The sequence below is a fragment of the Tachypleus tridentatus genome, chromosome 10 (genome assembly GCF_004210375.1).
Source record: "Tachypleus tridentatus isolate NWPU-2018 chromosome 10, ASM421037v1, whole genome shotgun sequence".
In the NCBI taxonomy this organism is placed as follows: domain Eukaryota; kingdom Metazoa; phylum Arthropoda; class Merostomata; order Xiphosura; family Limulidae; genus Tachypleus; species Tachypleus tridentatus.
In genome coordinates, this window is record NC_134834.1 from 171,793,682 (window position 1) to 171,865,770 (window position 72,089).

Genomic DNA, 72,089 nt, shown 5'->3' on the forward strand with positions numbered 1-72,089 from the left:
GATACCTTTCTCTTTCTTCTTTCCCCTTCTGTGAAACTTAGTTTTCAAAACGCCTGACTTTACTGTATAAAGTAACATTTATACAGTTGGCGAAATAATTCGGAAGTATACATTTCGTAACTACGTGTTTGCGTACTGGTTGAGGAGTTGGGGGATTTGTTAAGCCTTTGGTCATTTGTGAAAGTACGAGAAAAGTGAAATGAAAATAATTTCAGTCTTAGATTATTACTTGAAATACCTATTCTGGTGCTGGTTCCTTTTTATAATTCCAGAAAGAATAGAATGTTGTCTCTTTGTGTTTCTTTCCCTCTTATTTTTTATATCACGTTGTGATTAGACATTAGAATTAGTTTTTATAGAAATACCTACTATGACAAAATGTGAAAATAATTTAAAATAACAAAGTTTCATGATTCAATAGTCAATGAATTAACTTGATCATATCATAACTCTCCACTGAAAGAAACTGATGTGATCGTGGCACAGGAATAAAAAAAATATTCGCTCATCAGAAAGTTCGTATTTAAAGTACGATACACTTCTGTTAGACTGATATAACTCTCGATTTATTTGTTTGGCTTGCTTTGTTTTCAATTTCGCACAAAACTACACTAGGTTTATCTGAGCTATACGTCCCTAATTTAGCAGTGTAAGACTAGAGGGAAGGCAGCTAGTCATTACTACCCACCTCCTACTCTTGGACTACTCTTTTACCAACGAATAGTTGGATTGACCATCACTTTATAACGTCCCCACAGCTGAAAGGGCAAGCATGTTTAGTGTGACGGAGATTCGAACTTGCGACCCTCAGATTAGGAGTCAAGTGTCTTAACCACCTGGCCATGCCGGGCCTAAATTTATTTGTAAAATGTTTTATTGTTATTAAATTTCGCGATCATTTATTTTAAGTATTCTTAAGCTATTGTATTCCTCAGTAGTCATACTGTAATGTCCTCTTCAATTCGGATGATAATTAGACAAAAGTATCCATTGAGTAAAAGAGTACATAAAGAAGAATCAACAACGTGTCACAAACGCAGTTGAAATTATATCTAGCAATGATGACACTCTTTTTGTTGAGATAATTGTTGTGGAAATTACAATCCAAAGATGGAAACCAACATGAAAAGAAACAAAACTAAAATCCACACTTTAAACTATGACACAAAGGCTTCGAATCAGTCTCCGCGAGGCTCCGTCCAATAGAAGATGGCTCGTGAAAAAAGTGTTGGCTCCTTTGTGTCAAAGTTAAAAAGAGTGTGGAAATTTTAACTGCTATACACGATATTTTGTACTTATTCCACATTATTAACTTTTGGTTAGACTTGTAGCAAAACACTTCTATGTATGATATACAATCTAATACTGAATTATCTTACATTCTCATAATTTTAGTATTTTTCTGTTAAATAAATTTCGCAGGAAAAAAAATGTAGTAACATCAGTATCGACTTCCTAGTAATTTTTCACTAACTAAAATAGTATTATCGGATCGTAAAGTTTATTTATAATCAAACTAAAAGCTACATAATGAGCTATCCGTGCTCTGCCCACCACCCGAATCGAAACCCGGATGTACCACTGTGCGACTGGGAAGGGGGAAAACGTAAAATAACACAGCAATTTAAGAACAGTTCTGAGAACAAATTTTGGAAAACATTAATATTATCTTAATAAAATAAATTAATTGCAAGAAACAGTTGCAGGATGGGGTAACTTGTTCTTTCGTAACAGTTTATTGGTCTTTCTTTCAGTCCCTTTGTTTGTCTAAACGAATTCCGTTTAGGTACTGAAGTGTAAATCTGTCAAGAGAATGATGTTGTGTTAGACATCACGTGGCCATTATACTGTCACTAATACTTCCGGCTACACAGTTGGATGGAGTGTATTGAGAAACGTAATTGGTTAAAAGTAACAAATACTTCATTTTTTTTATTCGAAAGGACGGAAAGTGGTTTCCCCTTATAACCTACTTTTAAAAAAGCTGTTGGAGACAAGAATTTGTGTGTACACTTATTAGACCGACCTTGTAGTCGTTCGTACACCATATGTCATATGTGCAAATAGCTTTCATAATAGCTTTATTTCCGCCTCAAAATGTTGCCAAAATAGATCAATTGATCTTTGTTAGTTCTTAGCCTATCCATCCGTTTGCGTGATATTTTAAAAACTCATGTCACATAATTTATTCTAAGTGTTTTAGTTATGTTTAATACGATTATGCAATGAGATTTTAACCCCGATACAGCGAGTTGGATAATGGTTCTGAGTTTTCAAGTACAAACTTTTAGCTAATAGTTTCGTCATCTCTTGACCGATTTAAGAGCTAATTACAGTTTTGGGCTTAGGAAATCAAACCCTTTCGATTGATTTATATTTGACCACGCCGAAGGTCTCATAGATTAATTTACTCTAATTGCACCTAGAAGATTTTTCAATTTCAGGGTGGGCTGGTAGAGGTCCTGAGGAGTAACAAAATCGGGGTACATGTGTGTCCCACTTTTGGTATTACTGGCGCACAAAAATCTAGCTAATTAAAAGGAAAAACTGTACCATAGATTAATTTACTTTAATCCTTCTAAAAGAATTTCAAGTGTCAAGGCTGTTGAGGATTCCCTCTACCTTTTCATTTAGTAATCACTTAATGTTTCACAGTGAGATAAGTCTTTCCTTACAATAGAAATTAACTGAAATTATTAATTTTCCTTTTAGTAAATTAAAAAGATAAGAACAGACCTTCAAATTTTCAGGTAATTGTATTTCATTAAATATTTCAATTTTTTGTAATGTGATTGAACCTTATGTTTTTTACTTACTGACGAATATTTTATTTTCTCACTGACAACACTGCAATTAGGCTTGACATGGCCATGTATTTAAGGCACTCGACTCGCAATCTGAGGGTCGTGGGTTCAAATCCCCGTCGCACCAACCATGCTCGTCCCATTCGGTTAATCCCAATATTTGTTGCTAAAATAGTAGCCCAAGAATTTACGTTGGGTGGTGATGACTAGCTACCTTCCCTCTAGTCTTACACTGCTAAATTAGGGTTTGGCTTTTTTTTTTTAATTTCGCGCAAAGTTACACGAGGGCTATCGGCGCTAGCCGTTCTACCGCCAACTGTTGGGCTACGCTTTTACCAACAAATAGTTGGATTAATCGTAACATTATAACGCTCCCACGGCTGAAAGGGCGAGTATTTAACTCGCGACCCCAAGATTACGAGTCGAATGCTTTGACCACCTGGCTATGCCGGGCCTCGCTAAATTAATAAAGGTTAGTATAAACAGTCCTCATATAGCTTTGTGCGAAATTAAAAACAAAACAAAACAATCAACCAGATATCACAATTAAATCTTTCAAACGAAACGTGTTGCTGGACTTCGAATTATGTCAAAAAATGTGCAGTAGATCTTTACACGGAAAAATACTGAAACGGCCATCAATCAACAAATAATGAATTCATTTAAAGATATTGCGATAACAGACCAGAACAATTCTAGGATTTTGATCCCCTAAGTGGAAGGGGACAAAAACGACTACGATTCAAGAGTGAAGGAGTTTGTTATTTGAATTTCGCTGTATATCAGAGATAACTGCGTACATGAAATGTCGGATTGACCATCAAACACAAAATTCATGTGGCCATGACTGATTGAAAAATGCAGTACAGTATAATGCGTAACAGGAATTTCAGTGTGAAGTCCCTATGGTGGGGGGATTACCTGGTGGGTTCAAAAGATTTAGCTTTATTTGACCCCTCTCGTGAGGGTGGTGTAAGTTGTATTTGAACTTTTGTGGTTTAAGCTTACTTAAAGAAGATTGTGTTGACAAACAGATGTGAAAATGTCTCAAACAGTCAGGAAAAGTCCACAGAGTCTTGAATAAAGAACATCCAGAATTCACAAACCAAACGGCCTCTGTGGAACATAAAGTCCTCCAGGGCAGCAGAGATCAATAAATCCAAAGCCGGAGAATTTTTCTGTGTGTGTGTACGTGGAGTGGGGAAGCGCCACAGAAAAACCTACTTTCAGGCGCCTAAAGTATTTAGAAAAGAATAGAATCACGCGCAATTCTCTGATAATAAGTTGTGAAATGAGTTGGTTTTCCCTTATATTGCGGAATGTGAACCACAATGTTGTCGTTGTTAAATTTCACAATTCACGTTTTAGTCTGATAAAGTTTTAACTGGTGTTTACAGATAACTGGATGATAGTTACAAAAAGACGAATGTTGAGCAAACAAAATAATTCTGCTACGCATCATCAGTTTTAATAAATGTTGTAAATCGTTGTTCTATAGAACACACGATTTTCTCCGTCGTTTAAAGAATATATCTCTTTTACGGAATCGTATTTGCTTTAGTAATAATTTAGTATTCATAATAATCTAATAATTACAAACTTTTAAAAGTAATTAGAAACCATCAATCGAATTCTTTGAAACGGCACGTAAGGAAAAATTATAATATTTGACATCGTTTCTTTAGCTATTATTTGTATTAAATGAAGTGGAGAAAGGTCTTTCTTTTATAATAAAACGGGCAATACAGGTACTTTGCATATTATTTTTTCCATCTTCTGTCAGGCATTTAGTTTAGTTGAAATAAAGTACTTAGGTAAACAACGCACAAACAGCCATTTAACGCATACCCAAGGCAAGTCATGCAAAACTAAGTGCAGTAGGGAAGAACCTATCACAGTTTGTATATTAACTAAAGTTTATCGTCTATCTAGCAAATCTAGCAATTTTAAAATAAAAATACAATAAAATAAAACTTCTAAACACAGGTCAAAGTGTAAGCAAGATTTTTCATAGCATGAGCATTATTTGTTATACAATTGGTTAACTGACATATTTCGCACATTACTTAAAACACAATACCTAAAAGCACTTGATCAATGAGAACAAATTTTTATATAGTAATATACAATCATTTAAGTACCACAGTACAAGCCATTAAACATGTCAACCGATCAATGGTAACATTTAAAAGGAAAATGCATGTTTTGTCACAACGATTGAAACGAAAGCACTTGGAGCAACTCTTAATTTTTACCGTTTTAGTGTAGAGTTAATATTCTTTTACACGAACATCGCCCTGAGACAAATTGCTTTTAAATCTGTGGATTAGCTCTTGGAAAACATATTCTTCTAGGCTAACGTAAAACACGCATTGTGTATTTTTTAAGGTAAATAAATGCATGACGTTTCTCATTAAAGACAGCCGCACTGTTATTGACCATTTTTGATTGAACACCGCTTTTTGCTACCTCGTTCTTAAGGTCATAGGTTAACAACCACCTTTCAAAAAAGTCCTCAGGACATAATAATTCAATCCACAAAACACTTGAAATACAGTTTGAGTCCCATTTCAATAAAAACTGAATGATCGAAAATTATGGTGTAACAATTAAATATAAAAATAAAAAATGTTGCGTTTCAAATTTATCATTATAAACTGATGTTGAAGTATTTCATATGCTATTTTATTACAGCTTAAAAACTTCAACATCTGTGATTTAGAAAGTACTTTAAATGATTGTTTATTTTATGACGAGGTCTGAAGACTTAGAACAAAGGTGGCAGTGAGGAATATTAAGAAAATAATTTAAATTAAACGCATTTCAGGTATATACGTAACTCCTAGACAAACTGGCTCACTAGTTATCTAAATTATCATTAAGAGTTGAATCTATTATTACTATTATTCCGCGTCACGTGAAATAAATGTAAGGTAACATCATTTATATTGATTAGTTGTCATGCGCAGCGAGCTTTGCTTTTGTCCGTAATGTTTATTTCACTCTGATGTTAAGTATTGCTGGCACAATCATAAATAAATACCGGTTAGATGTCAGCTTAGGAAAAACATGAAATAATGAAATGATCAGCAACGCACTTACCAACATTATCTTTCCACGTTTCAAACAAAGAAAATAATAAAAAGTATTTCTTTGTCTGTTGATTTCAATCTCTGGATGCAGTGAAAGAAAACCTGTTTTTTCGTTTGTAAGACCGACAGCATTAGAACGTTTGGTTCAGTGGTTAAAAAAGGATATGATTAAACACAAAGTATTTTTTTCCTGGGTCACGGCCCGGCATGAGCTTTTTTCAACTCGTAATCTGAGGGTGGTGGGTTCGAATGTTCATCGCACCAAACATGCTCGTCCTTTCAGCCATGGGGGCGTTATAATTTAACAGTCAGTCCCACTATTCGTTGGTAAAAAAGTAGCCCCAGAGTTGATGGTATGTAGTGATGACTAGCTGCCTTCCCTCTGGTCTTACACTGCTATATTAGGGACGCCTAGCGCTAAGTCTACGGATTTCCAACACTAAAGTCAGAGGGTTCAATTCCCCTCGGTAGACTTAGCAGATAGTTTAATGTGGTTTTGCTAAAAGGAAACGTACACACTCATAACAAAAGTAAAAACAACCCGAATAAAAATATAATTTTTAAAAATGTGTTTATCTCATTAAAATTAAATCAACCTTCATTATTTAGAAAACTATTTAGAAAAAAAATTCTTTGAAGTCTTTCATCTATTGTTTCCATTACAATATTTTAAACAATTCATACTATTGTATCTATCTCTGAAAGAGAATACTTAACTACATCAGACTAGTAAAATATATAAACTGCATTTTAAAAAATCCAGTAGGTTAGATAATTATTTTATATTGCAAATAATATTTAATGTTTATCAAAGGCAGAAAATATGAGCATAGGTTTTAAAATTTAAAACTAGTTTTCTCAGTAAAAATTATGCCCCCAGTTAAGAAATATTGCGATGAAAACGAGTTACGCTCTAGGCCACAACTTTTTACACTTTTTTATATCTAATCATATTCATAAAACGGAACTCTAAATTAAACAGAAAATAAATCTAAAAAAAAAAACATGTTTCAAATAAATATCGCTCCGTATTTATGTAGTTTACCGAGGTATAATAAGGTTAGTTTGTTCGCTGTTTTTGATATAACGGCATTTCTATAGAAAGAAAACCATAATTTTTTTACCTGCTCTTAGGCAAGAAAAATTATCTTAGGTCGAGGTCTTTATCAAGAGAAAAAGAAATGCGATAAAGGCAGTGCAGAATACGGTTATGTTGAAACAAGATGGTATCTGACTTCGATTATTCTTGTATACGTATACCGTATAATAGCTAAAATTAAATGTTTTAAAAATAAAGCTTCTACTTCCTACTTGAGTTCTAAGAGTTTGGTTCATGAATCCTATATTTACGAAGTAAAATGTCCTATTTTGCAATCTACTGAACCAATAGTGGAAGAAAATATCAATATTGGATCCCTCTTAAAAGTTGATAGACTTGAAACGCTTTTCAGAAGCGTAAGTTTTTAGATAGATAACCATACTTACAAAACATACAACAATATAAATTACCAGTGAACTCAGTCATTAAGCACGAATTACTAAAAACCAAAAATCTACTTATTTGTATTCGTACAACCACGAAACACAGTAGAGGAGGAATGAAGAAAATGACCAGTAGATTGAAATTGTTTCATATATATTATGAAATATGATAAACTCACGTTATCATTGAGAACCAGAAATGTTTTCTGAAAACTATCTTATTGATTTTTCGTTTCGCTTCACATAGGTGATAAAGAGTGTCTTTTCAATTTTATATTGAACGTTTTACGAAGCTATTTAATCTTTCACAAGAAAACACGATCTAATGTTATTTGCAATGGCTTCGATAATAATTATATATGAGCACATACACAGTAGTTACAAATATTTAAAACCTTATGTAATTTTAATGAATCACGTGGTAAATATTATAACGTATTACATATTTTTAACCAATCAGAGCAATGTTATGATACGTGACCTGTTATAATACTGTATATGTTATAAATTGTTTGTTTTTGAATTTCGCGCAAAGCTATACGAGCGCTATCTGTACCAGCCGTTCCTAATTTTGCAGTTTAAAACTAGAGGGAAGGCAGCTAGTCATCACCACCCACCGTCAATTCTTTGGCTACTCTTTACCAACGAATAGTGGGATTAATCGAAACATTTTGACGCCCGCACGGCTGAAAAGGCGAGAATGTTTGGTACGACGGGGATTCGAACCTGCGACCCTCAGATTCATATGTCTTAACCACCTGGCCATGTGGAGTGTTTTATAAATAATGGCATTTTGAAAAAGATGTTTGAATTCAGAAGTAAATAAATGAAGAATAAATAAAGTATTAGTTATACAATGTTCAGTTGGAACTAAGGAAAGTCCAATATATGGATCCTGTACCATAGAACACGTGAATAATCTAATATTCAGCATTAAAGACACATTCGTATTCTGCCTATATCAATGCTGAAACAACAATATATATATTTCTATTATTACATATTAACTAAAACACTTTTTTGGGATAACGTAGAAAAAAATCTGTGCTTTATTATACAAATATACGCTTTCCGCATATATCGTGTTGTATAATTAGTAATAAATTTTATGAAACTTTAATAACGTTGTAAGGTAGTTAAAGTTAGTAATTTTAAATTTACTTTTTCAAAAGACGTAATATTATCTCATTATTCGTAACAAAGTTTTTCTCTTAAGTCTCTGACAAATGAATGAAAAACAACAACTGAATATAAGATTCTTGTTAAGAATTAAAGTTTATTTTATATTAGGAAGTTAAGCCTAAATTAAACACTTCTAGCTATAAAAAAAAGATAAAGAGTCGTTATGAATATTATTCTCTAGAAGATTGAAAGAAGTTTCTAACAAGGCTTGTGAGTCTGTTGAGCTAATTATCTAACTTAAGGGGTGCAGGCTGACGTCCTCATTTATGTAAAGAAGAAATGAGTGAGAGAGATAATGATAGAAAACATAAATATTAAATGCTTTGAAATAATGAGGATATAATCCTATTCACGAATGACGAAAAGAGAACTTAGTGTTTAAGAGAAATAATGGTATGAATTATACGTACAGATAAAGTAATATATTTTTTATGAGCAAGCATTTCATAAATCGTTGCTTTACTGGAGTTAAAAGAACCATCTTAACTACCTAGACATTTACAGTACGATCTAACACACTCAGATTATAAAGTCTGAAAAAAAATCAGTGGAAGAATGTCACGCTATAATAGAGGAACAATGTCGTGGATAAGCTGTTATGTTACCTGGAGTAATAGCTGGAGTATTTACTTCTGAGTGCCAAAAACAGTTGCAATACAATATTCAAACTCTTTGCAGTTAGGATTTCTTAAGAAACGTGTTTTATGTTACTATTTCTACCGCACGTACACTTATTGATCATTGTTCTCTGTAGGCATATTATACGATCTATACCTCATCGTGAATGTTTTTTTCCCTTTTTTAAAAGAACCATTTTTCTCAGTTCTTCAACGTACAATTCATTTCTTAATTTTTGTTTAGTTTACGGTGGATACCTTATCCGTTACTAATGATAACTACGATTTTTGTATGTGTATTACCGTTATTCTAAATAATAAACGCACAACTAAATCCAGTTAAATTTCTAACTGATAGTTTGAAATGATATGGACGTCTTTATACTTTAAGCACAATAAAAGAGTTTGTGATGGCATAAATGGATGAACAAACTTATGTAAGATTCATCATTAAAAATTAAAGCTTATCCAAGGAGATAAAGTTTAAATTAAATAATTTTGTCTAGAAAACAAAAGAGATAAAGAAATCGCTACGAATATTACAACCTCGAACACTGACAGGAGTTTATAACGAAGCTTATGAGTCTATTAAGTTAATATACATAGAGTTAGTTGTACACTTAGTCAAGCGAACGCAACAAAAAGTGTAATTTCCTTTTACATTGCCACAGCCTAGCTTATAATTTTGATAAAGGAGGCAAAACAAGTCTGATAAAGTTACTTAGGATAAAATGTATCGATACTATCATACATAGTGGCAAAAGATTTTTGCGAGACAATACTTATTCTTATTGGAGAGTAAAACTGGCTAACATGTATTATTTTCAGAAATAAAGCTGAAGAAGAAATTAGCTGTGTGGTTGGCAAATTCTGACCAGAATCAATAGTTTGCGAATAATGTTTTAATTTTTGCAACATAGTTCAAAAGTTAATACATTGTATAATTATTAAAATGCTGGTATTTCAATGAAAATATCGTTGACAGAGAAGACTCCCAAATGACCAAAGTATTCGCTTCTCTATAAGTAATAACAGAAGACAAATATTTTTTTGATTAGTTGTATTCATCATCAGAAAGATTTCTAATGTGATTCGAAACAGACATCTTGTTCTAATGGGAATATAGTATTAATTACAATTAGTATTGTTAATTTATATGACGTAAACCATATAATTATTTATTGTTTAACAATATTTACTCTGCTCAAAAATAACATTTAGTGCAAAGGAAAGCGAAAATTGCTTAAGAATTATGATTTTATTGTAAAACGAAGCACGTGGTTTGTCGTGTTGAATAGAATAAGTCCGTGCACACTGTTTGATAGTTTTATAAATTTTTGATATAACTTTTTCAGTTAATTTTTTTCGATTTGTAATAATAATTAATTAATTAATTAATAATAATAATTACGAGTATAATAAGTTAGTGGTTTCAATTTTTTCTCATAAAAAACATGTGACGAGCGAAAGCTACATTCTTCTCTTTCTGTTAGAAACGCCAATGAACGAAAAATAAAACATTTTTTATGGTACGGCATTGTATTGGGAAAAAATGGAACATAGTAATTTGAGATTGTTATAGCTTTCCATACCTGTCAAACGTCTTGACGTACTCTGTTATATTAAACTATTGGAAAGGGCACTTTTTTTTCTCGCAGAAAATACACTTTTCAGTTAAAAAGTATAAAAACGAATAATTGCAATATTTTTCCTGCAAAACTATTGATATATCCACCTTTTTATTTTTTAAAGCTTTTGTATTCTCCCACAAAAAGGTTTTTATAATCAAATTTATTTATATTTTATCTCTTGCTTTTGGGAAAGACTGTTTCAATAAGATCTAATGGAGGTCGATTAAGCAGACGAACTACTGGAAGCACTTTTCAAAATCTTCTGTATTTTATGCAAGAACTATGTGAACTCTATTCTTTAACTTGAAAGCCTTCTTCTATAAAATAGTTTTTTTTAAGGAAAAGTTTGTCATAAAGTAGAAAGCTGCGTTCATTCACTAGCGTAAATGAAAAGTGAAAAGCCACATAAGTTGTATTTGTTTCGAAAGTTCTCATAGAATATTTGAGACGTTCTGATTAATTTGAGACGTTCTGATTATCTTTTTACGTATCATTAATTAAACAAATCACCTCACTAGAGTTCGGAAAAAGGAAAACACAAAAACTTTGAAAATCACACCAAAGAAGTTAAAATTAAAATCTAAAATAAATACTGGATAATCTCGCAAAATGCCATAGTTAGATCAAATTCCTATAATTATTATAATTACTTTTATCCAAGAATAATTTGCAACAAATACTTTTGTTTTAGTTATTAGTTTCAAACAAACAGATAGAGTTGCTATTTACGAAATATTTACGCTGAATAAAAACGGTGTTAATCTTAATGTTTTAGAATCAGTTTAACATGTGTTTTTTTAAATAAAGGATGTAACGTTGAAGTTTGAAAATAAATAAATTTTGAAAACGGGTTTTATGTGTTTTCTTAACGATCCTGATACTTCTTACACGCTGGTGTTTCCAGCTACTTTGAGTTTAACGTTGAAAATTTAAAATAATAATTATTTTGTTGTTTTTTTTCACTGCCTAGTTACAGTTACAGTAGCTGCAATTTCAGATGTATTCAGTCAAATGATGCGTAATTATGAGGTCTATTCTTTGACTAAAGAAGTATTAGCTTCCTATAGAATAACTATTTAGATCGTTGTCACGAGTTAAGGAGGCAGAGCTGTTTTGCTTTGCTTTGAATTTCGCGCAAAGCCACTCGAGGGCTATCTGCGCTAGCCGTCCCTAATTTAGCAGTGTAAGACAAGAGGGAAGGCAGCTAGTCATCACCACCCACCGCCAACTCTTGGGCTACTCTGTTACCAACGAATAGTGGGATTGACCGTCACATTATAATGCCCCCATAGCTGAAAGGACGAGCATGTTTGGTGCGACTGGAATTCGAACCCGCGACCCTCTGATTACGAGTCGAACGCCTTAGCACGCTTGGCCATGCCGGGCCCCGGCAGAGCTGTTATGAAAACCTTTCTTCAATATTACTATTTTTTTTTAGCAAAGCCACATCTGGAATCCAACCTCTGATTTTAGAGTTGTATATCCGTAGACTTACCACTCTACTAGCGGGTGACTCAACATTATTATTTCATCTTTATGGCGAAAACAGTTTTGAGACTAGCTATGAGTATTGTTTTCACTTTTCACTTTCTTGTCTTAGTAGATGGTAGTGAAATATTATGCCAATCTAACGTTCTGCAGGCTTCCAACATTCAATAGATTTTTCGTAGCAAGCTTGTTGAACATAAATAACGTCGATAAAAGCCACTGGGCTTACTTCATGCAAATGTTATAACTGTAGCTTTTAGTGGTGCTATCACTGTTCTGAGGTAAAACATACTTTTACGGAGATCTTCAGATTAGCTAAACATATTAGTCTTAATAAGTTCTATAACATTGACAATAAATCTACCAATAGTTTAATCGTAGTAAAATAAGTCACATATGACACAATACAATGTAAGGTCAGTAAATATATATATATATATATAAATTATCTTCGTAAATTGAATACAGTTTCAAGTACTAGGTCCCAATCGTTAAATCTCGTAATGATGCATATTCCACGATAATTCCTTTTAATTATTGCACGTTTCAGTTCCAGTTGTAAAGAAAGAGCTGTTTATTTCTGAAAGAACGTGATTTTATAAGTTTTATTATTTTAAAAAAAGTCTGATTTCAATCTCTACTTTATTATATTATTTTAATAACGTGTTGTAACATTTTTGAAATTTCTCTAGTTCATGTTAAGTTTAAGAACTCGCTTAACTGGCGAGGTCTATTGAACTTGGCTTATTGAAACATCTTGTTGATTACACAAAACATGCAAATAACTCACAACAATATAGATTAATGTAGTTTAGACTTTAGCTCCTTTGTAGCATTGACCAAAAAATAAGATTGTGCTTATTTATAATGGATCTTTAATTTAGAAAATTAACTACAGCCATTATAAAAAAACTGAGCAAAATATATCAATTTACAATATACCATACACACATGTATAACAATCATTTTTAAATAATAATAAAAATCGATTCCTTAATAAATTACAGTTAATATTTTATTATAAATTTAGGAATATACATAAAATAAAGTGTTCATAAACCAAAATTTGAAAACAATAAGACACTTTAAAGTTGCACAGAAAATAAGTCAGAATGCCACGAGATTACAGTATTAATATTTACTCTAAGGCTATTGTAGCTTCTCGACGTATTGTCAGGTTATATTATTATTGATTACGTACTAATACGAAAGAGAAAATTCAGAAGTAAAAACACAAATAGCAGTTAATCATAACTAAAGCTGAATAATGGATAAAGACTCGTGTACGCACGAAGTTTGTTTTGACTCTATGTTTTGTTTTTTAACAATGCTTTACTTCAAAACACTGCTACAATCAAACTACGAGCTTATAAAGATCAGGTTTTGATAACCGCGGCAGATAGAGAACAGATAGCCTGTTGTGCAAGTTTGCGCTAAACAACAAGCAGACAGTTTCCATTAAGTGAATAATGATAATAACGTTATTCTGTATGGCTGTTTATGCCTAAAGCTATAATATTTTAGTAAAGTAAATGAAGTACATCTTACTTCTTTAAAAGGATAACTAAACCATTATGCATTGAGACTAATAAGCTTAAATAATGCAGTTTGATCTTCCTTTTGTGGGGCCCGGCATGGCCAGGTGGGTTAAGGCGTGTGACTCGTAATCTGAAGGTCGCGGGTTAGAATACCCGTCGCACCAAACATGCTCGCCCTTTCAGCCGTGGGGACGTTATAATGTGACGGTCAATCCCATTATTCGTTGGTAAAAGAGTAGCTCAAGAGTTGGCGGTGGATAGTGATGACTAGTTGCCTTCCATCTAGTCTTACACTGCTAAATTAGGGACGGCTAGCGCAGATAGCCCTCGAGTAGCTTTGCGCGAAAAACAAAAACAAATAATCCTTCTGTGGTCTAGCAAATACTCTTTACAATAAAGAGTTTTTATTATTGAGCCACAACATGACTGATGGTTATTAATATTAAATGTTTGAGTGCTGGATCGATTATCTGCGCTTTCAGTAATGTTTCTTGTTAATTATTTTCAGATTACTCAGGCAATGTTTGTAGATGTCACTAGGGGTAGTATCAATATTTTTTTGTTTTACCGCAAGGTTGTGCACATAACTCATGGTCGCTATGATGAACAGAATAGACAACTCTTATTTCTCGTCTTTTTCTACTTCGTTCTACATTTTATTCGCCTTTAATTTCTCTAATGTCATTTCAATAGTCAAGACGACATTAGAACGTTTTAGAGTCACAGTTGCCATGTATGCAACTTATGGTTCTTCATAAGGTGGAAAACTTGAAGATATTTCATCACTTACGTTTGAACCGTGACCCAAGAATCATAAGGGTTACATGCAGTTTGTATGTGTTTAAAATGCAATCGCCACATCTATATGGTGTATTCACTGTAATAATGACGGTAAAAACCACTTTGGTTAAATAAGCGTAGCCCAAGAGTTGGCAGTCAGAGCTAATCTATAATTCAAAAGTTGGGACGGCTTTATCCAAATAGATCGTTGTGAAGCTTTCCACGAAGTTCAGCTAAGCAAACAAAGACCGAAATTGAACACAGTTCATCAGCTTAATGAGAAATACTTAGCTTAGTTTTAACTGTTTAAAGCAGTCTGATAGCTGTGTTTCTCTAATTAACATAATATCTAATATGTGCACTACTTCTCAGACCTTAAAATTGTCTAACTACCAAAACACACACCGCGTTATACAGACATAATTTTGCTCTTGTTTTCCTCAGTATTTTCCAAAATTAGGATTTCCCAATTTCCGTTCGTAATGAGCTAATGAAGCATTTAGTAATAACTGAATTTTTAATGAAAAGCAATAAATGTTAATTGTTTATTTAAGTATTTCCAGATGTATCGCTTAGAATACAAATTTAGAAAGTTGTTTTCTTTCATTTGCTTTATGTTATTTACATTTTATACACATTACAAAAACTACTAGATTGCTTATAGACAAAATTCTAGTTACTACATCAAGAATACGATCAATAATCATGTTTTAACTCATATTTATCACGTCGTATAACACAATAAGCATTTAGTCATTTTGAGCACTCACAGTTCTTTACGTCATTTTGAAAATGATGTATATATTTTGATAGATATTTAATTCATGCTCATGAAACCAATTTGTACGCTCATTTAAAAACATAGATATATGCTGCTTTTGAAACTAGCAAAATCTATTATACTTTTGAGCAGAAAAGCAGACCTCTTAGTTGCAAAATTAAACAAATAAAAAAATAATTTTGTACTACCCTAGACCGGCATGGCTAGGTGGTTAAGGCACTCGACTCGTAATCTGAGGGTAACGGGTTCGAATCCTCGTCACATCAAAAATGCCATGGGGTGTTATAATGTGTCGGTCAATCCCAATCTTGTTGGTAAAAGAGTAGCCCAAGCGTTGCCGGTGGGTGGTGATGACTAGCTTACACTACTAAATTAGGGACGACTAGCGCAGATAACCATCGTGTAACTTTGAGAGAAATTCAAAACATACCTAATGAGCTAATATATCACTAAACACCAGGATACTGGAGCAGTAACTAAATATTTCTGCATTCCACCAGAAAAGTTAAACAATTACTCACTCGTTTTTCAAAAACAACAACAGAAAAGTTTTTATATTTACTGATTCCTTTTGGAGATTAATTCGCAATGTTACACGTGTTTAAAATGTGTATAGGTTCTTATTCGTTACTTAACCTGCTTCCAAGAAAAAATAAAGTATTTTGGCAGAGAAATAGTAAATATTATATATTTCAGATTAAGACATAGAAACATTTTATCATACCATAAAAATATTTCTGTGTTCTAACTGCAGCATACAAGACATAAAAGAAACATTTTAAAATCCAATTATCTCTATATCTATGTTGTGCTGCCATCTATACCTTAGAAAAAGAGACCCAAATTTGAATTTTAGTTTTGGTTTTTGAATTTCGCGAGGACTATCTACGCTAGCCGTCCCTAGTTTAGAAGTGTTAGACAAGAGGAAAGACAGCTATTTATCACCACCTACCGCCAACTCTTGGGCTATTCTTTTATCAACGAATAGTGGGATTTGCACGATACGTTATAAAGCTCCCACCGTTCAAAAGGCGACCATGTTTGATGTAACAGGGATTCGAACCCGCGACTCTGGGGTTACGAGTCGAGTGCCTTAACCATCTAGCAATGCCGGGCCTTGAATTTTAGAAATGTAATTAACATTTTAAATCTGAGCTATATCTTACACTCATGTGGCCTACAATACCCCTTTATAGACTCCAATGATTTGAACTACTTGTTAAAAGGAGAGCAGCCACTCAGCACCATCCACCGCAAAAGTGGTTTTGAATAGAATAATGGAGCTTACTGTCACTTCTTCGAATACAACGTATATATAACTGAAAGACATTATGGAGCAAATTCACTGGCATCACGTATCGGACTCATATCATTCGATCAGCAACTGGACTCCTAAAACTGGGCTTACTCAGCCATCTCAAGTAACGACATGTTCATATTTTTATGTTCATAATGCTGTGAATTTTGTATAAAACATAACATTGTAATTTTGGCAAAGATATAAATAATCTGACCTGCTATTTAGAAAATTTTCCCTCAAATTTCTCTCTTTTTTTTTTTTCTATAGGCGATGTTGTTGTTGTCTTTATCTTTAACTAATCATGTCATTAATTTAATCCATCATTTCGATGAAACTTACTACTGACTACCGATTAGAGCAAGTTACTTAGAACGAAACTAAAAAACGAGCTAGTACTGGGTGTAGCTAGTTAAGCATATTTTTATTGCGTTCTTAATTGTAAAGATTATAATACATTTTTCATCACTTAGGCTCTTTTACGTTCAGAATATTTTCGATCATAAATCCAGTAATATCTGTCGAGGTTATGGGAAATGTAGGTTAATCCTAAATACGAATATTAACCTAACAATACAAAACGATCTTTGTAATAAAAGTTTAATAATGACATCGAAAAATTGTAAAGTTAGATTTATTAAACTTTCTAACAAATACTGTTAATGATTGTAGCATTAAAAATTGTTCTTTATTTACGGGGTTCATGTACATACACTAGCTATATTAATTTAATATTTTTATATTTATTTTCTAAACAACTCGCGAAGACTGTGTTGGATGTTTTTAGGTAAATAACTACTTTTTTTTTTACGTTTAACCAAACTATTTTTAATGTCACTATCGTATCATATTTCAACTCGCGAAAGTAAATTTAAGTTCATCAAAAAACGTCAAAAAGAGGCCCGGCATCGCCAAGCGTGTTGAGGCGTGCGACTCGTAATCTGAGGGTCGAGAGTTCGAATCCCCGTCGCACCAAACATGCTCGCCCTTTCAGCCTTGGGAATGTTATAATGTCATGGTTAATCCTTCTATTCGTTGGTAAAAGAGTAGCCCAAGAGTTGGCGGTGGGAGGTGATGACTAGTTGCCTTCCCTCTAGTCTTACACTGCTAAATTAGGGACGGCTAGCACAGATAGCCCTCGAGTGGCTTTGTGCGAAATTCAAAAATAAACAAACAAACGTCAGCTGAATGTTAATAACATTTTGGATTTTTTAATTTTATTTAGTTTTATTACTGTTATCGTTATAACTTAGAGCTGAATAACAAAAATAGCTAGATTTAGTAAGATTAGGGACTAAAATAGTGGGTATAAGATTTTAATTTAAATGTTAGCATAACGTTACAATAGGCTCAGTACGTGGAACGATAACTATAGTTATAATTCAAGTTGCAGTGAGATTGTAAAATAAATTAAATGTATTGATTTAATTAATGAATAGTCTAAAAACTACTTAATCGTCAAACTTAGGCTTAACAGCGTTAACAACAGGTCACTGGTATCGAATGTTTATTTTAATTCCACAAACAGTACGATGGTTAATATTAGTTTGAGATTAAGCATTCCAATTTTGTTATGTGTGATGGGTACAAATAATTGGTTTTATTTGGGACTCTTGACTAGTATGCACTTTTAACGAAGCTCGTAGTGAGAATGTTCAATTTGTATGTCGAGTTTGCATGTTGAAGGAAAAGTTAAAGGCTATCCTAACTGAAGTTAAGGAAATAGACAAAGGAAAGTATAAACTATGGGAAACGAGAGTAGCACTTCAGGAGAAGCTTAAACTTTTACTTGCAAGAAAGATAGCAGGTAAAATGAAAAATGACATTCAGGAACTTAGAAATGGTAGTATTAGAGTTAAAGATAATGAACTTAATTGTAAAGACTCTATTCTATTTAGCAACAGATTTCAGCCCTTGGGAGGAGGAAAAGTAAAATATATAGACAGGAATATGGAGACTATGAACTTAAAGATGTTATAGTTATAGGTGGTTTCTTGACACAGCTTGTTGATAGAATAGTTTGTGTGATAAATAGGAAGAAAGGTTTAGATTATGCTACCCTGGGGCACAGGTGGAAGAATAACTGACAATGTATGAGTTATAATGAAGGGGACTGGCAATGATATAGTTTTTGTTGTCTGTGTAGGGGTTAATGATATAGGAAAGAGTAAGACAATAAGCAGATTAATAAGTACAAGGGATTGCTAAAGTATTTAAAGATAAAGGCCATAAGTTAGTTGCTTCAGCGATACTGCCAAGAATTAATTGTGGAGAAGAAATTCTAAGTAGGTCACTAGGGCTAAATGCTTGACTGAACTTAATATGTGAGGATAAGCAGGTTATCTGGTTGCACTTGTGGGATCAGTTCAGTGGGAAGAGGGAACGTTTTGAAACGGATAGTTTACACTTAAATAAGGAAGGGTCTGCTGAACCGTAAGGAAAGTTTTAAACTAGGACTAGATGGTAGTGAGGGCAAAGATAAAATAAATGAAACAAAAATGAAATGAAGAGGAAAGTTTAACATAGGAAATCGATATAAAATTAATTATAAGAATAGGCCTAATCTGTTAGTATTGTAATGCTACAAGGATAAGAAATAAAATAAATGACTTTAGGCCACTAGTAGGAATAGAAGATTTTGATATAATATGGATAACTGAAACAAGGCTAAATATAGATGAGTTTGATCACAGAAATGTCTTTGAAATTTATGGTTGTGATTTACTTAATAGGAACAGAACAGTAAAGAGAGGGAGAGGGTTAGATCTGTGTGTAAAGTATTTGTTACATCCTGTTGAAGTTGTGAATATTAAGGGTAACAGCATGCATAATGAAACAATTTGAGCTTCTGTTAGTGTATAAAAGAGAATAAGGTCTCAATAGGATTTTATTACAGGCAACCAGATGAAACTGATGAAATTAGTGAGTAACTTTACAGTGAGATAAAGATGTTAATGAATACAAAATTATCGATGATTTTAATTTCAGACATATGAGTGTGAAATGCTAGAGTCAATCTATGGGGAGAGAGGTTTCTGGAAACTGTTCAAAATAGATTTTTTCACATATTTGTCAAGGAATCTACCAGAAATAATGCTATTTTAGATTTATTGTTAACTTCTAATACAGAAAGGACGAGAGGGTGGAAATTTGGGGAACATTTAGGCACAGATGATTATTGCTCTATCAAGTTTGATGTTTTGCTGCATTTGGAAATCAGAAATAATGGTATTTTAATTCCAAATGTCAAAAAATCAAATTTTAAAGTGATGCAACAAGAATTACCTGTTGTGAAGCGGGCAGCTCAGTTATTTGGAGACACTAAGTAAATGTGAAAAAGTTTTCAATATTCAAAACAAATTTATTCGTTACAGAAAGAAAATAGTATCTGCTAGTGAAATGTCAGGTTGGCTCACAAGGGGTATAAAAGACAAAATTAAAGAAATTTAATTGACTGGTAATAAAGAAGAAATTTGTTCAAACAGGAAATTATGGCTACCAAAAGAAAGCATGAAAAAATGTGGCTGAACAAATAAAAATTATCAGTAAGGATTTTTAAAAGTACGTTAGGGATAAACAAAATGTTAAGATGGGGATACGACCCTTGAAGGATAACAAAGGAAAGCTTGTATGTGATGAATATGAAATGGCTATGCTATTAAATTTTGTTTTTTCTTCAGTTTTTACTAACGAAGACTTCAGCAGTATTCCTCATCTTGAGCAATTGATAGATGAAAACAAAGTTGAATAAGACAAATGCATGAATTCTGAGCTTGTTAAAATAAAATTGAGAAGTTTAAATAATGAAAAGGCTCCTGGTTCTAGATAATATTTTCCCAAATATTTTAATGAAGATCAAGGATTGGATATGTAAGCCACTTGTTACAATTGTTTGTAAGTCCTTGAATAGTGGGCAAGGACCAACAGATTGAAAATTAGCTAATGTCACTCCTATCTTCGAGAGAGGTAATAGAAGTTATCCCAATATTTATAGGGCTATTAGTTTTACATCAGTTTTGGGAAAAGATGCTTTTGAAAGTCGTTTAATAAAGTTTAGAATTTTATCAGATAGTCATCGTGGTTTCATTAAGGGAAAATCTTGTCATATAAATATTTTTGACATATCTTGAAAATATTACTCCATGTGTTGATGTGGGTAAGGGTGTAAATGTGGTGTATCTGGATTTTAAGAAAGCATCTGACAAAGTACCATATAAAGAGCTTGTAAAGAAACTCATCTCTATAGGTATGGAGGATAAGTTAAATAACTGGATAGAACAGTGACTTGATGGAAGAAAATAAAAGATTGTTATAAATGAAATGTACCTCACGATTCAGTCTTAAAATCATTGTTTTTTTTATTTGCATTAATGACATTGATGATGAGGTGGCCAAACAATTGCTTAAAGATCTTGGGTGCTGTTTACTGTGAATAGAATGCTGCTGCTTTACAGGAGGATTTAACTCTTTCAGTGATTTTGGCAAATAAATGGCAGATGGGTTTTAATTACGATACAAGCAAGATATTCCACGTGGGTCATCATAATTTGAATTATAATTATAGTTTGGATTGGAATAACCATAACAGTGTCATGAAAGAAAAGCATTTTGATGTTATGATTGATCAGTCACTTACATCATCTAAGCAGTTTGCTATTGCTAGTGGTAGAGCAAATCGGATTTTAGGTTGTATCTACAGAAATATTGATTACAAGTCTAAAGATGTTATAATTTCATTATATAAGTCAACGGTTAGGCCACATTTGGAATACTGTGTCAGTCTTGGTATCATTACCTTAGAAAAGAAATCGAATTCATGGAATAGATTCAAAAGAGGATAACTAAAACGGTACCTAAGATGGAGGAATTTTCACGTATTTGAGATTAATATCCTTAAATTTGTTTGCTCTTAGAAGCGTTAGACGGAATAAAATCGGATTGAAGAATTTTGAGATTATAAAAGGAATTGGTAATGTTGATGCATCAACATTTTTCGTATTTAACAGCGAGAACTACAGAACTGGAGGATAAATATATAGATTTAGGCTAGGTATAAGCCGTCTTCAGTCAAGACAATTTTATTTTTCAGATAGGGTGGTTGGTCCATAAAATGAATTGCTTTAAGATATTGTGGAAGCAGTAAATTTGAGTCGCTTTAAAATAAAGTTTTTTTAAATATATGAATGAAAAGAGCTGGCCTCAAATTTTTTTCGTTTGATTTAGAGAATAGGACAGCCGAGATGGACCAACCAGTTTCTTGTTGCCACTAAACATTATGTTATGTTATATATTATTTTTCTTTTCGTCACCAGGCTATAAAATATGATACATTACTGTATTTACCAATTTCTTTAGATATATACTATTTACAAAACACAAAAAAGAAAAAGGTATATATTTATCAAATGAGTTCAAATTTTGTTTATTGCTTTACAAATTTCGAAATACTCCTGAAAACCTCTTCACTAAAACAGGAATTAAGATCATATTTACGTAACTTAAGAGTCATAGATGATCTCATCTTTAAGATTGAAAAAATCTAAGATTAAACAAGAAAACTTTAATTTTTTTACTTAGTGTTAAGTCTCTGCCGTCAAAGAGTATGTGTGTCACTGGGAGTAGTGGCAGAGTGCTCTGATGCAGTTGCTAATTTGTTAGTCTTTTCTTCAAGCTTGTTGTTTGTTTAGATTATTCACATAAAACTATACAAGGGCTACCTTCGACAGAAAACTTTGAACTAATAGACTTGTAGAAATGTTGTTAGTCAACACCATTAACTCCTAATCTCTTCTAATCGAACAGTGGGATTCGTACATCACATTTATAACGACCCACGAAAAGCGATTTTGCGAAAATGCAATGCGAACCCCTGATACGTAATCCTGATCGCTAACCGCTTGGTTATGCTCAGCCAAGCTAAGCTACTGAGAGGACACGGTACTTTTATGACTTGTCAAGGTTTTCCAATCAGAAGAATTTGTTGTTATTCAGGCATAAGACTACTACTGTGATAATAAACGGTATCAGTTATAAGCAAACAATGCATTTACTGTGCTCACATGCAACCAAAAAGTGTCAATACCCTTAAAATTCTGTGATTTTTTACTAATTATTGTGACGGGTCTACTATTATATATCTATTTAATACGATGTTTGTTTAAGTTAAATTTATGTTTAGAAATGTACATAACTTATTCTGTTATTTGAACTGATTGTTTTATATACTGTCATGATTATTGATAGCGTATTAAATTTAACGTTTTGTTTTGAATGTAAATATATATATATATATCATGGTGAAATATTGTCTGATGCCAATTTTTAAGTGTTGAAAAATGGAGGTGTGACGGATTTAGTATCATATATCTATTTTAATATCGATCTCTAAGTTATATTTAGAAAAGTGCTTAACTTATACAGTTACATCTGTATTGCGAAATTCCCGCCTATTCGCTAAAGTTGTAGAAGATTCTCGAATGTAAGAATCAACAGTATATGTGTTACGTTAAAATCAGAGTATCGTTAGTATTGTTGTGAAGGCTGAAATTTCTAGAAACGGCCATCACACATATAAATGTAACTAAGGCGAAGCGCTAAGAAGCAGTTAATATTACTAGTTTGCCACAGTTGATATACTATACATTTCGGAAGTTAAAACTGTGATTAACACTAAGCAGTCGAAAGATTCAGATATTTGACCGAGAACTTTATAAATTTCGGACATTACAAAGCATTTAACTTCAACGGATTCACATGAGACATTATTATTTTTACGAAAACATTAAATAACTTCAACGGTAGAAAAACTCGAAGAAATGAGAAGACAGAACTAAATATCTCCTTGTTAAGTGAATTTAATCTACATTAACTCGAAATTAATTTCTTGTCATGATGAACCTTCGATGAGACATTAAGAAAGCTCAAGGCCAGAAAAAAATCTCGATATTATTTTTAAATTTATGAACATTTTGTAAATAGATTATTACTTGTAATAACCGTTACTCTAAAATGTGTTATTGCTTATATATTATAATAGAAAACTCTCTCTATATATATATATATATTGTTTGTATCAAAGTATCATCAATCAGATACATATCAACATATATTTAACTTCTACAATTAAATTACAAAATGACTCAGTTTAAGGCTATTTCAAATTATAGTACGTGACAATATAAACATAAGAGTAATAAAAAAATATTTTAAATGTACTTCACCTTTTTCGTGATTACCCCGTATTTTAGAAGTTCATTTTAATTTCATAGCCAAATGGCTATTTTTAGTTGATTTTGAGGATTATTTTAATAACTCCTTTTGGAATGTTGAAAACTACTGGACATTTTAACAGAAAACGAAACTTTCTAGTTTACTAAATACTTAGTGCCTGGCATGGTCAAGTGATTATGGAGTTCCGTTCATAATCCGACGATTGTGAGTTCGATTCACCATCACAACAAACATGCCAGCCCTTTCATTTGCAGGGGCGATAAAATAAACGATCAATTCCCTATTCGTTGGTAAAAGAGTAGCCACAATTTGGAGGTGGGTGGTGATAACTAGTTGCCTTCCCTCTAGTCTTACGTTACTAAATTAGAAACGGCTAGTGCAGATAGCCCTAGTGTAGCTTCACGCAAAATTTATAAACATATATTACTAAACACTCTGCAACATGTTTATATGAAAAATTATGCTGGGAGCCCAGTTTGTAATACAGGATTATTCGTAGATTTACACTACGTGAAATACGAATTGTTATATTTTAGTCAGTCACTTAAAAAAAAAGGAGAGCTAAAATTAGGTGCGTAGAGAAACTTACTATCTTTAACAATGATTTCACGTTATTTAGTTCATAACTGGTTCTTTAGAAGAAATTGACTACCAAGTCCAACATATTCACGATCTACCAGTGGGATTTACACAAGAAATCTTCAAATTTAACTTAATTCATTTTCAATCTTCAAGTGCGAAGGATTAGAAAAAACTTTAGTCATATTTTTATACTTATTTGATTAACAAAAGACAAGCAAACACAAACACAACGGTTTTGATGAATAAATATCATCTCTGTCTTCTCATACTCCATGTCGGAACCCGTTATGTCATTAATCACGGTTTAAATGGGTTTCTCTAATGGACTTCATTTTACTTTTAAAAGCACGAGCTCATAAATAACACCAGCCAAGGTTGTTGTACAGAGTCAGTGCCTTTTTTTTTTGCCATGCAGTCTAGAAAAAAGAACTTGTGATGGTAGGAATACTTCCATTCTAAATATTGAACCACGTGATTGAGTTAAGTTGACATCCGGCAATATTACTAGACGGAGGTGTTTTATATTATCCTATAAATATTTTCGAAGGAGGCGGTTCATATGTGCAGTAGGACAGATGAACTACGATGGAAAAAAGAAAAACACACCAACGTATATCTCCTGGAACATAATTAGAATTTGTAACTTCCTGCAGCATTTTTTGTTTTCAGTCTAAAACGATTTTAGCAAATTGCATCTCATTTCTTTTATCCTCCACTCCAAGTAATTACCAACGAAAAATTTAGTAATAACTTTAAAAAATGACACAAATAAAATTAACATTCCTGGATCATCGTCTCCCCTGCTTGACATATAAAACATTAATCAGTATGAAAGCTAATATGGCACTGGTAATGTCATGCGTAATTTTAAGAGATACAGATATAGCATTAATTTCGTTTTGCATTAAACTTTAATGTTCAATGAATTATAATTAGGGATGCTGATAAGGTGTTGTTGGGACTGTAATCGCCGTTTACCATCTTATCTCAAGACCAATATACACGTGTGTATACATGCTATAAAAATCCTTTATAGTGAATCCATTATGTAATTCACAAAATTAATATAATGAAAATTAATATAACTCACAGAACGTCTTCAAGAAATTGAAAACATGAACGAAAGAACATAAACAAGAACCTTAAATCGCAAGTCAAGGTTCACTAGAAAGGGTTTTAAGCAAGGATCCAAAACCTATGTAATAACATTAAAGTAATGCTTGCAGAAACCATCATATATCCTTAAACTAACAGTTCTAGTATATTAACCTCTTAAATCAGAGCTTCTAGTCAGTGTCTTTAAACAATGACCAGAAGAGGCGTAAAGAGCAACGTTAAACCATAAATAGAAGCACTTACACAGTTAAGGTAAACCATAATCTACAGAGCCAGTTCAATGACTTCCGATAATACTTTCAAAACTATATGTAGTGACTTTACTCCATGAACCGTAACACTTTTAAATTTGCTTTGTACTTGGACTCACTCAGGATGTTCAGGACGATTTGCTCAGGATGTTAAATCCTGACTTGTGAGACTTATATGTAATGATTCTAGATCAGGGATTGCAGATCCTAACAAGTACCTTTAGTCTATGACTTTCAAAACATAAATAGGAACTGTCGAAAGAATATATTTCATGATTCACATGACCTATGCAAACACATCTATACTATGATTTTAAACCTTGAAAAAATAAATTGTAAAGCCATTAAGAAAGGTTTACACATTTGTGTGGTTGTTACTTTAATACACAACTCATTGAATATATTTAATAACTTTGAATAGCGATTCGCAAAACCAAACCAAATTTGCATAACCTATCCAGCAATTTAGGGCCATAAGTGACAGAATATTAGTTCTTAGAAATAAAATATAAAGTTATGAACAATCAACATGTAAATATATTTGTTGTTTTTAACTTAAGAGTTTTGTTATCATAGTAATCTGTTTCAAAGTAGTAAGTTAGTGAAGTTAATAACAAGAGTATTTGGCAAGAATTGTTATTGATTGAGAAGAAAATTTAAAGCGTCGCCAGTGTGACTAGACAATGTTGAAGTGGTGGATTTGTTTGAAAATACAAAACAAGTGCTGAATTATGCAAAAGCAACTTATATCATACTGAAATTAAAACAGCAGGACAAAATTAATTCAAGAAGTGTAATGCAAATATAAATTTAGAAGAAGAAAGATTTTCAAGATAGAAAATAAAGATAAAAATAATAAAATATTTACATTATCTTAAGGAACCGTCAGTCTGACAAATTTAGTTGTTACTGTGAACAAACTCCAGAGCTGGCACAGATTGAATAAAATCCGAGGAAGTGGACATAAATTTACCTATTATTGGAATCAAATATTGGTTTAAGTTCTTTTAGATGGTTTGAAAATTTGGTTATTTAACTATTATAGTTAATTCTCTTCAACAAGGCCCGGCATGGCCAGGTGGTTAAGGTGCTCGACTCGCAATCTGAGGGTCACGGGTTCGAATCCTTGTCACACCAAACATGATCGCCCTTTCAGCCGTGGGGCGTTTAATGTGACGGTCAATCCCACTATTCGTTGATAAAAGAGAAGCCCAAGAGTCGGTGGTGGGGGTGATGACTAGATGCCTTCCCTCTAGTCTTAAACTGCTGAATTAGGGACGGCTGTATATGAAATTCAAACCAAACCAGGCATCTACAGTGTCTTTTTCCATTAATGTCTCCAATCGGTTAACTGGACCATCTTACAGTATTTATAGGCAAATAAGCACTTTGTGATCTGAAAAAAGTCCATATTACCAGATAAGACTAGGGTAGTCAATGATGTCTAGTACTAAAATATTAGTTGCTATTGCTATAATCAAGGGTAACGTCACTTCTATTTATCATAGTGGAAACAATGAAGGAATAAAATTCAACACCCATTCATTGACCATCCAGTTCAACGTCACTTCTATTTATGATAGTAGAAACAGTAAAGATATAAAGTTCCACAACCTTTAAAAGGCCATCCAGTTCACAAGAAGGATCAATTCAATTTGTCTATTGTGGCCTTGATTGATTGATGTTACTTTTATATAACACTCTCAGTATTAATGACAGCTATTACTGCAGTCATATCAACACATTACTTTTATTTTGACATGCTCCTTATTGTGTATCATGATAAGCCAAGTTATAATTTTTAAGGGGACAAAGAGTTATAAGACTTGCCACTGTTGCTATACTTGGAACTTATTACAATTATGCTAATAATTGAAGACAATCGGTCTCATAGATCACCAAGAAGATAAATGAGGCAGGGCAGGATTCTTTATTATAAATTCAAGAAACACTATGACAGAGAAGGTATTGCTACGTCATTAATGGATAGATTACTGACATAACAAATCACTAATGAGATTTACCTTAGGATTTTAAAGGCCCAACAATAACCTTCCAACTCTACAGTCCAAGATGTGAACTTGATATGCACTCACTAACAACAAGGATTACATATATAATTATAGTGTACAACATCTATATATATATTAATCAATGGAAGCAAGTAATAGGCAGATGTAAATATATTTTAGTAGATATATTGTACAACATATAAAACGCTTATCAAAGTGTTTAATATGGTATAACGTTAGGTCCCAGAATAACATATACGTTTGTTTATTGATAATATTAAGTACAATGAAGTTTAAATAAAGTTTAACCCTAACTAAACTACAACTTATCGTGTTGACTTATCTCTTTATTGAATATTGGCCATACTTAAAATTGAGTAAACTAATGTTAGGTCTAATCAAGTGGACTTATAGATGTCGGTGTCTTCGATTAGAATTATTCTAAAAATCCTTTATTTAAAGAAGTATTGTTGCTATAAAATACTAGTTTGATCATAAATGTTTTGTGGGCCTCTGTTAGTTGTTGGTTAACTTATGACCATTTTTTTTTTCGTGATTGATCATCTTATTTATGCGAAACCAAATGACAACAACATAACTATGTATTAACAGCCTTTAGTCAGTAAATAAACATGTAGTTTAGATTGAATAAAATAGTTTCATGATACAAATAATATAAAACTACACTATGAGATTAGACCATACATATAGTTAGGCTTAGCAATTTAAGTTTCTGGCTACACAGACTTGCGAATTTAAGCTTCATAAAAAATGTTTTGGTTTTAAATACGAATTTCCCATAATTCAGTTACTCACTGAATTATATTAATTTTTTCTATCACGTAAGGATTTTTCTATAAATCGGGAACTCTTACACTTTGATCAAATTATTATTTAGTTTACCTCAATGAACAATTTTTATTGTTATGTTTCTCGTGGATTATTGAACGATTGTTAGAACTCTCACGTCTAGAGTAATCTATAGACAGTGGTTGGCAACATTTTAAGCATAACAAAATGTGACCAGACTTTAGTAAAATGATTCATTTATGTGAAAGTGCATATAACATTTTGTGAAACATCTGTACATGATGGAAAAAATGGATACCTTTTTCGGATTTAGCCATTATTACTGTAAGATATGTAAATATTTTAAGACAAAACTATAATTTTAGCCATCTCTACTCCCACCAGTTTAGATGGAAAAGAGAATTTCTTCTATCTTTTTCAATAAAAATGTATAGAAATATACAAGTGCTAAAGATTTCTATTTATTTCACGAAAAGCAGAAACGATTTGTATGTGCTAATACAACGACATTTTGCCACAGATGTAAACCGTGACTCCACATATGACACATTTTTTCATGGCCTATTCATTTGGATTATGCCGAATTTTATAAAAGAAACAAAAGCGAAAGAGCCAATCTGAAGTAATACATTCAATCAAAAAATGAGGCCTGCTGATTGCGAAAAAATCCTCTTAACCAAAAACAAGTTATGGTAAAAGTAGTGTTATATCCACTTACTGTTAATGGTATAGTAAAAAAATGCCTTAATATTGATGAAAGCTTTCAGCCACAGCTCAAAAATAGTTGTAACTGTTTTGTGAGAAAAAAAAGGCCTATAAAGGGAAGTCACAAAAATACTGTTTAACTGAAAGTGACTTTATAGGTGTTTAGTTAAACACCAAAGGACTTCGATAAATTGTTATACTTTTTCGTTTGCTCAAACGTCGTCTTGAAGTGGAGGATCTGTGAAAGGTTTGTCGAGATGGTAATCATACTGAGTGTGAACGCTATCAACGTTAAGTTCAAGGTCAATACAGGATTTAAAACATCGTACTCACTTAGTATCAGACAAAATAAAACTATAACCATCACCAAGTTAACTGTGATAATGAGAGCTGAATTCACTCTAAACTGTAGTTTTTAGTTGTTCATGATATGGGTTTAGTTGCTTGACATTCGCATGTACCTTACCATTTATTCCATGCAGATGGAAATAAACCTTGAATGTTAAATTTATTTATGAAACTGAAGACACTTAAAAATTTATGCTTCTATAAATTTCACGAAATATTAGGTTTTCAAAGAAATGTTACATGAAACTTGTCATTAAAATCATTAAATTCAATAAATTTAAATTTAATTTGCTTTTGAAAACGTAGTTAAGAAACAAATGAGTAAAATGCTAAAATAATATCTCTACTATTTTGGATAAAGTCAACCGGCCTTCCATTGGTATAGCGGTATGTCGGCGGACTTACAACGTTTACAAGAAGATTTCGATACCCGTACTGGGCAGAGGATAGCTAGTCCGGTTTGTATCTTGTGCTTAGCCACAGAAAAAGAAACAAAACTAAAATCAACTGTCGGGGAGATTTATAAGCAATCGCTGTAATGTTAATCTCTCTTTAAGAACTTTCTAAGTCTTATCAAGCCGTCAAGAGAAAATAAAAAATTCAAAGACTTATCTTTTTTTGTGGCTTATAGCGGAGTGTAGGTTGTGCGTTTTCTGCTAAAATACATGTTAATATGACACAGATTTTTAACATTAGTAGGTTACTACACCGTAAAAGATTCTGGAAATTTGTGTGTAAATTTTTAGTAGATGTATTTAATCTTAATAAGTTCATATTAGTATGAAGGACAGCGCTTATGGTCTAACCATTTTTATCTTTGTTAATTACATAGCTACTTAATGGACTTAGACATGCTGTGAATATAAGGTTTTATACATTTATAACAACTGTCTGAGACTTCATGATAAGATGCTGGATATACAACAGGACACTCTAGCCTTAAAGCATACACTTTACGATATCATATTGCTCGCAGTTCAGAATAAGTAAGACTAACATTAAATATTCCATATATACATATGTATAACGACCAAGTTTTGGAAGAAAAAAATCGCTCATAAAATAACAGTACTGACAGAAATAGCTTTGTTCCATTCTCATATTAAGTATGTGCTTTTATATTCTTAAAAAATAATTTATATATCATGTTACATTGTGTAACATCAAGTGAAATCATGAAGTTATAAACAAAAGTGTAATAAATACGATATGGAGTTTAACTGAGTTAACACGACAACAACACGTCACTAATCCTACGTATAATTTATAACATCATTAAAGTGCTCGTATTAATTCTGTATTAACTGATGTCCTATAAGTTTTAAAAGATGGACGTCGTCTCTTTCGTACTTAATACTATTTTTCCCCCTTCACGGAATTAGGAAAACAACTTTAAAACAATTTTTTTATTTTCTTTTTCCTTTCACATTAGTGTACTTTTTGTGTCTGTCGTTACGTACGGCTATTTCAGTTCACTTTAAAGTTCATTTCATCGATATTTTCATTACGAACGATAAGGAACTTTATTTACCAATCATATTATATACTTTCATCATTCTTGTCTGTCCGTCTTCGTTCTTTTTTAAAACCGTCTTGTTGTTAATTAAATGTTCACTTATATTCTACCTCTTCTGAATTATTAATTCACTGAAACATGAAAACGGTATTTAAAGTAACTTTGAAATTTTTTTCAGGGGAACGTACCGTATATTTACATTTCATGTGATGATATATCTCCTGGCAATATTAAAAATTCCTGATAAATGACATCACTAGAAAAATAAAACACTTTATTTTAACGCAGAAATGTCTGTAAACGAAAGCTCTGAAAGTGTTATTCAAAACTGATAAGAAATATAAATTACCCTTGCCAAGAAAAAAAAAGACGATTTATTTTGAATATTAGTCGTGCCGTTGCCATGGCGCCAGACTTATGCTAAAGCCATTCTCAGTTGTTGATGTCGAGTTAACACGACTACTTATAAAAGGTTTCCATCTTCACTAATTGTTTACATTGTATCTTGGTTACTTGAATCTTAGACTAGATATGCGTCATAGCTTAGCAACGCATAAAATGAATGGGTCCATTTAATCACACTCGACTCATTAAATTGAAAATGTTATTACCGTTTTAATTGGTTGAGCTACAGATGTCTCCTTTTAATGACTGAGGAAAATTGCGAACATTTTTTGTTACTTTTCATTCTAATGCAGCCATGAATAAACATGAGTAAAGTACGAATACAGGCGACGTTGAGTTTTGTAATAAGTAACTAAGTGATGATACCACTGTTATAAGTTAAGTTTCAGTAGAAACTTTGCGTTATTACACAATAGTACGTGCTTATTACCATAAGATGTTTAAGGATATCAACTAAATAGACGTATGATTAAACAATGGAAATTAACACACTTAACTATTTTCATGTACATGGTTGTATTTTAAATTAAAACGATTTTTAATGTGCAAGTTAGCAAGTCATGTCATAAACACAGGAATAGTGTATATTACAACTACTGATGTTTTTTTGGAAAGGTATGTAACAGATCTTTCCGAGGTAAAATATTTACACACTCAAGTCATAAAGATTTATTCAAATCGAGGATGTAGAATATTTAACACAGTGACATCTTTTATATCTATTAACTTTGGAAAACTAAGACCAGGGTATATCAGAAAGAGGCCTGAAACAAGTCGTACTGGAAAAGGAACACGAGCTGCGTGCTTCCAGTTTGCTTTTGTAACATACAAGTTCAACAATCGAATTCCTCAAGCAGTTCAAAAATGAAACGGGTGTTTACGTTATTTCATGTGAAGACTTACTGGCCAAATCACTGAGCTAGCGCCTGTGCGATTTTCCTTGTAAACCAGATGACTTTTGGAAATAATTCAGAGAAAACATGTGTGCTCTGAATAATTTCCATCGAGAGAGAAAATAAGGTGCACTTTGAATAATTCTCATTGCAAAGGATTCTTTATAACATGAAAACTATACCTTTAAAGAAGCCTTTTGCAATGGAAACTATGCTGTAGGGCTATTGTCAAGAAACTCGGTTGTGAGATAGAACATAACTGGAGGTGGAAACGTGGATTTTAATGACTTAATGAGACATGAAAAAGCTTTATTATAACGTATACAATAATATACACAGAGACACACATATATATATTATTACACATTAAGTAAAATATTTAGCTAGTCTTTTATATATAAAAGTAGACCCCGAATCCAAACACAGGTAAAGTAATAAAACAATAAAGTAAAAGAAATAAGATGATTTAAGAAATGATGATACTGTTAATAGTTTCAATGAATTGAAATTCATTTGTTTGAATTAAAAATAGCTTGTAACAAACGAACATTTTGGTTTAAAACTGTCAGTGAACGAAACCTTTGTAAAAATTCAAATATTTTCGAAATTGAGTAAGATTTTCTTGTTTTTCATTGATTATGATATTTGAATCTTACTTCGTTATATTTGTCCCTAAACCAGTAAATGATATCAACCTCTGAAAATTCCTTTTTTTACTTTCTAAACATGTTTATGTACAAATTAATTTAAAAACATAACATACCATCATATCAAGAATATCTAGTTATAAAGATTTCGTAGACTTTTAGGAGAAAAGAAAAACTCGCATATGACACTGGAATATGACAGCCAATTCATTTTTCATTGTTATAATCATATTTCATCCAAACTTTAGAACGTAAGAAGCTGGAAAAAAATTAATAGATTCGTTGAAAATTATTTTTAAACCAAAATTTAACAACTACAATATTGAACTGTTCTATTGGGCATGATGTTACTCATTACAATGGAATATAACTTTTCTAACGATCTTTGTCATTTTTCAGCTTCCAATTAACAAAATGGAAACGCTTGCTTATATCTAATCAATAAGTAAATACACAAAACAATATCAAATATAAATTAGCAGCTACAGCTATAGAAAATAGTGATAAATTACAATTAATTCAATAGGTAAGGTTTATTTTTTCATTTTAGAACAGGCGTTCCAAACTTTCGACAAAGTAATTTTAACCACTGTGAAAGTAGGACATTCCAATGTTTCCCAAATCTCTAATGAAATACAGACTTTTATAATAACATATTCATTCAGTGTTTTGTAAATCTTAATCCATGTTATAAAAATCATCCACTTCAAAAGCTACAAACATTTCTGATAGTTATGAGAGTCACGAATTCAAGAGAATCTGCCACAAGTGAACTCACGTTGAGCTTCAGTACTTTATACACTGCCACACTTTATGATGATTCAGTGATACCAGTGGTTAAGCGAGTTTAAATCCATTGGGATGTGAACATATGGGCGAATAGTTTCAGAAAATGAATTTCATTCACCAGAAATTAATTTTTCCGTTCCTACAAATTCTGAACTTTTAATAATCGTATGATTATTTAAGAATAAAGTTTATGACCAACAAGAAGGTATTCTGTGAGCATAAATGTAGTGTAAACTCGTCAAACCTCTATATACAGTTTTATAATCCAATTTTATTTTCGGATATGATTATCTCAAACAACCTAAGCATTGAAAATAATAATGTCATTTTTAAATATGTTATTACAGAATACTTTTAATCATTCCATGAATACATTTTTACAAAAGGTCATTAACCCAGACAGGTCTCTTTTTCTTTTTTTACCAATCATCAATATAATCAGAGTGGAACAAACTATATACCATTTCTTTTATTCAGCCCAGTATAGATACGTTTATATTAAACTTTAATACTCTTTAACCATTATAGCGACTATAGTTCATCAGTTGTCTGTGTTTGTCTAGTATTTATTGAAACGTTGAGGTATACAATCAATTGCTTTTCTTTGTGTGTTTATAGCTAAGCACGAAAACACATAATTGGCTTTTTGTTCTGCGCACTATGAGTATAGAAACCAAGTTTTTAGTATCATAAACCTTCAGAGCTGACCCAGCGAGGTGTCTATGACACATCCAATAATATCAGTGGCCTTCAGAGCTAGTTTTTATCGAAATAAAGTTATTGGTCGGAATTACAGTGCAAAATATATTTCATTTTCAGCTTAAGTTTGTAAACTAAATTTGATTTTCGACTTTTACAATTCATTACGTTTCACTTTGACGGGAAGTTTGGCTATTTCGAACAGTGTGGAAAACTTGTTATCGATGTTCCGTTTTCTAAGTCACAATAGCGATTAAATCCTAAAGAATCATCGACTGCTCCCATGAAAGATATTTTTCAAGAGCATATTTAGTGCCTAAAGTCAAGATAAATTTCATAAATATACGATAGGGTTGAGGCCTAATGAATGTACTAACTGTTACCTTTGGCCACTTCCCCCTTTTTGTTCTTTTAATGGATGTGTTAACAAATTCAGTATGATAGATATGAGTCATTGGAACGATACAAATAACATAAGTGTGTATTGAATGTTTAGCAGCGATACACAATTCTGCAGGATGTTGAAATCACGTAGGCCTTCGTATTTTTTTTTACAATGAGTAGAGAAGGACTCGGACCAGACGGTACAGGCACACATATGACATTTGCTTCATGAGAATGGAGCATGGCGTACGTGTGGCAGCAGAAACGGCAAAAATGGAAATGACTTTCAAGCTATAAATATATATACATAAAAATGGATATAGTAAGTAGTTTTATAATACATTTGTGCAGTATCAAAAATCTGTCAGGCCCGACATCGCCAGGTGGTTAGGGCGGTCGACTCCTAATTCGAGGGTTCGAATCCCCGTCACACCAAACTTGTTCACCTTTTCAGCCGTGGAGATGTTATAATGTGACGGCCAATCCCACTATTCGTTAGTAAAAGAGTAGCCCAAGAGTTGGTGGTGGGTGGTGATGACTAGCTGCCTTCCATCTAGTCTCACACTGCTAAGTTAGAGACGGCTAGCGCAGATAGCCCTTATGTAGCTTTGTGCGAAATTTCAAACAAACAAGAATCCCTGAAATTTTCCTGATTACGAAAAGTCGGAAATTAGAGCATTTTATTTGCGGAAAGACAAACAGATGCACAAACATGAGTCGCTATGTGGTATAGATGTATACTCTTTAATATTTTTCTCAACGCGTTCGCATTTCCAATAATTATTTGCTGCGTTATGGCCCTACCTTATCATATGTAGCACTCAGGTTTTCTTAATTTATATTATTACATCTGATGAAAGCATGCTAGTCCCAACTTGTATAATTTTTTCTTATTTTGTTTCCGTAAGGGTGAATCAGTAAACTATCAGAAAATTGATTTCTTAATTTTTTTTCCGCAAATATATGGGTAGAAGTGTGTTTACGATATACTAAATACTTCAGGCTATAAAATATATTTCATAACCATAGATTTCCATTATGTAGCTACATTTATTTTTACGGTGAATTGCCGGTACACGTAACTAGAAAATTAGATGTTGCAATTTCATGAAAAAAAATAGCGTATTATAACACTTTGATTGTTTTAGAATCCTTGGTATCTGAGTTATTATTTAGTAATCAAAGTATATTAACCTCCATGCCTAATACAAAGTATGCGAAATAATTTCAAGCGAAAGTTCGTAAATACCAACATTTTAATTTGTTGTTTTGAATTAAGCACAAAGCTACTCGATGAGCTATCTGTACTCTTCCCATCACGGGTATCGAAAACCGGTTTTTTAGCGTTGTAAGTTCGGAGACATACAACTGAGTCACTGGGGGGGCAGTTTAATTTGTTGCTATCCTAGCAATAACAAAGCGATAGTTATTAAATCAGTCATTTTTATGATTCAGCAGTATTTTGAATTGAAAGATTCACATGCAGTACTATTTGAGCTTTGAAAAGAAAAAGTTCGACTTGTAACTTTCCATGAAGTCACTGTTATTCTCGATATTAACTTTCCATGAAGTCACTGTTATTCTCGATATTAACTTTCCATGAAGTCACTGTTATTCTCGATATTTACGTGCGAACGTGAAAAAAAACAACAACACACTTTTACCCAATGGAGAGATTTGAAATTAACAGTCAGTAAGTCACAAGATAACTGAAGAAAAACTTATTTTTTTTGTCTAGACGTGTTTATTTTCATTTCGTGATCGACCAGTAAACTGATAGGTCCAGCACGTAGTCAGAATATCCCTCTGCGACACCAGCTGTCTTACATGATATTGTCCATACGGAAATGAGACATAAATGTTGTTGAACTTAATAGAATTTGTTTTATGTCTAACACTAAAGAAATCTTTAACAAGATTTAAGTGAGTTTAGAAGCTAAGTATGAAGATATATTTGCTACTGTTGGTGTTTTAGAATTGTTTATGATGTCACAAGTCAGGCTTCCGAAAGTCGGTTATTTGTAATCAAGTTTTTCATTCACTTTCGCAAACGTTCAATGTTTCCTTCCAACAAGAATTAAATCAAGTAAAAACCTTTCATTGATGACAATTGTTCACAACATTGTTGACGTAAACTGAAACAGCTTTCTCAGCGTCGATACGTCAGTTAGATTGATCGAAAAGGAAGGAAGTTATTACATTGCTCGTGTCAGAACGAAAACTGTTAAAATAATCGACACAATAGAGCGATAAAATATATTATTAAATAAAATCGTTTATATATTCTTCACACACACTACGAACAACTGATATCTATATAATGTAATTAGATTTTTAAAAAGTCGCGTGCATGCAAATAAATAATAAAGACTAATCATAGAGATTTAGGAGAGTTTATTGATGGATTGAAGAATATATGTTCTATGTGTTATATGTTCATATAAAATCAATATTGCTGTTTTTGCTGTGTTGTTTTTTCACTGTGACATTTGGTATAAGTTAGTTTTGTGATAAGCACATTTTTTATAGCAATTTCTGAAAGATACCTTATATTGGTATATCATTGAATCCGAATTTCTTGTGATACTATTGTTATCGTAAAACCGTTTGTGCTTGCAGTCTGACAGAGTTATATGTACAAAAGTAAGTAACATAGTAAAATTCATATTTCCCTATCTTTTTCTCGTTTCCTGGTCGTTCACTCCAACACCAAATGCTGTAGAACCTTCAATCAACGTGACAAGGAACCTCCATGATGGATGGCACCTATTGTGGGGAAATGTCGTATAAGAGAAAAATGAAGATGATAAGGTCCACTAAGTGAAGATAAAAAAAGAAACAAAAGCAACGGAACATTCATTCTGCCAAATGAAAATCAACAACGAGATTAAGGCAAACAGAATCACTGGAAACAGAGGAGGAAAAAAAAAACCGACAGAGATGTTTTTCCTGGTCGTGCGTCTTAATTGAAATGAATGGTAAATTACTTTTTAATGGAGCATCACTAATGATTTTATCATGACCTGCGAAAATGACCTTTTTAGACAAAGTCGAAAAGGATTTTGCATTAATTCTAAATCAACATTCCAACGCTTAAATACTATGATGAACAAATACTTACTGTCAAGCATGATGGTCTTTTAATCGATTTATGATGTATTTAAGCTGATATTATGAGTCGACTTTGAAGTTTCTTTCTTTGCCGCTATCCGTGTTATTGCTATTAGTTTATTCGTTTGCATCGTTGCGGACTTTACAATGCAGATCCAGGAATTTCGTTCAAAATGTTTTCGTAGTATTAAGCTATTTTCTAAGTTTTCGTTTACATGAAACTATGATTCTGGTGTTATTTCTTAAGAACGATGATAGTATATATAATCAACACTGACGCATATTCCGCATGACAGTGAATGATTGATGTCAATTAGTATTCCATCTGCAATGTCAGTGACTTCAGGAAATACTGTTGATAATAAACACATACACAATATGTTGGACTATGCTCTTGTATCACACATGCACACAAAAACCTGATGCGCGTTAATTAATCAAAAACGTTTGATACCAAATTTTGTTTGCTTGTTTTTTAGCTCAAAACTTTACAATGGGCTGTTTGTGATCTATCGACCACGAGAATCGAAAACTGATATTTAATGTTATGAGTCCTTAGACCTAACGTTAAGCAATTGGGGGGACCCCGAGTGTTAAGGAACGTAAAAGTTAATTAGGTAAAAATTAATTTCTTTATATAAAAGGGTAAAATTAAATTACAAAATTACCATTAATTGTGTTACAACGAATATAACTATCATATGAACGTATCCTGTAATTGTGACTACTGTTTTGAAATTGATTAAAGTTAGTTTTACCGTTACAGTAATTTATAATACCATTTGTGCCTTCATATATATATTCACATTTAAATTTCACAGAATACTAGTTACGTCTTCATATGTGTTTAACGTGGTTTTAATTAATAAATTAATGCCACGCTAATCTGAGTTCTTTTATGATAAATTGATAAAAAAAACATATATCGAGAGCAGTGAGAACTTCTGTGTATTTTCGATAGCTGTACGTTTCTAAAATGCTACAGAATTAAAGATAGCTTTAAATAAAGAAAATAATTGTATTCTTACATTCAGGTCCACTAATAACGGGAGATTCGACAAGACATTTACTGCAAATATTTTTATGTTCTTTGACTACTAAAGACGTGATAAACAAAAAGGGTCTAAACACAAGTGCACCTCGAAAGTGCATGACCTTAATTTAAGACGAACGTATTAAATATGTGTACTTAACTTGTCACGATGGACAGTTGTGTTCACTGGATATTCGGTTCTATAGATTCTCTAGCTCTGTGATCTATATACGTAACTGCATCTCTCAAGATCCTGTTTAATAAAAAAACATCACCAATGTTTAGATCACTTATAAGTTTCTCTTTTTAAAACTATGCTACTGTAATAAAGAATACATTTACACACGTAAATTAAATCTCTAACCACTAATCACACTAAAATACGAAGGCATATATGAAAGTATTTTATATACACAAGAACTAAGCACATGCAACCCCCAAAAAAAATTATACACACATATACATACAAAATTCACACGAACTATTCAAAACACAGCATTTTGATATAAATCCTTACCAAAATAATAATAATAAAAAGAGCATTCTGAAAACTCATGACAAATTTAGAATTTTCTAGATCAAGGATGAATTTTGAGGCTTAATCTCTTGATAATCCATCTCTTAAGAAACTAGTGTAGGCTAAACTGTGGACCAGCTGGTATGTGAATGACTTATTAAATAATATCTTAATAAATAATTATATAGTTCATCGTAAATTACCAAAATATTTGGTTAATTTATCACTGTTTAAAACTTAATTCTATTATTATACCGAGACACACTGTCTTTTTTATCACTGTCTCAGTTGATAGTATTTTTCATCTGAATATACTGTGGTGAATTTATTGTCTAATAAATAATAAATCGAACCAAACGAGGTTAATATTACAACTTCACCAAAAATCTGACACACTTTCACGGTTGGTTATGTAAGTAGTCTGGTATTGCCGAAACTTTAGTCAACTTCACCTTGACATCTTTACCTTCCATGACTTACTGTAGTACCAGGTGAGATCGGTATACTTCAAGGTACTTATTTCATGATGTTAGGAAAACGCAGAGGTTTAAGTCTCGACAGAAATGAATGAGGTTTGCTCACGGAGAAGAAAAGCCCACTTTTTGAAAGCGCTCGGGCTATAAAGTTTTTATTCATTCCTATCAAGGTACTTTTTGACGTTATTGAATGGTATGTACATTTCCATCATGAAGCTTAATAGATATGTGGAGGTTTGGGCACACTAGAATGAGAAAAACATCATTGAATAGCTGAAAAACAATTTCTAGAAGCATTCAGAATTTGATCTCTGATAGCAGAAGTTCAGATTGAAAAATAGGATCAAACTAATTTCAACAAACGTTCAGCTGGATGTACAAGTTGAAGAATGATGTAACTATTCGATTGAAAACATCTACTAGCCTAAAATTACTCATCTATTCACTTACACTCATATATCACCATGACATATTGTCGCATGCACTAGTATTTTATAACACACTGCTTACAGCATGCACACAGTTTAATACCGTAGTTATCACAGGTTACCTTCCACAAGTTATATTTCAACAACCGTGAAGGGTAATGTGCTGTCATCTGCCACAAACCTTCAGTTTCTTTCTTTTTAGGTATTATAAAAAGAATAATCTATAACAGAATTAATTTAAAGTGTGGTATTTCGACAAGAGTTCTCACAACCAGAATTAACGTTCGAGCTGCTGTTATGGGACACTTAAAAAGAAACTCAATTCTCTCACAACATACGTGGAAGTTGTATATAAAATAATGTTTCAAGAAGACTTTAATGAGGATTATATGGATTGTTAAGCATAACTTTTATCAGATCAATCATATGATTCTCTCAAAACTTCACATGATTTTTTTACCTCACAAAAGCATTCAGAACTTGAAATGTAAGGATTGTAACACTATTTTACTTGAATTTGTACACTTTTAACTATAATTAATAGCTCAGAAAGCAAGAAATATTCCTCACTATCATTTTCGATCATGTAAACTGTCATAATATTAAGCATCATATTTAGTAAAACTGACAATTCTAATGGTGTTTATCAAGTAAATAATCATGCATTGTAAATATACATTACAGAGTGAACATCACTGGATAATTCACAAACCACGCAAAAAAAAATCTAGTGATATGCATCGCATAGCTCTCATGTCTCTGCTAGTTTAAGTGAGTGGTTGCCAGATCACAACCATTTTTCATTGTGTTAATCCGCAGCTTTCATTGTGAGCTGTGAAAACTGTCGATGCATTAGTCATTACTGACACAGACTGTCCTAATTGGGATAATCAAATGAAAATAACGCAGTGTACCAAATATATTGCGCTGTAAAAAATAACCTAATAGCTCGGAAAATAAGGATTGCTGCACACTTTCAGTCAGCAATATTTCAACTATTTGATCATCCTAGCTGATTATCTGTGTCTGGTTCCAGCCATTCTATATGCGAGGTTGACGCTAATATATTAGTTCCACTCAGAGCTGCTATTCACCTCTATATCTCATCAGACTCATTATAAAAAGATAAATATATGTATTTAGATTGTCTTCCCTCTAACCCATCAGTCTCTTTCTTTGGTCACTGACCAAACCAGTTTACTAGAGGCTTATGAGTAACATATGCACGCAGTTCTTCAGCATGCATCATGTGCTTAGGTGCATTTTTCGACTGTTTACCTCCTCATGTATTAATGGACTAACTTAATAAATTATAGAAAAGGCTCAAACTAGTTTGAGCTGAGGTGCTCTCATGCCACTGACCCATGCCGCAGCCACACATGGTATCAATGTTGATACATACTTTCCTTCACTGTATTATCACAGAAAATTTTATTTTCTATCGCGGATTTTCTTAGCTTTTTATGTACTTATTGGTACGTAGGTCTCAACAACTTTATACTCTTGAAAATATTGCACAAAATATTCTCCATGTGTGGGGATTATACATTACATTCACAGGGAGTAGGATTTCACGCCCAAACATTAGCATGTTAATATCCTGTTCAGTTATTTTATCCACCATCATGACATACATGAATTGTTTATCCTAGTTGGTTTGTTTTGAAATAATAAACTTGGCAAGCGTACACTTAACAGTCTGGATTATCCTTTCTACTAAACTATCAAACTAGGAATCATAAGATAAATATGCATCTCTAGTACAACTAACATTTTGCATAACACAGAAAGGAGCTGAGTGTTGAAACTAGTATCTTGACATCTTTAGGTGTTCTGAACCATGTGTTACAGTGCTGTACTAACATATCAGCTAAATATTGTGCTTATATGCCAACCAGTGGATGCTTCTCCGCCATCTTTATGATGTAAGCGATGACAACTAGTATATATTGATAACCTCATTCAATCTCAAGACATATACACAGCTATACCTTGGACTATTTCCTGTAAAGTAGAACAAACGATTCCTTATTGAATTTTACTGTATTCTGTCTGATCGTTTTCTTGGTGTGACATACATCTAGGAATATTCGTTGTAAAGGAGAACCAAGAATTCTTTTTTCAAACTTTAACCTTTTTTTAGTCGAATTTTTCTCTGGGTGGCACATCCTGTACTGTTCACACTAATATTGAATATTTGACCCCAATGCAGCCAAAAAACTACTACAAAATGTTAACATAAGATTATGTAACATCTTGATGTCCACCAATCTTTGTATTATCTTGCAAAGACTCCAGCATTTGTTGCCTTATAACTTAAGGGACCACAATCTGCAACAATATTTCAAATCCTGCGCTCTTAATTGATCATACAAATGCAACATGTTACATGCATCCATGTTAGTCTTCTCAATCTGAGTTCGCTTTGCTTCACCTTACTGCACAGCAGGAAGTGCACTTGCTAGTTCTGTTTGCTTCAGATGTTCTTCTTATAACTTTTAAAGTGGTATCCACTGATAGAATTATCTACTGTATGGTTAGATGTCACCATGATTAAAGTGGTTTTAACTTTCACACAATGTTCATTGCCCGGAGATTCAAAGAATTGATAAGGTTTCACTACACATCGAGATAATCATTCAAGGATTCCATGTTGTGTGTTTCTATGTCCTATGCTGTATAGCAACATCGCAGTGCTGCAATGCTGATATTCAGCATGTCTTCATCCCTTTGAGATTTTATAGGTTTCAGTCTCAAATTTGATTTTATTAATTGATTGTTTCATTGATTAATTGGTATTGAGCACAAAGCTACATAATGGGCTATCTGTGCTCTGCCTACCACGAGTATCGAAATCCAGTTTCTGGTGGTTTGAATCCACAGACATACTGTTGTGACACTGGGGGGCGCTTTTCTTAATATAATGAAATACCAATTTCAGGTGTTCAGCTACATATATGAATGTGCGAGAAAATAATAAAAGTTGTCAATTTCGACCAGGCGTTTCTCCCAAAGCACTTCCTTCAATTTAAGCTAAATTGGGCCAGTATGGTCAGGTGGTTAGGGTGCTCGAATCCAAATTTGAGAGTCGCATATTCCAATCCCCGTACACCAAACAGCCGTAGGGGGCGTTATAATGTGGTGGTAAATCTCATTATCCATTGGTAAAAGAGTAATCCAAGAGTCGGCTGTGGACGTTGATGACAAGTTGCCTTCCCTCTAGTGTTGCATTGCTAAATTAGAGACAGCTAATCCAGATGGCCCTTGTGTAGCTTTGCCCGAAACTACAAACCAAACAGACTTAAGCTCATTTATTCTCTCTAAAGTAACGAGTACATTAAACAGGCCATATGGCATGACATTAAACTCACATAAACATATGCCATACCAAATGCAATCTTATACCTGTATTCATAATCCAGCTCCAATTTCCAGCATCCAGGTGTCAGATCAGTGCTGAACCAACAGGAAGGAACCTTCCTCTGTTTTTAGCAAGGAAAAACCATTTTCACAAGCTATTGTATTCACCTACCAAAGTACCACAGAATCTGAGCACACCTTTCTTTCTGCCAGTTATGACTGGAGATGGCCAAATAACCTCTAAAAGCTTTATGAATCCTTAAAATATATTGTATTATAATATGCCGTTAAGTTATTGTTGTCAAATCCTATTGGCTATCTGTTCCTGTAAACACAATAACATACTCTACCAACAGGTGATTAAATTGTTGCATCTGATTTAAGTCTAGATTATCTCATCAGTCCTCATCTAGTGGACTCACGTGTGTCGGCATGTTATTGATTACTTTTAGACGGTGTCAGATGCAATTCTGGAGTTACTGCTATTCTTGATAACATCAATTTTTACTTACTCTTCTAATATCCAATCCAATGTAAAGCAGTGTAACTGATAATACTTACTTAGAAAACAACACCGAGACTTTATCTCCCCTCAGACAGATAACTATCTGAGATTACGATCCATGATTTTAGCAAGAAACAGTCTATCTATTTCATTGACAGATCATATGCTTCATTAATGGTACCAAAGCACTTAACATTGTCCACAGTAAGCCAAAGAAAATCACTCATGTACCTAGATATATTTTAACTTCACCTCTCTCATGAAATTGTACAGCCCTCTGTTGCTATTCTTGATCTCTTTGGCATCAGATAACTCTCTCATTGAATATCACCTCACTAATTGCACAGATCTAACTGATCCATAAACTCTCTCTGTAGTACACTCATCCCAAGGATGCCAATGCTAGAGATAAGGTTAATAATAACTGTCTTTGTTCTGCCAGTGATGCATCTAAATTTAAGTCGAAATATTTACTTATTCAGTAACTTTCAGCTTATTATCACTTGCCAGGATGAAGTCAGTATCCACAGATCAGAGTGTGTTTTTCTGCTCGGAAAATCTTATACAATGCAATTTGTGTTTTGGCTGCTTCTGAATCTTCTAAAAACTTAGTTTCCTGTACTTGCACTCTTACAGGTCCATACTAGGCAACACCTAGCCTTGAGGAAGATAATTACCATAATTTTCTACCCCGAGTTCGCAATCAGATCTAACACAGAGATTTTAGTTTTTCAAAGCTTTTGCAGCAGCATTTATTGCTTGCTTTGGATTCTTTTGGACTAGGAAAATACGAACAGTTTAATTTCTAATAATCCAACATTCTATATACAAAGCAAAAGCTTTGCTGCTATCTTCCAAAAATATGTTTAATTGGAAGTATCACTGATATTATTTTTCATTCACTGAATATCAGTGTAATTGTGATGCTGGCCAATATGTGTGAATAATTGATTACCCTGAGTTCGGTTGAGACATGAAATGATGGAGGCTTCTGGGTAGGATGACCCTGTTAAAGATATTACTACTACAGCAGTTGGTAGAGATTTCTTTTTCTCCTATTACTAATTTGAAGCTACTACCTCGTACATAGTCATTACATCAACCCATAGATAATGTCTCATTGCTTCACTGGGAAGTTCTTTGATGACGCTATCCCAAGATGTCTTCTTGATTTACTAAAGACATTATGGCTTTGCCTTACTTCACAAATTACCTGCATGCATTTGGTGGAGGCAGTTCTCTGATCCTTGATCTCGGTACGATGGTTGGTTTGATTTTTCACTGAGTCAGAATATTTATGCAACTCAGTAGTAACTGCAGTACAATCATAAAATGTGTCTCATATGAGTGTTTGACTCCACCAAGGATCACTTTCAGTATCTGGTATTACGAGATCTGTTCTATTACAGACAATTGTACACCTGAATTTATTTAAAAATTGTACATATCTTCTTTTACTGTGTCTACGAGGGCGTGATTGGTTCTTTTTTTCTTTCATGGAAGTTCGTTGTTAGGGTAAAATCTTCTATTCTATGAATACTCAGATAGCTTCTCTGAAATGACACAGGCCTCACAGATACTGAGAGATAACATCTCAAAGAGCCCATACACTTGAATTAATAGTTAGTCCCTGACTTAAGGTGACAAAATATTAAGATGCTATTGGCATCTTGTCAATGATTTATGGTCGAGCTCTTAACCATCTCACGGATCTCTGTCCTCACCATTAAATGTTTCCTATTTCATCTGCTAGTGAGATTATTCCTGTTGGTAGATGGTGTGTACTAACAGTACCTTCGTGGCTCTGAGCAGAGCTGGCATGGGATTGGTTTTACTTGTAAAGGCCGGAACATCTTAAAATCACTTCATCCAGTCTAAGACTCGTAAAGTTTCATACTTCTACGACAATTTTAATGCCTCCTGAGGTCAATGTTTAATGAGAAAGCACAGTTGACTGATTTGTTTGCTCGATACATTGCTGGCTCTCCTTACTTAATTTCCTCTGGTGGGGCAGTGGTAAGTTTATCGGCTTAAAATACTAAAATTCGGAGTTTGATTCCCTGTGGTAACCAAAGCAGATAACCCAAAGTAGCTTTTCTCTAAAACAAATATTCCTGATTTATCACTTGCAATTAGAAATAACTCATGTAGTTTTGCAAAATTATTGAGTGTTTGATATTCATGAATGAACTTATAGATTTGACGTTCGTCTCTAACAACTGTTTCCCTTTGAGAACAAACTCTTTCTTATGCTTATACGTCTTTCATGCTGTGAAAAATTCCATTCTTTTATAACGAAACTTTCAAAATTGAAACCAGGAAATTAAGTAAGAATGGTTCACTCATCATATGTAATACAGAAAATCTCAAAATGTGATATCCTGTGGTCATGCATCAAAATGTTCTTCTTTCCTGTTCATCCTATGGCACTTTCAGGTAAGACTTATTTCACTTAGTGTGAAGATGTCCGCTTGATTACAGAAGATTGGACAAGATAATTAATGCAAAATATTTCTATGTTCTTTGCCTGTAATTATAATTAAATTGTAGTGTACACTTAAAGGGAATAAGCTTTATTTAAGGTAAACAGAGTTGAAATAGCTTGCCTTTATTGAAGAGTTAGTTCTATAGATATTCTAACTGTGTGATCCTTAGACATAAACAGTATCTCTGTAGTTTGTATTTCAAACTACATCAGGTGGGATCGTGTTTTATCCTAAATAAAGCTCATCTTAGTTAGCTGAGTCATTAATGTCAGACTTATTCAGAACAGCTAACTAGCATTTTACAAATGAAATATAATAGTGTTCCTTACCTCTAGACGTAACCTAACAACCCTAACTTCGTATACCATAGGTAACGTTATAGCTGCATTCCTCATGAAAGGAAAAAAAAATAAATGCGATACCTATAGTGTGAATTACGTGGAACAGTAGATTGCTCGAGCATAATGAATTCATCAACTTTCTTTACCAACATGTTGCGTGGAAACTGCGGATATCTGAAAAACTAACAAATGAATTTCTATATTAATAAATGTAAGTAAGAAATACGTAGTGTACTTATACACTATAAACTCCAATAATCTCAATTGATATGTGTATTCAAATCAAAATCTTTTAAATTGTTTTTGCTCTTAGTAGCATTAAATGTCAGCTTAAAACATGAATATGTCATTGCAGAAAAGTAATTCATTGTACCAATAAACGCAACCTCAGAACACTGTATCATATGGTAAATATCAGGTCATTCTTTAAGTAATGTCTGATTTTAGGTTCAGAAAAAGAGAAAGGATTTCATAAGGCTTTTAATGTTATTTAATCAATAATGTATGTTTCATTATTATTAATTACTTCCTGCTAACGATTCACAAGCTTCAGAATGGTACTTCTATAAAATTCTTGGGGTTTGAAGGAAAAGAATATAGAGAGGGTAGTTTTGACATTTTCATGTGTTCCAAGCTCTTTTCCATCAAGATAGTTCTGCAAACTTCGGAATAGATGACAATCAGATGGGGCAAGGTCTGGAGAATAAGGAGGATGTAGAAGTTTTTCCCAGTCTAGCTCTTCAATCTTTGCAGATGTGATCCTTGCTGTATGGGGCCGTGCATTGATCAAAGCAGGCCTCTTTTCTTCCAATGTAACATTCAAGCACTCTAACTGTTGACAATAGAAGTCTGATGTAATCGTTACATTGAGTGGCACAACTCAAAGTGAATCAGACCAACAATATCCCACCAAACGCTTAACAAGACTTTCCTAGAGTGGAGGTCTATTATGAGCCATTGTCTGCGGCGCATAACATTTTATAATATATCCATTTTCCATCTCCAGTCACTAACCTGTCTAAAAAAGGTAAGTTACGTTCACGAGAGTGCAGAGAAGTGCAAATGTCCACTATTGTTTTATGGTTGTCTTCTGTCAAATCATGGGGGATCCATTTTCCACGTTTTGACACCTTTTCAAACTGTTGCAGATGACGGTTAATTGTTGAATTGGTTGAGTTAAGCTTCTGTACTAGTTCTTCAACTGTTACAGCACAATCTTCATCAAGTGCAGCCAGCAGCAAGTCATCGTTAAACTCAACAGGACGACCTGAACGTGGCGCGTCACTTAAGCTGTAGTCATCTGATCTGAACTTATGAACCACCTTCGACATTTTTTTTCATTGTGAGACTCCGCACCATAAACATCTTGAATGTTTCGTGTAGTTTCTGCTGCACGATTGCGTTTTTCAAACTCATAAAGCAGTATATGCTTAATATGCTCCTCACACATCCATCTTCATAAGGGTTTATTTGTTTAATGATCTGAAAAAGTGTAGTTGGGTTAGTTTCTTTTATTTGTCTGAATATTTTTATACACGTCCTACTACATATTTTAGTCATTCTAGCCATCTACAAAGACAGAAATGACGATACACTTTCTGTATTCAATTTTCGGACATTACTTATGGGATGATCTGATAGAATGTGATATTTCAATAAGTAAAGTGTGTGCCTGTGTGTGTTTTCTTATAGCAAAGCCACATCGGGCTATCTGATGAGTCCACTAAAGGGAATCGAATCCCTGATTTTAGCGTTGTAAATCCATAGTCTTACCACTGTACCAGCGGCGGGACATAATAAGTAATAGAACAAACTCTGATTACGTAAATCAGCATTATCAGACTCTAATATCATTAAACGGTCATTTTATCAGAGTTCGAATATCTTAGTTCTCAATACTGAGCTATTTTATAATTCACTTTCAGTGTTATTTGGAAAATAACAGTGCCAACCTAGAGCACAGAAAAGTCGATTTTCTTAAAATTAAAATAAGAAATACAGTTTTAATGTTTCAAATGTGTTATATTCACAACTTTTAGAAACAGATTGTTTCTGGTATAGCTTAAGCTTAGATTTAAGTTCGTTGGTATGAGAGTAGCAGAAGACTTGGCGATGGGTGGTGATCACTAGCTACTTTCCATTTAGTCTTACACTGCAAAATAAGGACAGCTAGCGCAAATAGCCTGCGTATAGCTTTGCACGATATTAAAAAACAAATAAACTTACTTGTTTAGGCCGTCTATCTAAGGTCTCACCAATATGAGGGACAAACGCCGTTTATCTCAGTCTAGAATTGTAAAGAGAAAGTAAATGAATGAAAAAGAAATGTTTAGGCTCTTAAACATAACAAACAATAAATAATACAAGTCAGGGCGACTATACGAAGAAGAGAACGTGTCTAATCCTTGAGGGATTTTCATTTATATAGGTCCTTAGGGATAGTCCCCAGTTATTGGGTACAGGTGAATCAATATAAATGAGATAATAGTGTAAACAATTCATTTTTCTTACGTGATGCTTAGCTGACACAGGGTATACTGTTGTTTTTTAGTAGTCTTTTTTATGTTAACAAAGTAATTTACATATCAAATAACCTCATGTAGAAAAACAAGAATAAATGGAACTGAAGCATGTTCAAATAACTTTCTTACAACGCGTAGGTTGAAAGCACTTAAATTTATTTAGATATAAAAATTAACCATTTCCTGCTGATTCATTATCAAACACATCGTGAGCACCAGAATGTAAGTGCATATAACATATAATGTGCATACATAGTTATCTCACTGAGAGAGAAGTGAATCAAGTCCAAAGAATACGCACATAAACTAGCACGTCATCAGTGTATAAATTATTATATTTCCAAAATACAGAAGAATGACAAATACAAGAATTTATAAAAGTCGCGTAATAAAATAGTTACATACATAAATACTGACGACATTTAGGGTTTACTCTAACCGTCACGTTATTTACGGATGTATGCTGGAAGTCTAAATATTCGTTAAGTGGGAACAAATTCATATTTTTAGATTTCGCATAGGTCTTTGGTATTGATATACCACACGAACTATCTTTATTAGTGAAAAAAAAATACAAAACATAAACTGATAGGTATATTTTTTTGAAAAAGTTAACTGTCAGATATTTATTGCCCAAATTACTTGGCCTGTTTCACGAGATGTCATTTTAGTCTAGAGATATCTGTACTAAGAACATCAAGTGTTCTCTTAACTTACTAGATATGTTGTATTTTTATGAAAAGTTATTAATATTTCCTCCATATGCTCCATCTTTTGGACTTGAAAACATATAAAATATACAAAGCAGAAACTTTAGAAATGACTCTTAAGATGTCCAAAACAGCATGATGGTATTTAAATAAGCCAGTTGAAATCACGAAATATTAAATTTTGAATAGATTTACTGTCAAGAACAAAAGTAATTTCTGTATTGGACAGATATGACTTGCATTCATGACTTCATTCTCACTGTCATACGTGGAATAAAAATACATAGACTAACAGGTGGATTGGTAATGAAATGAAACAAGGGAAAAGACAGTATTAAATAGGTAGAATGTTTATGTTTGTTTCAATGCAATGCTACATAATTGGCTATCGGCGCTGTGTCTGTGAGAAGGATTGAGACTCGAAATTTTGCGATTTAAATCATTAAGCTTACATTTAAACTACCACCAGACAAGATAAAGAAGAAATGATAAAAGGTTATTAACTAAAAACAAACAAATTAACAGAATAACACAAATAGAGTACTTGAAAGATAAACAGGCTTAAGGCTAGGACGCATTTCTTTGCTCTTTGGTTGTTGAGCACAAAACTATACAATGGGCGAGATTAATTATGCTAACTACAAATATCGAGTTTTAGCTTTGTAAGTCCCTAGGCATACAGCAGAATCACTGGGGTCGTGGAGATGGTATTAACATACATAAAAACACATACACATTTTTATTAGAGGACGCTTCGAGCAAACAAACTAAAGCAACATTGTAATAAACATGCTAACAGGAAAAACAATTACCAAGAGTAATTTATTTGTTGTCAAATGTACTTTATTATTAATATTGCTGTCTAGATAATTTAAGAATATAAAGAAATAAAATTACGTAAATAAAAAAATAACTAGACATAAAAACGTTTGTTGGACTGATTTTTGTTCTTATTTGCAACAGTACTGTATGGAAAATAATATGTTAGGAGCAATTCGCCAGAAGTATTAGATCATATAGAATTAGACAAAAGTAATTGTTCAAGATAATAAATAAGAAACTTATAAAACTAATTCAGAGGATCCGAAGTATACTAATAAATATTATACTGTGGTTTAAGCACATTTACGAATAACATCTTTCAACTTTCCTTAAAGAAGAAAGTAATCAAACACCGACTAAACTCTAAGTGAATTAGCCGACGATAACTCATACAACAGAACACTACAGTAGTATATATAAGCCGACTGACGATAACTCATACAATATAACATTACAGTAATATGTGTAAGTCGGCTGACGATAACTCATACAATAGAACACTACAGTAGTAGTATATATAAACCGGCTGACGATAACTCATACAATAGAACACTACAGTAGTATATATCATACATTTTATGATACATTCTTTGTCTCTCATAAACATGATAGATCGAAATGGCTAGGTGATTTGGGCGCTCGACTCGTAATCTGAAGATCGTTGATTCGAGTCCCTGTCATATCAAACATGCTTTTTTTTCAGGCGTGGGTAAGTTACAATGTAACGTTTAATCCCACTCTTTGTTGATGAAAGAAGAGTTCTAAAATTGGCGGAAAGTGGTAATGACTAGCTGCCTTCCTTTTCATCTTACACTTCTAAATTAGGGACGGCTAGCGCAGATAGTCTCTGTAGTTTTGCAGGAAATTCAAAACAAACAAACCGAACAAACGCGATACTCGCCTAAGAGATATACTCGCCCAAAACAGTTAGTGTCCTTGAGTCACAGGGTGACTCAACAATATCACAGACGTACTGCATGTACGTCCTAACATAGATCTTAAAAAATCTTCAAGGGACTGAAAATCACCCTGCTTCATCAAAGCACATTCTATATCCACGGCTGTTGTATATAGTTTTTTCTTTTCTGTGATTCGTTTTATATCGGAGAAATCTGAAGCTAGCTTACCGATTGCACAAGTAAATTAACACTTATGAACAATGTCAGTCATCGATCTCGATAACATTGAAGAACAGCACTTCAACAGAGCTGATCATAACATGAAACACTTTACATTTCGCCAAACAGAAAATAATTCCCAGAAGAAGACACAGTCTTTAACTTTTGTTCTTTAAATATAATGACTGTTATGAAAGATCAAATTTCATATTATATTTTATAAACCAGTCTTTACTTTACAAATATATTTAATACATGTAAGTTGTGTATTAATTCAGTTAAATTACATTTAACAGTTGTTGTTTGTTTTTTCCATTTCTTCGACAGACTGGTAATTTTGGTCAACTTCTGTTTTACCTCTCAATTTCCATTATCATATATTTTTTCCTACAAGTGCCGTATACAGAGAGCAAAATTTTGTAATTTATATTGTATAAAAGTGTACAATATTTTTTAATTATTTATATAGATTTTACTTATGTAATTAATATATTACATTAATAACATAGTAAATTGAAACTAAATAAATTATCGCCAGTAATGGTGTTTACCTGATATCATTGTTGCATTTCGCGTATCCGTAGTGTTCAAGGCTCGTAGTTTTTCTCAGGTATAAAGTGTCTCACTTATGTTTGTTTGTTTATTTTTTTTAATTTCGCGCAAAGCTATCAATGGCTATCTGCTCTAGCCGTCCCTAATTTAGCAGTGTATGAGTAGATGAAAGGCAGCTAGTCATCACCACTCACCGCCAACTCTTGGGCCACTCTTTTACCAATGAATAGTGGTATTGACCGTCACATTATAACGCCCTACGGCTGAAAGGACGAGTATGTTGATGCGACGGGGATTCGAACCCGCGACATTCATAGTACGAGTCGAACGCCTTAACCCACCTGGCCATGCCTATCTCACTTATGACATTTTTGGCTACATGTTGTATCTCTAGGCTTAACCAATGTTTTACAAACAGCGTTTTCCCAAAACGTAGTTCAATGAAGTGTTTGACCTAGGTAATATTATTCGGTTTACTTTTATTGAATGTTAATCACCATTGGGTTGTTTTATCTTTGTAAACTTGTTTTAGATGTGCTCAGAAAGCCTGTTATTGCTCATCTGCTGACGTGAATATTAATATGCCACCTCTATAGTTGTCACTCTGGTCAAGTTGGTTGTGTCTGTGTTTTCTTATAGCAAAGCCACATCGGGCTATCTGATGAGTCCACCGAGGGGAATCGAACCCCTGATTTAGCTTTATAAATCCGTAGATTTACGGCTGTACCAGCGGGGACAAGTTGGTTGTGTCTTCTCTTTGCATTGTTATATCTTGGTTGACTACCAAAATGGTCTTGTGAAATTGTAAACCGAATAGCCACGTGAGAAGATAGAGCTGTTGCTAATCGGATTTTATTGATTATGACTGATTTAACTAGCAGTGGCGACTCTAGGTTATGAGATCACATTTAACGCATGACAAATTCTTTGAAAGTTCGTTAAGTGAAAGTGAAGTTCACTTTACTATTGTAAATATTTAATTTATTCGTTTTGGACGACATTTAGTTATAATAATGAGTTTCAATAGTTTAGTTTAGTAACCTTAGTGAGTTAGCTGCAAGTCTGCGAGCTATAAACGATGAAAATCGGATTTTGATACATGCGGATTGTGCTGCACATGCAGTTCATGTTTTAAGTTTCAGCAACAAACAACTTTTCTATGTCCCCCAGTGAATCATCGGTGAGTTAACGGATTTACAACGCTAATATTCTGGGCTAGATTCACTGAGGTGGGAAGCTAGTCCAGTGTTGGTTTTTTTTAACAAAACCTTTAAATTGTTATTTATAAAATCAGGCATCTGTCTGGTTGCTTTCTCCGCAATAGAACAACATATAAACTCTATAATCACTTCATTCGAAACTACTACCATTGCAGTCGTTAACTTTGAAAGTTGTAAGACTACAGATTAAGAAAAAGGAGAAAGAATGCAGAAATAAGCAGATATACAGATAGATAGACAGATAAGAAACAAACTGACAGATTAGCAGAGAGAAACCGAGAACGTGGTGGAAAGAATAGGAGGTCTAATGAGGGAAACATTTGGCAAATATGCAAACGTACGGCTACATGAGGGTTGCTAAGGAGGCTAAGTCTGTTTGTTTGCTTTTGTAATTTCGTACGAACTTACACGAAAGCTATCTGCACTTGTTGTCCCTAATTACTTGCTGCTAATCACCACCCACCGCCAACTCTTGAGCTACTCTTTTTACCAATAATGAGATTGACCGTCACATGATAACGTCCCCACGGCCTAAAGGGCGAGCATATTTGGTGTGACGGATACTGAACCCACGACCCTCAGATTACGAGTCGAGTGCCCTTACCACCTGGTCGTGCGGAGTCCAACACTTAAAGAGATAAATTACTTGATTGCAAACAGGTAAAAACATATAGAGAGAAATAGGCCAAACTATATACAGATATAAAAAAAATAATATATATAGAGAGAATAAAAATAAAACTAAATACACAAGCTATCGGTTAAGAAGGGTATATTGACAGTTTTGTACAGTAACTTGACAAAAAGAAAATACACTAATGTTATCTGAATAGAAAGAGTGAAAGAGATAAAAAGAAAAAAATGAATAAGGCTAAATATACAAGCATGATCTTATGGTTAAGATACTCGACTTACAATATGCGAGTCACGAGTTAGAATCTCGTCAATGGAAACACTCGATATATTGTGACAGTCACTTTTATTGTTCGTTGGTAAAAATTACCTAAAGAGTCGGCGGTTGGTAGTTCTAATCTGTGACTTCAAACTTAGGGACAGCAACACAGATCAATTGCTCTTGAATAACTTTACGTAATTTTTAACAAACAAGCAAATATCCAACTAGACAAATACGGAAAAGTTATTAAATCATCAGAGAAAAGTAAAAAATGAATATTCGTAGTAACAAATAAGTTTACTTTACGGAATTTTCAATGTCTTTAGTTTTCTTTTACTATCACTAGAAAACAACTGAACAAATATATTGAAATAATACTACCATGAAAGTGAAACTGGAAGAACAGTTCTAGATTACGTCGAGTTTACAAACCCAGAAGAAGATAGATAGACAAATACAGAAAATTACGCGTGGATAGAAAGATAAATTCAGAAAAATAAGAATAGCTTATGCCAAATCAAGCACATGCTAACACCTACAACTATCAAGGTCTCTCATCGTTTTTTCTGGCAATATATCCATCTCGTTATTGTTCTAACGAATAGCACTCCACCAGAGCAGAACCTTGTTCACAAGCAGCTTGTAACAAACGTATACAAATAGGAAATAACAACCGAAAGAACCTGATTAATTACTCTCGGAGATCTTAGCGTTACTCGATTCTACGATCTCGTGACAGGATTTCATTAATTTTGTCGGAAGAATATAATCCCGTGTTACTGGCACAAATGGAAACCTTAAGCGTTCACGGGCAACAATATTCAATCTTCTGAGAACATCGATACGAAATCTAACATTACCAATGAGAAGTATTTGCTAGCTGGTTTTCTGTCGTCCAACCCTTTCAACGTACTTTCGTCAGTGATTCATCTAAATTCATAAAACGTATCTCATTTTGTAACTGTAATGATGAACTATTATCACAGTAATGCAAACATGACAAAAGAGAAACCTTAGAGAAATATAGTTAGTATCAAATATTGTTTTACATTGTCTGCACCGTAAGTTAGGTTTATTAACCTCAAACTGTGTGTCGATAGTAAATATGTTGTTTGAAGATTCAGAAAGTTAGATTAAGTGAAGACTGATAAATAATATAGGGAACACAGTTCGTAACGTTGAGCAAACATTTTCTTATAATGAAATTATGCGTATTTCCGACATACACTTTTATATTAAACATGTAGCAGGTTAAAAATAGACCACTCAGTAACAAACGTTTTTTTATTGTTGTTGTTTGCTTGCTGTTAAGCAAAAAGCAACATAATGATCTATCTATCTGTGTTGTGCCCACCACGAGTATTGAAATTCGGATATTAGGGTTATAAGTCTTCAAAGTTGTCGCTGAGTAACTGGAGCCCTCTCATTAATTATACTGATTCTAGTATGATGTTTTTAATCCAAAAATAAGATTTTGTGAATTTTATTAATAACCAAAAATTAACATTTTATAAGAAAAACATTCGGTAATAATAAATCTACGTGTTCTAAATTTCGTGTGTTGTTCAATATTAGAAGAAAGTAAACATGTAAGTAACCAAAAGATGGGTTTATTAAAAAGTAGAGAATGAATAGCTTGATGGTCAGATTGCTTGATTCGTAATCTGCACTTCGCGAGTTCCCCTCGCTTATACAGCGGTAAGTCTACGAACTTACAACGCTAAAATCAAGGGTTCGATTTCCCTCGATGGACTCAGCAGATAACCTGATGTGGCTTTGGTATAAGAAAAAAACACACACTCCTTTCATCTGTTAGGGAAGGAAGAAGAGTTATAATGTGACGATCAATTCCTTTATTCGTTGGGAGAGTTGACAGCGGTTGATTTCACTAGCTGTCTTTTCTCTAGTCCATGGTTTTTCAAACTATGCTCCGCGGAACCCTCGGGCTTTGCCACAGTTATCTGGGGCTCCGCAGGGAAATTTTAGAATGTTAATAATTTTTCCCCAAACTGAAAAATGTAATCAGAATACGCTGTAACAAATAATAAAATATATCTTTAATACAACACGTTTATTGCGCATTGGGTATTTTAATATTTTATTATGCCTAACGCCAGACGATTTTATTTAGCTTAGGAGAAGCCCTCGCGGTGAAAGTGTTAATACAATCTCAATTAACTTCGACAGTGGCACCACTGTGATGGCAATATTTTACGCCCGCATGACGTCATGTTTCATTTTGTTCGAGATTTACACGCACGTCAGATCTAGGTTAATATTTTGTTATTTGACTTAAAAATTCTGTTAAGAAACAAAACAATTGTAAAAATAATAGGTTACATTTTTCCTTTAAAAGTATATTATTCTAGTGGCTTAGCCTTTTTTCCACAAACCTTTATTTTAACTTCGTTAAAGCAACACTGATCTTAGGTCAGCATGTCATTATAAGATGATAAAACTCAAGTGCTTGAAGGAGTTTTCATTAACAAGCTATTTTGTGTCCGTGAAGATACTTTTTACATGACAAAGATATAAAAATACGTTTTCAAACAAATTAATAATTAGTTGTCACCCTTATAATGGATAAGTGGCTGAATATCAGTAGTAAATCTAATACGAGTAAATATCTTCCTAGGCCTAATACGAAATCATCGGCGTTATCGTCATGTGCAAGCACTTCAACCTAGGGTGATGCAAAAAGTACCGAAACAACAGATACAGCGGTATGTCTCCGGATTTACAACGTTACAATCAGGGGTTCGATTCCCCTCGGTGGGCTCAGCAGATAGTCTAATGTGGCTTTGCTATAAGAAAACACACACACCCGAAACAACAAAGAAAAGAATGTATGATGAAAGTGTTATTGAATATGGTTTCACATGAACAGGTAATGAAGATGGACCTAGTGGGTTGTGTGTTGAATGTGGAACAGTGTTGAGTAACAGTAGTTTGCATCCAGCAAAGGTAAAACGACATCTAGAAAACAAACACTCCCAATTAAAAAATCCAACTTCCGAACATTTCAAAAGAAAGTGTTTGCAATTAAATGTAAGGAAAACTACATTTCGTTCGTTTGTCCATAAGGACAAGAAAGGTGCTCTTATTGCTTCATATCGTGTTAGTTATCGTATTGCAAAAGCAAGTGCAGTTCAAACAATTGCAGAAGATTTATTAAAACCATAGGAAAAAATATTGGTAGAGTGCACGACTGATGAGAATTTTTTTAAAACATTAGCTCTGTGCTCATTTCTGACAACTCGGTTTCTCGAAGAATCAAGAATATGTCAACAAATTGCTTAACGGAGTTAATAAGGCGAGTAAAAGCGAGTCCAACTTTTTCGCTTCAAATGAATGAATCAACAGATGTCGCAGGTTATACGATGTTGGTTGTGTTTGTTTGTTATATTCACGAAGCTATTTTGGAAGAAGACATGCTAATTTGCAAACCTTTGCCTACTCAAATAACAGGCAAGAAATATTTAAACTTATCGATTTATTTATGGAAGAACGTGAGATCCACTGGCAGCTCAAGTTTTGTACTGATGGCGGTGCAGCTATGATTGGAAAATTTTCAGACGCAGTGATACTCATAAAAATGAAATTTTGGTAGTCTATAAATATTTCATGCGAATAACCGCTATAAAACAATCCATATTTTAGTTGAAGCTTTATGCAAGACTTTGAAGAAGATACGTGAAACTGGTGCTGTTAATAATAAAACTGTTTGAGGTAGAAAACGAAACTCTCCAACATTGATGTTAATTATTTAGTATATTTTCTTTACGAGATGATAGCTAGAAGTATTGTCAATTATATTGATATAAATAGAGTTGTCAATATTATTACGATAAAAGTAAGATAAACATTAGTACAAAGTGGTCCCGATAAACGTATAACTGCTTGAAAACTGTTGAGAAGAGGTAAAACCAAACCGAAAGGTTACAAAGGGTATTGGACCAGAAATAATAAAATATTCAAAGCTGGAGCATTTTCCGTTCTTCAGACAATTCCAAATTCGAATATTTCGGCAACAATCACTGAAAATTCGTTAACTAATTGAGAGGAAAATAGTATTACAGTTAATATGCACAACATCTGCACTGAAACATAGCGGGGGATCCGTAAAAGTTTGCAACAATGTTAACAACATTTAAACATTTGATGGCACTCTGACCATTGAGAGGTGGATTCAGATCCCTCATGCCACGACTCATCGGGTGAGGATTAACCTTTCAAGAAGGCAATGATCTCAAGAATACAACACATGTGGTGAAATGATATCGTATTGGTAAAGTTGCTTATGGAATACTCACAACGTCAGCTTATTTTACACAAGTTACTGGTATGAACATTTACGAGGCTTTTAGTGTTGTGTAAAACTGTGAATGTCAAAATGGCGCAAAAACAACTTGACTGAATTTTGTGAAGTAATACAGGACACTTGGAACAATCTCTAGCAGTAATTCTTTGATTTATTGCATGACAACATGAGAACAAGGTACAATGTTCGGTATAAAGCAAAAAAGTGACATAGAAAATACAAGTGAATTATATAAATTATTTGGTATTTTCTTTGGTAATGCTATATATCACTGATAAGTTTTTCTTTTGGTTGATTATGGGCATCGCTTGTGTGTTTTCACGATTATTTCTATTACTGTGTCTATATCAATATAATAGTACCGTCTGTTGTATGTCATGAGTTAATATGGACGCTTATTATATCTGTGAAGAAACACACAGGAATCTTCATTTTGGCAGTTTTTATGAGCATTTTTGCGATTTTACCACTACCTGTCTCCCGGCTGATGGATCATTACCAAATTCGACTTGTAGGCTTGTATAGTCCATGAGGAGGTACATGTGAAATTGTGGTATCATAGTTTATGTTTTACAGTTTTTAAGTGCGTTTTTGCATGTTTTCTTTTCAATTACGTATAAGGGTAACAACTTTTAATGTCCTAAGATAACAGTTCATTAATAATGAACTTACATAACTTCCGTCCAGGGGAGGGGTACTGTATCTAGGTTTATATAAAGCTCAAGTAAAGTACTAAGTCTATATCATAGCCAACTGAAACCTGTGGTTTCCAGCATTATCAGTTGACAACAGCTACTGAGTTACGAGCTAGTCTCAAAGCTAGACTATTTCATTCTAAATTGTAATGAAAGAGTATAAATTTACGTGTCGATATAGATAACTAAGTCAACATCTACAATTAGCTAACTGCATATAAAGCTGCATTGAATGAAAATCTCTATCAGTGTTCTCAATGACAGAGCTGCCGTGGCTCAAACCAGTTGTTATCAACTAAAGATATTTTGCAAAGAAGTGTTAACTAATATGCTTTTGAATGACGAGGGCAGTTAATGAATCCACAGTTATATAAGAAAATTAAATAGCCCCACGTTCTACCCAAGCTCAGACAGCACGAGTAAAAATGTAATGGAAAACCGTGGTATTTGTTTGTTTAGGAATTAAGCACAAAGCTATGCAATGGGCTGTTTGTGCTTGCCCGCCATGGATATCGAAACTCAGTTTTTAGTGTCGCGTGTCCGCAAATATACCGCTGTGCCACTAGAAGAGCAAAGCATAGTAAACATTTTATATTTCATTTTATTGGATTTGTTTTGGAATTTCGCACAAAGCTACTCGAGGGCTATCTGTGCTAGCCGTCCCTAATTTAGTAGTGTAAGACTAGAGGGAAGGCAGATAGTTATCACCACCCACCGCCAACTCTTGGGCTACTCTTTTACCAACGAATAGTGGGATTGACCGTCACATTATAACGCCCCCACGGCTGGGAGGGCAAGCACGTTTGGCGCGACTCGGGCGCGAACCCGCGACCCTCAGATTACGAAGCGCACGCCTTAACGCGCTAGGTCATGCCAGGCCCATTTTATTGGAAAAACTCCAGTGACTGTAATGGATTCACTTTACGTTTAATAGCATATTTACCAAATAAGTATATATTTTGGTGTGTATATATATATATATACACACCCACACATATATTGTATATATATTCTTTAGTACCTTTATATTTGAAATTACTAAACACCAATTGCCTACTTTAATTTTATTAAAAAACAAACTAAAAATAGTTAATTGCTATTACAGTATGAGAAGTAATAAATTATATGAATTTACTGTTATTCGAGACTCGTGGTAAATCTTACAGGATTACCGACTTGAATAATGATCAGTAATATAAATTGAGAAGATAAACTATGATGGCATTACATAAGAAAATTTTCCTTCAATTAAACAGATGCATCAGAATTATACGACAAATTTATCCAGACTCATATAGGAAAGAGATAATTCGTTCAATCTAGTGAATATCTCTAAATTATAACTGAGAGTTGACTGACATTTCGTGCATTAAAGTTCTAAAATGTATTAAAAAGTCCCCTAGCGACAGATGATGATATAAAGTTCTTGTTCTGCGTCAAAGCTCATTTAGCACATTATGCGATGTAAACCGCGTTCCTTTATTCAGTCTTCATAGAAAGTGTCATTTGTTGGTTGGTATTTACACAAGATGTGACATAATTTATTTATATAACTATTAAGAACAGTATGAAATATAAAATATCTTTAACATGGCTCAATTATTGTTAGCTTTGAAGAAAAACGAACCTCTAATATGTCAGAGCACCTCCGAGGTATGAACTAGAAACCTCAATTCACTTTATTTTCGGGCTATATTAAGAGTGTGTTTTAGGAGTTATCAAAACGATAAAACGTTTATCTAGACGTGTTGGATTTAATGAGGATACGGTTATCTACCGAGCACCTAAAGGTTGCTAAGCTGAATGTACATATTGCCTAATTGGGTATTATTGTAGTTGGAGTGATATAACTTCAGAATATTGCTCTAACACACCCACACACCCGAAATATATTTTGTTTATTTTGAATTTTCGGGCAAAACTGCACGAGGTCTATCTTCGCAAGCCTTCCCGAATTTATTAGTGTGAGACTAAAGGAAAGACAGCCAGTCATCACCACTAACTCTTGGGCTACTCTTTTACCAACGAATAGTTGAATCGATCACCACATAATAATGCCTCAATGGCTGAAAGGGCGAGCATGTTTGGTACGAGAGTAATTCGAACTCGCGACCGTTAGATTACGATTGTTTGTTTTGAATTTCGCGCAAGCTACATGAGGTCTAATTGCACTAGCTGTCCTTAATTTAGCAGTGAAAGACTAGAATGATGGCAACTAGTCATCACCACAAATAATGGGATTGACCGTCACAATATAGTGCCCCCACGGCTGACAGGGCGAGCATGTTTGGTGCGACGGGGATTCGAAGTCGCGACCCTCACATTACGAGTCAAGCGCCCTAAACACTTGGTCTTGCTAGAATACATATTGAATATACTAACTTCAATGACACCTAATATTCACACAGGCTAAACGAGGAAGGCTTTTGTTTTGTTTTATTTTGAATTTCGCGCAAAGCTACTCTAGGGCTATCTGCGCTAGCCGTCCCTAATTTAGCAGTGTAAGACTAGAGGGAAGGCAGCTAATCATCACCACCTACCGCCAACACTTGGGCTACTCTTTTACCAACGAATAGTGGGATTGACCGTCACATTATAACGCCTCCACGACAGCACCCAGATACATAAAGGTCTTTGTTGATCTCTTTGAATCGAATAGAGATAGAGAAAACGTAGCAGGTGTTTCAGTTTAAGAATTAACTGGCTCATAGCTGGAGCTCTGGGACAGAATCAAATGGGGTCGCTTAAAAATATACTTTCTCTTCACCCAAATCGAATAGGAAGACTGACAGTCACTTTTATATACCCCCTCTACAGTTGTAAGGTTACAAACTCACAATGCTAAAGCCCGCTAGTTGATTCCCAGCGACAAAAAACACCAGACAGCCCGACATGTTTTTATCCAAGAAAAACAACAAACACTTTTATAACGTGTCCATATCCGAATCGAGGAACGTATTCAGCATTATTATGTCTAGAATTCCATAAGTTCCTGCACTTAGTCCAAAACATTAGGCAATGGGCCACACTCGGCCCATGAAAAGGAATAAAATACATAAGATTTACCAACACAATTAAACTTGCATTAAGAGCGTAATTAGGACATTTTACTCTATGGAAGTATTGTAAGTAGTTAGGGCGGTACTTGAGTGCCTACAGGATACAACGCCCTGGTGGTCTCCAGGTGAGAGGATATCAAATGATGCCACCTAAGGGTAACTGTTAAATAATATCCAAAGGATGCCGATATTTGACTTTTACATAACTGTTTCGAAATCGGTACCAGAAGGAACGATTGTCACAGAGCGATAGTTCCACGATATGATAAGTGTGCAAATAGAGAGTGATATAGATTAACATGACATTCGCTTTTTAGCAATAAATAAAGTTTTCAAATTAATAATTTCACCTAATACAGATTTCAACTTGCTTAAATGTATATATTTGTATTTTTTTCATTTATATGTTTAATTGCATATGCTTTACAAAGGCCGATGGTGTTACTAAATGGATTATGCTACTAAATGGATTGTGCTACTTAGGTTCCACAACTGCCCTGTGTTACTGAAGGTAGGGTTAGCACAAGCATATGACATATGTATAAACTTATAGCTCAGTAGTATAATGATCTCAACATTTATTATGCCGTCAATGTATATATCTAATTTTATGTCTTAAGATACAAGTAAAACCATTATTTTAATGAGACTATTATAATGACTGTTACATATGTCAATTTTTATCACACAAAAATATCCATTATTTCAATGAGGCAAATATTAGAGCCAATAATATAACTTACATATATTTACAATTATCTTCTGGTTTATGTATATAACACTTAACTAATTCATTAATCCTAAAGTTTTTGCTTCTATATCTAACTTGAATGATGTACGTTTTAGCATTTTCTGATGTTTTATATGTAAAACACATATTACTAACTCATTAGCTCTATTGTTTTCATTTTATATTTAATGTATTATATAATATCTACTTGTCTTGAAAATGACACATGGTTAAATCTCCAAATAATATTCAATAATTTTCATGTTTAGCTTTATAAGTTAATTTGTTCTGCTAAAGTTTAAGTTTAAAGTATCAATATAAATAAATATGTTTACTCATTACTAGTGCAGACAATTATAGTTTTACCTTTCTTTAGATATTTTTATTTTGAGCATAAAATGAATTACTATATGTAGTTATTCTTTCCACTTATTTGTGAGGCCATTAATGTTGAATACAAATTATAAAAAAATCAATACATTGTTTGTTTGTTTATTGAATTTCGCGCAAAGTAACACGAACACTATCTGCACCACCCGTCCTTAATTTAGCAGTGTAAGACCAGAGGGAAGGCAGCTAGTCGTTACCACTCACCGCCAACTGTTGAGCAACTTTTTTACCATTGAATAGTGAGTGGGATTGACCGTCACATTATGACTCACCGACGGCTAAAAGGCGAAAATGTTTGATATAACATGAATTCGAACCCGCGACCCTCAGATTAAAAGTCAAGTTCTCTAACCACCCGGTATATACGCAGAACATGGTATACACTGCGCAATGGTTAGGTGTTTGTATTGAGAGATAATGGCCAAAGTAGCAGTAGTGGGGATGCTTTCTGTTACCTGCTTTCAAGATCCAATTCTTAACGTCCTTCCTCAATGTTTCACGTGATAAATTAATTGATAGTGATTGGCACAAAAGTGTCTTATGGGTCAAAGTTAAAACAGCACAGGTCAAAGTAGGAACGTGGTTTAACCTTACAAATGGCTATTCTTATCAGCACTGTGGCTGTTGGAGTAGGAACTTCAACTTAGTTTACATATTTTTGTAATGGTGGCCGCCATTTTGTTCATTGCATTCCTTCACAGAGAGTGTTAAAACACTCTTTGAAATATATAAGTTGTTTGTGTGCCCTCCTCCACACTATGTGTATAGTGTGTCATGGAAAATTTAATAATTTTTTGTGTAAGGATGTGGCGCCATCTGTGAATGTTGTCAATGTTCAGTTATCTCAAAAATAACAAAATAAGTGCTCAATAATAGCAATGTTGCCAAGTAGATGATGTTGTTAACAACCGTTAACATGCTCCTTGTTCCATACTATTATCCCACAAAGTTTGGTTGGCATTGACCCAGCGACCTAGGAGTAGTTAGATAACAAACAGACAAATAGACAAACGCGCCTATTTTTGTGCTTTATAGAAAATACGTAGATAATATTTGCCTTATTCAAATAATTGATGTTAAGTATGATAAAAAGTGACATATGTAGTAACTGCTACATCAGTTTTGTCATTAAAATAATGTTTTAACTTTTAGAATACTTAACTAAATGTACACATTGATGACATTCCCTGCAATGAAATCACCATCCTACTGAACCATTAGTTTGTAGAAACATCATATACATATACAAACACTAACCTTGATAACACAGTGCATTAACAGAACTTTTGTAACACAATCCATCTAGTAACACCACCCGTATTTGTAAAACATGTGAAATCTGTAAGCCACCCTACTTAAATATAGTGACACCGGCCGCCTAAAAAAGTAGTAACACAATCCTTCTATAGAACCTTGATAACACCATCCACCTATATAACCATGTTAACAGAATCCCAAATTTAATGTTTTACTTGTAACGTAAAACTGTAAAACCAAAGTTATGTTTGTTTGTTTTTGAATTTCGCACAAAGCTACTCGAGGGCAATCTGTGCTAGTCGTTCCTAATTTAGCAGTGTAAGACTAGAGGGAAGGCAGCTAGTCATCACCACCCACCGCCAACTCTTGGGCTACTCTTTTACCAACGAATAGTGGATTGACCGTACCATTATAACGCCCCCACGGGGAAGGCGAGCATGTTTGGCGCGACGGGGATGCGAACCCGTGACCCTCAGATTACGAGTCGCACGCCTTAACACGCTTGGCCATGCCGGGCCGCACAAAGTTATGTAAATTAGATTAATCCTTAATTTGACGACCTTGAATGTTAATATAAAGTTGATGTCATGTTAATCTAATCACCCTCTGATGGTTCACTCTCAAACTATTTTTATGCTAATCATAACAATGTATTATCTTTGTCACTTTAAGTAAATCCTTTGATATTCACACATCTGACGACGCCACCTTTTGGTAGCATCCTTGCGGTAAAATGTCCCACTAACTACTCTTATTTTTTAAGCACGTTTTTAAAGATTAATATTATTCAATAGATGTTCAACAGTTCAAAACACTTCTTATATCTTTACCTAGCTAACATTTTGTATAGCAAATTATGATGTTTATTATTTTATTCACATATAGTTTATGAGTAGATATTTTGGTGTATTACACTACTTTCACTGTATTTCTCGTTTTTTAAGATATTACATTAGAAATAGCATACTTTAATGTTACATCTTCCTTTTGCAAAATTCAAATGTTTAATCTAAATAGACTCAATGCTTTATTTAAACTTTTACACAAGAGAATAAAAGTTCATAAAAAGTCATCAGGAGTTTTACGTCATGTGACTTGTTTCTTTCTTTCTTTTTTTTCGAAACGACGTATATACGAAGCATAAAATGTAATCCTGAAAATTGCCATACGCTGTAATAGCCTCATTTTAAGCCTTTTACCTCATCTTTTCATTTTTGAGCTCATTTCCCTAAAAGGATTTGAAGGAAGTGAAGACAGGGACCAACATTGGTGCCCACAAATGTTCGTATTTACATAAGTTTTCTTGGTCTCTGCACGTAAGAGAAAAAAAAGCATGAGGATATTTGAGCTGATGGGCGCCAAAATGACGGCCCCTTTTACAAGAATCTTAATGGGTACCGATGTAATGTAAGGTTGTCACTGTTAAAAAAGCCTCAGGCAATAGTCTGATGGGTTGTATCTTTTCCAGAAATTGGTTTTGATGAAATTACGCTGTAATTCGCTGCTTTGGACATTTGTGAGAAATGGACATTACTATTGCTACCATAAGACACTTATGATATTGAAAATGACTAAGGTGTTTCGTTACAACGTTTTGTTTTCGTTTGTTATTTACGATAATGATACTAAAACCTATGAAGATAATAGAAACATATTGTTAAAAAAAAATCAAACATGATCTTAATTTCCTGTTGTTAAATTATGTGTAAATAACGTCGATAACAGGAAATTATTTAAACTAAAACATTCTTTTAGATTAATGGTGTTTTACGTCATAGATAACTGATAATGCACTTATACGTTTATCGTTAAGCACAAAGCGAAAGAATGTCCTACCCGTTTCACGTCCATTATTATTAGCATCCACACCTGATTGTCACTGATACAAGCTCACATACATTCCTAAGCTGTAGGAAGGGTGATAATCCGTTTTCAGTATACTGTTAATAAATATTAGATTTATTTACTTTTCTTATCATAGCAATGTTTATGCACTGTTAAGAACTATTTTGCTGACTTTACGAAATGTCATGGTCTTAAAATAAGATTTTCCAAAATTCTCTCACGAACCAATTAGCTTGAAAAACAACAACAACTAACGAAATGAACAGTTCAACATATTTTATAAATTTGATCATTTTATATCAAACACTGCTGTCATCAATGCTTCCTTTTCAGTCAAATAGATTAACTTTTATTTTAGACCATGTTTCATAAAATTCATTTCAAACTCTAGGATGACGATAACAAAAAAGTTGGTAACTTTTCTTTATTATGGCCCGACATGGCCAAGCGTGTTAAAGCGTCCGACTCGTAATCTGAGGGTCGCGGGTTCGCATCCCCGTCGCGCCAAGCATGCTCGCCCTTTCAGCCGTGGGGGCGTTATAATGTGACGGACAATCCCACTATTCGTTGGTAAAAGAGTAGCCCAAGAGTTGGCGGTGGGTGGTGATGACTAGCTGCCTTCCCTCTAGTCTTACACTGCTAAATTAGGGACGGCTAGCACAGATAGCCCTCGAGTAGCTTTGTGCGAAATTCCAAAACAAACAAACAAATTTTTTTATTATTTAAAATTAATAATTCAGATTAATTACTTGGATAATTGCATTCACAATTTAAAACTATGTACACTGTAATAATACCTCATTTGATATATTGAAAATATTAATAGAGTTTCTAAGCAACAAGTAAAAATGCTCAATAATTACCAATGCTAATAATTCCGATAGTGCACTGTGTACAGAATATCAGTTAATAATTCCGGCTACTCAAAAGTTTTTCTAATGTCTACTAGGTTACATCACTTCTCAAAACTTAGAAGTACTCGAACTAAATGCATTATCAAATGCGAATTCAGAACTTATGTTTGTAGATACAGCTGAGGTATTATATCTCCTTAAATATCACAGGGAATTCCAAAAAGTTAGATAAAGAACCAAATTGTGTGAACGAAATGATTTTGTGTCATGTAAAAATATCTGTTGTTTACAGAATATGGTTATTTTATGGTTTTCAATTCTTTACAACTCTTGTTATCGGGAAGGCTTTAGGAGACAAGTCATTATTTACCGCACACTAAGATCTTTTCTAAAAAAAAAAAGTATATATATCACACGGGATAAAATTTTCCAAGTTATTATAAGAGGGCACCACTTGCACCTATATATGTGTGTAATTATATATGTGTTTTACGATGCGTTTTATAGCAGGAAAAGGAAACGTTTTCATGGATTTTCTACTATCGTCCCTAAATAGATAAAGTTCAAGAACCGTATGTTTCATCTTGTTATATTTTATAAATACTGTTTTATTGTAAAACTAGCATATCTTTGTTGAAATAATGAATAGTTCGTATGATATTAAAAGTAACGGAACATATAAGTTTGTTAATGGGTTGAGATATTTGCTACAAATGTCAAACATACGAATGCAATTTTGTGAATAACATAAATCTCATTCCTAAGTATCGTAGCATGTATTGTTGAAAATATATCACACATTATACTTGGTTAATGCTATTACTTTTATTCGTTGATAGTAGGCAGCTGAAAAAACAAAATGATAAGCAGATAGTTGTCTTGATGCTATTCCTTCACTTAAACTTCTCCCTTCACTTCACCACATCCACGTCACCATGTTTCATAGTTTATGTTTTCTATTAAAGTAAATTTGAGTTTCATAATGTTCCTATCTTCTCGATAATACTTGAAAGAGACACTAAGCTACAAGCTGCTTACATGAATCTGAATATAAATAAATATATATATATGTATATATATATATGATACGTAACTTTAGTTTATATGATTTTATCATAAATATTTGGCCAAGCATGGCCAAGCGTGTTAAGGCGTGCGACTCCTAGTCCGAGGGTCGCGGGTTCGCATCCCCGTCGCGCCAAACATGCTTGCCCTTTCAGCCGTGGGGGCGTTATAAGTGACGGCCAATCCCACTATTCGTTGGTAAAAGAGTAGCCCAAGAGTTGGCGGTGGGTGGTGATGACTAGCTGCCTTCCCTCTAGTCTTACACTGCTAAATTAGGGACGGCTAGGACAGATAGCCCTCAAGTAGCTTTGTGCGAAATTCAAAAAACAAACAATCATAAATTTTTTGGGCCTCCTTGTATTTGTTTGCTCAGCCTTCTTTTTATTACAAAGGAGAGTGCAAGGTTATTTCTCCCGCTAGTACAGCGGTATGTCTACGGATTTGCAACGCTAAAATGAAGGGTTCGATTCCCCTCGCTGGGCTCACCAGATAGCGTGATGTGGCTTCACTGCAAGAAAAACACACAAACACACGAAGGTTATTTATTAAAAAAATTATAAAAATCTAACAAAAATTATGACATACTGAATACTAGAGTTTCAGTCAGTTCAGATAACTTGATATTTGTTTCAATTTCGCTATTGATGTGAATCACTACAAGTCTTTCGTCGTTAAGGAAACATCGCAAGATGAGTGAGTGTGTTTTTCATAGCAAAGTCGCATCAGGCTATGTTCTGTGTCCAACGGGTATATCAAACCCCTGATTTTAGCGTTGTAAATCCGTAGACTTGTCGCTGTCCCAGAAGAACTGAATGGCAAACATTAGGCAACTTTAACATTTTTAACCTAAAAGGGAGAATAACTAATAATTACCTCAGATAAAAGTTTTTGTTTGTTTGTTTTTGAAATTCGCGCAAAGTTACACGAGGGCTATCTGCGCTAGTCGTTCCTAATTTAGCAGTGTAAGATTAGAGGGAAAGCAGCTAGTCATCGCCACCCACCGCCGATTCTCGGGCTACTCTTTTACCAACAAATAGTGGGATTGACTGTCACATTATAACGTCTCCACGTCAAAGGGCGAGCATACTTGGTGTGAGGGGTATTCGATCCCGCGACCCACGGATTACTAGTCAAATGCCTTAAATACCTGGCCATGCCGGGTCGTAGGTAAAAGTACATATAAACTTCTCCTGAATGATGATGTGTTAACTTGGCTGATTAGAGTTCCCATAGCTATAGGTATGGAACACTGCTTAATTATTTTGTGGATTTTGTTATCTAATGTCAGTTAGCAAAATATAGTCAACAGAACTGCCACCCACCGGCAAAGTGGCATGTGTGCGGACTTACAACTCGAGAGTCCGAATTTCGATACCCGTGGTGGGCAGAGCACAGATGGCCCATTGTGTAGTTTTGTACTTAATTAAAAACAACAGCAACATCGTCAACATAATTTCAAATGCAGGTAAATGTTTTACCTTGCGTTTAAATTGAGTAAGCTACATCGAACACTAATTTTGTATTTAAGCTACGAAATGATAAAATTAATTACTCTTTATCATGCTAATATGTAGAGGCTACAATGAACTTAGATAAATGTATTTATGGTAACATAAATTTCTAGCGAGGAGTAGATTGAACTCTGCCCTCCATTTTCTAAGTTCATTTAGTTTACTAATTGTAATATTATTTATTGCTAAGTACTAATCTTCTATACGAATGATAGTTACTGCAGTTAGCGATGGTTACATTAATAACTTCACTGATAACAGTAATTATAACTGTTAGAATTTTTACATAGTTTTGATTTTTTTTAGACACTGGGAAATAACCTGTAGTAATCTACACTTTTATTCCTATGGAATATTTGTCAGTAAAAGCTATTTTGCTTAAACTTTTTTATGATTTTAGATTTTTTTCACTAGTGTATTTTAAAAGCTGGAACACCTGTAGTTCTAAGCGTATACTTGTATTTTGATTCAATATGTTTCTTAAGTAAACATCGTTTCACTCTTCAACAAGACAGACTGAAGCGTGTGGGAAACTAATAAGCTTCTATATACGGTGATTGAGGAACCAGGTGTGAGTCAGTTGAGCTGATAACTATCTGACTACACCTCAGGTCACGTTTTCAGTCCGTACACAATACATTAGAATAATGTTTACAGTTACAATTGATTAATGAGACCAGAAAAGTTGCAGTTTCATACATATGAATGCGTTCAAACGAATTTAACCGGCAACGCTAGTGAAACGCAGGTCATGCGTGTGTCATTTACTATTGATTCTGGAAATTTGATACGAAAGACGACTCGTATAATTTTATGTTATTGTACAATAGAAAAAATGAGCATTAGATACCTTATCCCGGTATTGCCACACGAGTTCGTGTAGGTATTTGTTTGCAAATTGTTCAGTCAACTATCACGACTTTGAGTGTATGATAATCAAATGTCCTGAAAAGAGCAACTGAAATATTTATGTCGAGATTTTTTATTTTAAAAACAAATAATCACTCTAGAAATTAAGCTTGTATAGCTTTTGTTTGTTTAAATATTTTACGAAAAGCTACATGAGAGCTATCTGCGCTAGCCGTCCCTAATTTTGCAGTATAAGACTAGAGGGAAGGCAGCTAGTTACCACCACCCACCGTCAACCCTTGGACTAATCTTTTACCAACGAACAGGGGATTGACCGT